Genomic DNA, 72089 nt, shown 5'->3' with positions numbered 1-72089 from the left:
CCCCCCTGGCATTCCCAGTACCCAGAAGCACAAACAGCCCCCCCAGCCCAATAAATAGTGAGTGTCTGTGGCACCTTACAGCCCCCCTGGCATTCCCAGTACCCAGAGGCACAAACAGCCCCCCCAGCTCAATAAATAGTGAGTGTCTGTGGCACCTTACAGCCCCCCAGGCATTCCCAGTACCCAGAGGCACAAACAGCCCCCCAGCCCAATAAATAGTGAGTGTCTGTGGCACCTTACAGCCCCCCTGGCATTCCCAGTACCCAGAGGCACAAACAGCCCCCCCAGCCCAATAAATAGTGACTGTCTGTGGCACCTTACAGCCCCCCTGGCATTCCCAGTACCCAGAGGCACAAACAGCCCCCCCAGCCCAATAAATAGTGAGTGTCTGTGGCACCTTACAGCCCCCCTGGCATTCCCAGTACACAGAGGCCCAAACAGCCCCCCCCCCAGCCCAATAAATAGTGACTGTCTGTGGCACCTTACAGCCCCCCTGGCATTCCCAGTACCCAGAGGCACAAACAGCCCCCCCCCCCAGCCCAATAAATAGTGACTGTCTGTGGCACCTTACAGCCCCCCTGGCATTCCCAGTACCCAGAGGCCCAAACAGCCCCCCCAGCCCAATAAATAGTGACTGTCTGTGGCACCTTACAGCCCCCCTGGCATTCCCAGTACCCAGAGGCACAAACAGCCCCCCCCCCCAGCCCAATAAATAGTGACTGTCTGTGGCACCTTACAGCCCCCCTGGCATTCCCAGTACCCAGAGGCACAAACAGCCCCCCCAGCCCAATAAATAGTGAGTGTCTATGGCACCTTACAGCCCCCCTGGCATTCCCAGTACACAGAGGCCCAAACAGCCCCCCCCTAGCAGCCCAATAAATAGTGAGTTACTATGGCATCTTACAGCCCCCCTGGCATTCTCAGTACCCAGAGGCACAAACAGCCCCCCCCCCCAGCCCAATAAATAGTGACTGTCTATGGCACCTTACAGCCCCCTGGCATTCCCAGTACCCAGAGGCACAAACAGCCCCCCCAGCCCAATAAATAGTGAGTGTCTGTGGCACCTTACAGCCCCTCTGGCATTCCCAGTACCCAGAGGCACAAACAGCCCCCCAGTCCAATAAATAGTGAGTGTCTGTGGCACCTTACAGCCCCCCTGGCATTCCCAGTACCCAGAGGCACAAACAGCCCCCCCCAGTCCAATAAATAGTGACTGTCTGTGGCACCTTACAGCCCCCCTGGCATTCCCAGTACCCAGAGGCACAAACAGCCCCCCCAGCCCAATATATAGTGAGTGTCTGTGGCACCTTACAGCCCCCTGGCATTCCCAGTACCCAGAGGCACAAACAGCCCCCCCAGCCCAATATATAGTGAGTGTCTGTGGCACCTTACAGCCCCCTGGCATTCCCAGTACCCAGAGGCACAAACAGCCCCCCCCAGCCCAATAAATAGTGAGTGTCTGTGGCACCTTACAGCCCCCCTGGCATTCCCAGTACCCAGAGGCACAAACAGCCCCCCAGTCCAATAAATAGTGAGTGTCTGTGGCACCTTACAGCCCCCCTGGCATTCCCAGTACCCAGAGGCACAAACAGCCCCCCCCCAGTCCAATAAATAGTGACTGTCTGTGGCACCTTACAGCCCCCCTGGCATTCCCAGTACCCAGAGGCACAAATAGCCCCCCCCCCAGCCCAATAAATAGTGACTATGGCACCTTACAGCCCCCCTGGCATTCCCAGTACCCAGAGGCACAAATAGCCCCCCCCCCAGCCCAATAAATAGTGACTATGGCACCTTACAGCAGCCCCTCTTGCATTTGCCTGAACCCACAGATTGCCTGGGCCTGTTCCAAATGCTGTTACACATCAGTAGAATTTCCCTTCCCTTAATTAGCACCTGTGATTAATACAAAGTATTTTCTTGCCTTTGAGTCATTTTCCATTTAACTGTGACCAGAGACTAAAATCCCATTGGCCGGCGGAAGGGCATGTATAAACCGCAGTGCCAAGGAACCAACACAGCCTGTCATTCCGAGTGAGAACAACAAGAGTCGGCAAAGGGAACACTGCTAACCCTGACTCGTTACCATGATACAATCACTTTCCTGCCGCCCATTCTCTGCGCAGAGAGGGCACCATGTGGGCTGGAGATGGCATCATCAAAAACACTCAGCGTGAGGCAGGATTTGGGGGTTTTTCATCGTGTAGGACTAGAAATGAGACTGCCAATATGAGCCGTGACTGTGACTCACTGGGGGCCGTGGTGGGATGGGCACGGAGGGAGGGTAGGTGGGAGAGAATTGTGTGAGATGGAGCTGCTCCCTGCTGGCTCCCTGGTCCCTTTCACCTTACAAGGTTATTTGTGAGGGTCGGAATATCTGGTAGGAGCTGTATAGAAGCTAATTAGGGCAGATAAGTTAGGCAGGATTTATGGGACTATGTAGTAGATAGTTATGGATTGTGAATACAGTAAGGGGGACAATGCACAAAGCAAGGTTATACCACCACAAAGCCACCAAATTCTTGGCCCCTTATTTAACTGTTTTATAACCATTGCCAACAGTGCCAAGTAGATGGAAACAAAAAGCCTATCATTTGATTTATCATTTTGCCACAGAGCCATTCTGTGTGCTCCGTAAGATTAAGGGAACCTTCTCCATCCACAAAGGGCTTTGTTTAAAATGTTCCTTGGCAATGTCAGGCAAGTTTTCTAACCTGCGTTCTACTCTATACACCATACGCTGCTATTTCTCTAATGTTCCCGCTTTGTGAATACCCTCTTTAATGTTTTACATGGTTTACTGCCCAGTAAATTAAGGGAACGTTCCATATCTGTGAAGTGTTTTCACTTTGTTCTTTCAGCATGTTCCTTGGCAATGTCAGGTAAGGTTTCTACCTTGCGTTCGACTCTGCATTTCATGAGCTTTTTGTTCTTCTGTATTCCCACTTTGTGTATAGCTTTCTTAAAGGAAAACTATACCTCTGAAATGAATATTTAACCAACAGAAGTGCCCTATTAAAGAATCTTACCAATATACATACGTGAGGAATAGGTAGGGGGCACTAAAGAGGAGAAGGAGAAGAAGAAGGAGGAAAAGGGGAGTCTTCAGGCAGGGACTGGTATTGTGCAGATAGGAGAAGGGAGAAGAGGGTGATGAGGGTAAAGAATTTATGAAAGGCAAGAGGATGGAGCAGATGATGAATCTGTGACGGACTGGCAGGATCAGGGTGGAGCAGGTAAAGGATCTGGGATGGGCAAGAACAGGATGGAGAGGGCAAATAATCAGAAGCCAGGACCCGAGCTAGAACAGGAGCAGAACAGAGCAGGAACAGGGGTGAATTGTACGACTCCCCACCCAAGCTAACCCTTAGTATTGGCCTTAAAAACTTCAGGAGAACCCTTAAAAAGCAGCCATAGGCAACCTCCACTAAGCAAAAAAGTACATCAAGATAAAGTGTCCAGAAACAACTAAGCTAATAAATGGGACAAACCATGTCAGGTATGAAGACATTCTGGCCAAGCTGGGATTATTTACAACATACCACATACATATACAGTACCGTGTATGAGCTTATCTTGAGCAGTCTAACTACAGCTCCACCACCCTCACTAACCTGTCTATACGCTCCAAGTGGTGCAGCATCACCTGGGGCTCTTCCCCAAGTACTCACTCTTCATTGGGACACACACTGTCCTTGCTGGCTAGCCTGACTCTCTCACACCTAGAGTAAACTGATACTACTCTTCTCTATCTAGCCCTAGCAAGGTGCAGCGTCCCACCTGGTCTGGGTCAGTATGGTCTGTCTCTTCTGTTAATGTTCTTTGGCCAAAGAGAAAGTGCCTAACTCTTGCAGTTCCTTATACAGGCTCCTGAAGGGAAATTGCCCCCATAGACCAACCTTACAGATTGGTGCCACCTGCTGGACAAATTAAATATAGCCTAACTATATACACTTTGAAATAAATTATATTTCACCTCCTTACAAGGCAACCTTACCATCTTCTTGTTTTTCTGATTAACCAATAGCTATATCCATATGACACATGGACCATCTTCCTTATCCACCCTTCCATGCAAATGTCCTCAAGAAACCTCTTACACCTGGCACTGTCTCCTGACTAATGAGTGCCCTCAACATGGCCATTCCTTCAGCCTCATCAAATCCCATAGGCATCTTTCTTAGGGAATATATCTAGCACCACGTGCTTTCCTTTGTACGAAGAGTGACATACGCGTGACTTCCTTACACACCCACCATTCTGTGCTTTAGCAGGATAGATTGTGTCCAACATCTGGGTACCATTTATATGTATAGGAACATCTCTCAGTTGTCAGAAGAATATCCTGTAAAATTGGTACACACTTCAAAAAAATTGTCTTTGCTTTCTCGATATTTACTAGATCTAAAGATCCACATAGCGGGCACAAGTGTCAAAAAACTGGAAGTGTCAGTACTACAGACCCAACAATCAAGAGAATCTGTAGAGAATAAGCCATGAATACCTGATTGTTTGGAACATTTCTTGTCCAATCAGCACTGCAGATCAGGTTGCCTTTTCTAGCTGTCACTGACACATGCTTGCTTGTCGTGTCTTCCTGACCCATCTCCTCACTTCTCAATAACAAGTCCTTAATTAGGGTCTCACGGGAAGCGGGGCGAGCACAGATTATCAACAAGCCAAAGAGAAAGGGGAGATGGCAGCTGATGAGGCAGCAGATTTTGTAAAGTCATTTTTTTGGCTGATAAGCAGTGCATACAGAAGCCTCTGAGCTCTATCTCTAGTCCTCGCAAGTCAATGCACAGTTCATTGAGGGTGATTGTCATGCTACCTGCCCAGATTTGTAACGGTGCCTGAAGTATCTTCAGAAGGCTATTTAATTCCCTTGAGCTCATTTCAGAACTGTAATGACTGGTCTTCTGCCTTTCTGTCTCATCTCAGACTTTTCATCACCGTGTGTCTGTGACCAATCAGTTTATTCTCTGCTTCATTGTTCTGCCCATTGCAAAGAATACCTTGAACATCAAATGATAGAAATATCTGGAATACAAGCCCAGATGATATGAGATAAGATGGCAATATACGCATATATACTTATTTCATATCATCTGGGCTAGTGTGCCATGTATTAGGGGTCATTTCAAAAGATCACCCTACAATTCAGCAGCTACACTTCACTTCTTACAGTTCTGATCATTTGGGATTTCAGCAGTAGGAAGATGAGCACTAGTACAGTATCCTTTATTCATCCCAGAGGCCGACTGATCAAATCCTGTAAAGCAGGGATCCCCAACCTTTCTTATTCGTGAGCCATACACAGAAATAAAAAGTGTTGGTTGAAAAAAGTTCTTGGGAATGCCAAATAAGGACTGTGATTGGCTATTTGGTAGCCACATGTGGACTGCTGGCCTGCAGGAGCTTCTGTTTGGAGCAAAACTGCATCTCATTGCTTCCAAAACTTGCCACCAAATCAGAAATGTAAAAATGGGCACCTACTTGGAGGGATTGGTGAGCAACATGTTCAGGGTCGGACTGGGGGGTGAAGGACCCACCGGGGCTCCCGCCCCAGGGGCCCTGCAGGTGCCCCCACCAGCTGCATCCCCTAACACCCCCCCGCAGGGGCCCCCCTCGCAGGGCCCCCCACCCGTCGTTCTCCCCCGAGCGCATCAGGGGAGGAGCGGTCGGGCAGGGGGAGCGCCGGCAAAAGGTCGGGTCTGGGCCGCTGGGGCCCACCGAGATTTTTCCCGTTGTCCCGGTGGCCCAGTCCGACCCTGAACATGTTGCTCACGAGCCACTGGTTGGGGCCCATTCTACTTTCTGGCCAGTTGATGACTTCTGGTCGCACATACCTGATGTTATGGGCCATGACCATAAAATGGAATGTCTATACAATACCAATTCCTGTCAATAGACTCCATTAGTTCTTGATCTTTTACATTGACCCAGCAGCTCGAGCTAACTAACCATGTCTCACTGTCTCTGGGTAACTAAGTCCAACCTCTGCTAAACAAAGTGCTCTTAATGTTTTCAAAAGCTTGGTCTTCTTTTATGTCGTCTTTGCATGGGCAGGACTATAGTACATTGTTGCATTGCAGTTAGCCATGATTTTTGGTTAAGTCGCTCATGAACTACACTGTATTTTCAAGGTGGGTCATGCATTTAGCTTTGACCTCTTTGACAGCTCTTTCATGCCTTTTGCCTGGGGAACAAAGGATAATGGGAGTTGAGATTCTGTAGTAGGGTTGGTGCGCCAACCATACCTATCACAGTACCAACTGCTGGGGGGATGAGGAGTAGAGATGTAGCGAACCTCACAAAAAAAGTTCGCGAACCCGTTCGTGAACTTCTGCCAAAAAGTGCGAACTTTTGCGAACTTTGCGAACCCCATAGACTTCAATGGGAAGGCGAACTTTAAAAACTAGAAAAGCCATTTCTGGCCAGAAAACTGATTTTAAAGTTGTTGACACAGCGTTGCGTTTTGTGCTGTAAAGGGCAGAAATCACACTACATTTCTAAACTTGTGTAATAAACTGCTTTAAAATGTCCGGCGTCTACATGCCAATCAAGTCGTGTAAAGGTTACAGCCGTTTCACACCCAAAGACAAAACGTCGCAGTAGTGGATACGGAATATATTATTGCTGGTGGAAAAACATCGCTCAGTGACAGCAAACAGCACTGGACACATTAAAGAACAGTAACTTAAATTTCTGGTTGGTGCTGGGGGTGAACTACTAGGAGCAGCACACCAGTCCCCAACACAGCTAGACTAATAGCACTGGGCTCTATAAATTACAGTAGCAAACACACACAGACGGAGCTGCAGTACACAATGAAAAGAAGAGTAACAGTAATCAGAAAATAAAAGCAGTCCTTACAAGGACTATTGGGTTACAGCAGATGATCAGCAGGACAGCTGCCCACAGCAGCTACATACAGAGCAGTAGAAAGTAGATTACTAGTCAGCAAAGCTACCTAAACTGCACAGCTCTCTCCCTATGCCAACTCATCAAGCACACACAGGCAGAATGTAAAATGGCTGCTGGGCTTCGGTTTATATATGGAAGGGAGTGGTCCGGGGGTGGTCCAGGAGGGAGAGCTGCCTGATTGGCTGCCATGTATCTGCTGGCTCTGGGGTGAGAGGACAAAATTTGGCTCCAGCTAAGGTGAACCCAAAATTGCGAACTTTGCTAAAAGTTCGCGAACTTGCGAACACCCGATTTTCGTGCGAATTAGTTCTCCGGCGAACAGTTCGCTACATCTCTATTGAGGAGTTTAAAGGTCCCTCAGGGTTTCAACATATGTTTTCAAAAAAATATCTGAATTTTTGGGGGTTATTAAAATTATTTAAGAGTTGGGCCCAGGTCACTTCTTGTCTTGTAACACTGTCTGGCCCAGGATACATTGCTCGTAATGCCATCTTTTTGAAAGCCAAAAGCTAGAGCAACCCTGAAGATGAGCCAACCATCTTTCATGTTGGGTTAATGCCCCAGCCAGCACCTTCATTCATCTGCCGCTTCTCTTCTTTCCCTCTGCTTGAATCAGAATTGTTCGATTTCCCCTTTCTTTATATATATATATATATATATATATATCACTCACATTTTGTTTTCTTGCCCAACTCGCAGATTCATTCCTTTTGTTCCCCTGGATGTCCCTGTCTCCCTGCCCGCTTCTGGCATGTCTGGCATACAGATGGAGGAAGGTGCTTGCCGCTCCTCAATCTATGCCTGTTTGAGCCCTCAGGCCCAGAAGCTTCTGATTCCCCATTCGCAGACTTCAGAGGTGCCGACTGAAGCAGCTAATCCGTGTCTGATCCGCACCCTGCGGCGGCTCCTGTTTGTCAGGAGAGCATATAAAAGACACACTTTGTGAATTAGTAACTCCTCTCCATTATACAGCTCCTGGTCTTACCTATCGCTCACACAGGGCCCCTTCAATAACCCACCTGACTTTATGGGGCCACCAAACTAGGAGGAGTTCCCTGTTGGCTACCATGAGATCACACTCATGTGACGGCAAAACTATCTTCATTATTTATTTTCCCTAAAGTGTTTTTCTACCTAATAGAAGTAAGAATTGAATTTACATCTATATGCGCCATTTTTCTTCTATGAATCTATCAACCTCCTTGTTACCTCTCAGAGGGACCCTATTATTAGTGTTATAATAATATTGCATGGAATTACCTCATTAGGGGCATGATATGACCTCATTAGGGGCATGATATGACCTCATTAGGGTCATGTTATGACTTTATTAAGGGCATGGTGTGACCTCATTAGGGGCATTGTATGACTTTATTAGGGGCATGGTGTAACCTCATTAGGGGCATGGTATGATCTCATTAGGGTCATGGTATGACTTTATTAGGGGCATGATATGACCTCATTAGGGGCATGGTATGATCTCATTAGGGTCATGGTATGACTTTATTAGGGGCATGATATGACCTCATTAGGGGCATGGTATGACTTTATTAGGGGCATGGTATGACCTCATTAGGGGCATGGTATGACTTTATTTGGGGTCTGGGATGACTTTATTAGGGGCATGGTACGACCTCATTAGGGGCATGGTATGACTTTATTAGAGGCATGGGATGACTTTATTAGGGGCATGGTACGACCTCATTAGGGGCATGGTATGACCCCATTAGGGGCATTGTATGACTTTATTAGGGTCATGGTATGACCGCATTAGGGGTATGGTATGACCTCATTAGGGGCATGGTATGACTACATTAGGGGCATTGTATGACCTCATTGGGGCATGGTATGATCTCATTAGGAGCATGGTATTTACTCATTAGGAGCATGGTATGACCTCATTAGTGGCTTGGCATGACCTGATTAGGGGCATGGCCAGCTGAAAAGGCCCAGCAACTAGCACTCCCGATAGCATGGGCAACTTCTTATACCAAAAGGTTACTTAAGACTATGGCAGCATAGGTATTTGCATGTTATAAGCACATTTCTAATTGTAATGCAAATAAGACTAAGGCTATAAAGTGATGCTGAACAAATTTGATGTAGAAATTAAACATTTTTAACGCACTGGTGGTTGAAGAAGTGCAGACCTGTCAATCCTACAAGATACTGCAAGAGAGCATTTATGCCACCAGGGTCAGACTTGGGGTGGCAACCCTTGTAAATTGTCTGATGGTGCCACATTCCAACCAAGGGCACATAGGTAGGAGTAAAGGGGGGTATAACTGGAACTGTAAAGAAGACAAACGAGGAAGGCGTTAGCAGAAATTGCCATTCGCTTTTGGTTTCCCGAGAAATAAAATAACGAACTGGTTATTTCCAGCCCCCGCATTAAGGAGAGGTGACATTTCCCAATCATCACAACCAAAATTTCTATGAACAAAATCTCTCGTAAGCTAATTTATCTGCAATTAAGCATTAAACATGCATTAAGCCCTTCGGTGCTCAGCGAGGGCCCTGACTTATGCAAAACTGATCATCGCCCATGAGGAGTGGGGTAACTAGAAAGGGCTTTTCCGTCAGGCCCGGTCATTCCTGGTTACCCCAGAAGCCGGGTCGAGGCCCCTTTCACGTTAACGAATATATGTACCTCTCTTGCACTTCTGCAGTTGTCATGGACACGACTCATTTGCAACATAGTTCTTTACAATATTCTGCTCAGCGGGGTGCTCTAATTTATCCCCCCTCTCTGCCGCAATGGCCAGTGGCATCGGGTGGCACAGGGGGTTTTGCTATTACAGTAATTTAGTTCTTATTCTGTTTGCGCAGAGACTGAATCTTTGTACAGTATGTAAGTGTCTCTAATTTCTGTTCTCCTTTGGTGCCTTTATGATTCCTTTCATTCTCCCCATCACGTTTCCAACCCGGATACCAAATTACTTGCCTAATTTAGCCTCTTTCAATGTCTTCCCCCTCAGGCTTTTCTTGCTTTTTTTCCTTTCCTTTTCCTTTCTTTGGAATATTTTATATCCCTGCCTTGCTTCTCCTTGTCCAAATACCCCATGCCCCCTCTTTTTGTATATGAAGGGGTAACAGATTCACTTAGACAAGGGGAAAGTGTTGGAAGGGATACTGCCTGCCCTGCTCTCATTTCCCTACAGAAATAGGGGTTGGTAGCACTAGGTAGGTACCTAATATATAGGGGCAGAGACAGGGGAAAGTGTTGGAAGGGTTACTGCCTGCCCTGCTCTCATTTCCCTACAGAAATAGGGGTTGGTAGCACTAGGTAGGTACCTAATATATAGGGGCAGAGATAGGGGAAAGTGTTGGAAGGGTTACTGCCTGCCCTGCTCTCATTTCCCTACAGAAATAGGGGTTGGTGGCACTAGGTAGGTACCTAATATATAGGGGCAGAGACAGGGGAAAGTGTTGGAAGGGGTACTGCCTGCCCTGCTCTCATTTCCCTACAGAAATAGGGGTTGGTAGCACTAGGTAGGTACCTAATATATAGGGACAGAGACAGGGGAAAGTGTTGGAAGGGTTACTGCCTGCCCTGCTCTCATTTCCCTACAGAAATAGGGGTTGGTAGCACTAGGTAGGTACCTAATATATAGGGGCAGAGACAGGGGAAAGTGTTGGAAGGGTTACTGCCTGCCCTGCTCTCATTTCCCTACAGAAATAGGGGTTGGTAGCACTAGGTAGGTACCTAATATATAGGGGCAGAGACAGGGGAAAGTGTTGGAAGGGTTACTGCCTGCCCTGCTCTCATTTCCCTACAGAAATAGGGGTTGGTAGCACTAGGTAGGTACCTAATATATAGGGGCAGAGACAGGGGAAAGTGTTGGATGGGTTACTGCCTGCTCTGCTCTCATTTCCCTACAGAAATAGGGGTTGGTAGCACTAGGTAGGTACCTAATATATAGGGGCAGAGACAGGGGAAAGTGTTGGAAGGGTTACTGCCTGCCCTGCTCTCATTTCCCTACAGAAATAGGGGTTGGTAGCACTAGGTAGGTACCTAATATATAGGGGCAGAGACAGGGGAAAGTGTTGGAAGGGTTACTGCCTGCCCTGCTCTCATTTCCCTACAGAAATAGGGGTTGGTAGCACTAGGTAGGTACCTAATATATAGGGGCAGAGACAGGGAAAAGTGTTGGAAGGGGTACTGCCTGCCCTGCTCTCATTTCCCTACAGAAATAGGGGTTGGTAGCACTAGGTAGGTACCTAATATATAGGGGCAGGGACAGGGGAAAGTGTTGGAAGGGTTACTGCCTGCCCTGCTCTCATTTCCCATTAATAGAACATGCAGTTGTAGAGATGGGACCAGATTACACTCCTCCTTACTAATAGAGAATTGCAAAATTGCACAATTTATTGCACTTAACAATAACAGAACCAATAAACTCTGTGCAATTGTGAGCATGATGAAGGCAAAATGTATAATGAAATTAAGGGCAAAAATGTTGCCTGGGCACAATGTGCGAAGGGAGCCTTGTACTGTACTCTGGCCAGTAGCAGGGGAGATTCTCTGGCACCGCCACACAAAGTTGGGCTTACATACAGTATAACAATAAGGGTATGTCCCCTATATAAAGGCCATCCCAATAAATATGGCAATTACTACTAAATGGAATAACCCATATAAGAAACCCTTACTAGTACTGATACCTCAGCGCCTAATCCAGGGTCAGACTGGGCCACCCGGACACCGGGAAAATCCCGGTGGGCCCCGGCTCTAGTGGGCCCCAGCGGCCCAGACCCGACCCTAGCCGGCGCTCCCCCTGCCCGACTGTTCCTCCCCTGGCGCGTTAAATGTACACGCTCGGGGGAGGACGTCGGGTGGGGGGCCCTGCGAGGGGGGTTAGGGGGGCCCCTGTGGGGGGGGGGGGGGTGTGGCGGCGCGGGCACCTGCAGGGCCCCTGGGGCGGGAGCCCCGGTGGGCCCTTCACCCCCCAGTCCAACCCTGGCCTAATCTATAGAATGCAGTGGGCAGCCATGTTCCACATACATAAGGGCAGGTATCAGCTCATAATATAAGATGTCAGTCTGTATCAGGTGACTCCCCATCAATCCCCAGTCTGTAATATACAGATAAGGGCCCAGTTCATAATAGAAATATGTTGCGAGGTGCTGATATATATATTTATAACCAGTGACATTTATATTAGGTAATGAAGTGGTGAAAGGGACAGGTGATTATACTGGGGATGACCGAGTCTTAGCTAGCACCCAAGCGCTCAGAGAATGACCCCCGCCCAAAACCATATTCAGCGCTGCAGTCACAATGGACGACTCCATGTGTTTAAAATCAAGTAGAACTTTGCTTTAGTAACAGGGGGGCACAGGCTGCTCCTATGCTCCAATCCGGTTATACGCAGCCTCTCCACCGTGAGAGATGTTTGTCTGCGTTGAATTAAGGGGTCTCAATGTGAATTAGGAGTTCAATAATTGTCTCCTGTGCGTAAAGGAAAACTATACCCACAGAATGAATACTTAACCACCAAATTTATATCATATTAAGTGGCCTAATAAAGAATCTTGTTAAACTGGAATATATCAGTAAAAATTGTCCTTTTACATCCTTTACCTTGAGCCGCCATTTTTTGATGGGCTGTGTGCTCCCTCAGAGATCACATGACCAGAAATAAAGCAGCTCTGACTGTAACAGGAAGTAGTCAGCTAACTTTGTTCAAAATTATTTCAAAATGGCTGTATGAACAATTGTTTTTACCACGTTATCTTGCACAGTACCACCCATACTTATTGGATGATATTACATGTACCGTGTAATGTGTTCACATTCAGCACCCCCAGGTTTACCTGTGCATCATGATTCTTACCCCATACAGCCACCATAATGAAATAATGAAGCTTCATATAACAGTTCTGTGGGCTCCAGGTTGGGAAACTTTGCCCCATTTGTAAACTGGAAAGAGGCAGAAGAAGAAGAAGGCGAATAATTCAAAAACTAAAAAAGATATAAAATGAAGACCAACTGAAAAGTTGCTTAGAATTAGCCATTCTGTAACTTAATGAACTCAGTGAACTACCCCTTTAATGAGGCCAATCTATGGGCATTTAGTCAGTCATTCTCCCTATATATAATATATAAAAATATATAAGGTCAATTATGTCTTATACATTTCATCCCCCCCCCCAGATGTTAATGTCCATGGTTATAACTGGAGGTAAATTTTACCTTATTATCTTGTTTCCTTTTACCTCTGGATTTAACCTTTTTGACCAAAAGTGCTGTCTTTTATATCATTTTGGATTATCTTATTTAAATGGAGACTATAGGAGATGGCCTTCCTGTTATTCTAAGCTTTCTGGATAATGGGTTTCCCTATAACAGATCCCAAACCTGTATTGTACTGTCATGGTCATATTGCTCAACATGAATGCATTTCTGTCTTATTCTTTTCACCTGACTTTCTGGGATATTCTGTATCCATGTTTCTGGTGGTTCCTAGTGCAAATATCCATTTATCCTGATGTGTTTTATACACATGGGACACTATGCATTAACTTCCCCTTATATATAAATAGTGTGTATATTCTATAGAATAACTATAAATGCAATTCATCATTATCAGTATAACTTGGGAGCAAACCCCCTCCCATAGCTGCTCCCCAAATCCGATGGCAGTTTACAAGTAAAGATAATTACGATGTAACATGAGATCTAAATATGTAATGTATTAATTATAATGTAAAGGCTGGAAAGTTAGGGTTCACCAGTTCAGACTTGGGGTGTGGGTGCAAATGCCCCAGGCCTACAGCTCGCTGAGGGAAATGAAGGGGGTGGTTCATGTGTAAGTATGTTATAGAATGGCCTATACTTAGCAACTTTTCAACTGGTCTTCATTTTTTATAGTTTTTTAATATTTGCCTTCTTCTTCTACATCTTTCCTATTTTCAAATGGGGGGTCACTGACCCCGGCAGCCAAAAAATAATTCCTCTGTGAGGCCACAATTTTATTGGTATTGTTAGTTTTTACCGTATTACTTGTCATTCTATTTAGGTCTCTATTCATATTCCTGTCTCTCTTTCAAACCACTGTCTGGTTGCTAGGTTAAATTGGACCCTAGCAACCAGATAGTTGGTGAAATTCTAGCTAAAAAGCTATTTAAGCTAAATTTTTTGCATTTTAAAGCAGTTGCTGGCTGTGGGGATTTGGGGAAAAGTTTAGGAAAAGTTTTATTGTGCGATATTGCTTTAAGAATACAACCCTGGCTCTTGGACTGGGAAAATTCAATGGTATCTCTCCCTGACTAATGAAGCCTGTATCAGCACTTCCCTGCTGGTTCCCAGGCTGACCCTGGGGCCTGCAGACCTCGCACAAACTCACATGTTTCTTGATATAAAAGGCAGGAATATAAAGGCAGTGCAAGTCTCTATAGATAATAAAATTACAGGCCAGTTGAAGATGAATTCAGGGCTAATTACATAGCAACCAGCACAGCCGCTTTACCAGGATACCCACCTACCTCGGATACCAAGCTGGGTACCACTGAATCACATCTCAAATACCCTTAACCCCTCCTTGACTGTAGGCTTTGCCTTTCTCATAAGGAATTAGCACCTATAGACGCATGAACCAGAGCAGAACATAAAACACATGGGTGGACGGGTCACTCGGGCTTATATCAATTGTTTTCCTTTCCATCACCCAATTTTCAGGTAATTGGGCTGTAAGCACCTCATTTACTCATCAGTTTACTCATCCGTTTACTCATCAGTTTAACAGCTAGGCACAGAAATGGGCACAGGTTTGGGTATCAACAAAGTTATGAAATAATTGCACCTATGTTTGGCCTGTGACTCTAATTTGCCTCTAATTACTAATAATTACTAATATGGACCCAGTGTAGGAAGAGGGAGTGATCCAGGAAATCATTTGTTGAGGATCATTTGTCATTGACATGGAATATCCCCATAGACTATGATGCCACCCTCATTCCCCAGATGGCTCATTCGTTCGTACATATACAGCTTCATAAATGGCCATAACCAAGTAGACGTGTGGGTAGGTACAACATGGCTTTGTTTCCTTTATAATGAGGCAATTAATGTGTATAGAATGAGATGGTTCCCATAAAGTCCCCACACCTTATCCATACATAGAAACCACTCTCATTAGCACGTCCAGCTCCCACGTTCCTAATTCTACTTTCTATATCTATGGGTTTCTCCTTTCAATGACAAACCAACCAATAAAGATGAGTTCCAAACATGCACTCAGCCCGTAATTCTCTCGCTCTAAGCCTGCGTTATCTGCCAGCTATTGGTTAGGCCTCTGCGATTTGGGACAGATTTGCCATTGAAGCCTGCAGAGTAATCCCAAACAGCTGCAGGTTTGCCGGCTCCGTCTGTGATATTTTATTTGTTTGCACTGGCAAAGTTCTCCGCACGGTTTGTATCCCTCAACAGTCTGCTGGGGAGATAAGTAAATGTCAGCCCACATTCAGCAAAACAAGACTATAGTCAGGTAGAACGGAGTATCCCCCTAGGAAGCTGGTGGCACAGCTGGTCTCCATGGGCACAAGCTACGTTGGTGCTCTAATCCGCAGAGTTTGTTCACAAAATATTATTATTATATAATATATATTATTTTGAGATGTTTCTACCCATCTTGTTAGAAGCACAGGATCTTCCACTAGAACTTGGGTTATAGAAGGTCGGGGCCCTAGAAGGTATGTGTTCCTGATAATGTGGTGCCACGGATTCGCATACATTCTGGGAACCAGAGATTCTTTGGGATCTGTAATTATAAATATTATAATAACTTATTCCACAGTGGCATGTACTAATTATAGCACGGTTCAGTACTCACACCTCTCTCAGTGCCTATGTAACCCGGAATGGCAATTTGTGGGTACTGGGAATGCCAGAGGGGCTGCTGTAAGGTGCCATAGACACTCACTATTTATTGGGCTGGGGGGGCTGTTTGTGCCTCTGGGTACTGGGAATGCCAGGGGGGCTGTAAGGTGCCACAGACAGTCACTATTTATTGGGCTGCTGGGGGGCTGTTTGGGCCTCTGGGTACTTGAGATGCCAGAATCCCAGTCAGGGACAGGTGCCTATTGTATCTTGCACATTCTTATAAATCCCATATTACTCCTACAGGATATCTAGCTCTCTCCCATCCCCTAAACTCTGGACTTCCATCATTTCTCCTCTTTGGGGGGATCCTAAGGACTGAACATTGACTCTCCCATATTTAATCAAATGGGGAGACCAGATCTTGTCACGTAGGACTGCCTTTAGTATTCCATAAACAATCTATATCTATATGAGCTGCTCTAAACTTTCCTCTATCCCTAACCCAGGAATATTCTCAATTAAAAGTTAGGTTCTCTCCATTTTCATTTCAGGGCCATTAACTAAAGAATAAGAGTAAGTATGTCCTTGCATCCCTACATTCTCCCCCTAATCAAACTGTCAACCTAGTTTTCCCATCTACAGATGGAGCAACTATGGGGTTCTTACTCCAAAGTCAATTTACATCATTGTTGAGCATCCCAACCTTTGTGAACAGAACACCCCATGCACATATGGTTTTATTAATATTTATAGAAACTAAAGATATTCTAAGTTCAATACATTTATCTATGGACGTATAATTTATAGTGGTGCTTGGGACTGGGCATTCTCTGAGTAATTCATTAACATGAGGAAGGAGCTAGAGATATGAGATTCTTCTGTATGGGTGTTGCCGGGCTGGAATCACTTATCTGTACTGGATTTATCATCAACATATTTTATTTATGATTAAAAGTAAATGTTGGTGCCATTGTGATATTGATTAAAGAACAACCAAGCAGCTATTAAATCATAAATACCCACAAAGTATTGGTAATGGGAGCTCACAGTGTCAACCGCAAAAGGAAATTTCTTCTTGTCCCCTTGAGATTTGTACATGGGGAAACAGAAACCACATCTACTGCCAGAGAGACAACAATTCCATCTGCCATAGAAACAGGTCAGCCTAAAGGCGGCCATACATCAGTCAACTTTAGGGTTATCGGAAGGGTTGGACCAATTGGGTTGCCAGACATGGGGGCGAGTTGGGTGAAATTAGGGGGCGGAACAATGGCATTTGGAGACAGGCTGGTGCTTTCAGGGGAGGAGACAGTGTGCCAGAGTGCTTTGATTGGCCAAACTGTGCATCAATCAGGGCACAGTCCTGTAAAAATTAGACTGTCCAGTAAAAAACCAGACCCTAATGCCAGAGTATTGGTGATTTTTCCAGTGGACCCTGGCCCTAATGGGTCGAGCCAAGGGAACATCCGCCCTAGGTCTATATGACACCATAGCTCTGTACGACACTAGTTGTTGTTGGCATTATCTACATCTATGATGAGTGAGAACCCTCAATGTCAAAGTTACACAGATCAGTGTAACAATACCAACTGCCAGGCAGAAGGTCAGCGACACCATTACTTATCTGCCCCCTATAGCCTTCAGTATATTATAGATATGATATGTTTTACAGCAACACAAAAAGTAGAATTTCAAGGAAATAACATGTTTATTGACACAGTGCTGGTAGGAAGCATTCTCATTGGTGGATTCTAATGGAGTCTTTGGTCACCTACATTACTAGGAGGTGCAATGGGATAGTTTTATGGAGGGTTTTCTTGGAAGGTACAGTCCAGCATTTCTCTACATTTAGTTTTATGGGGCCTTGTTGGGTTTGCCATTAGCTATTAAATGCTAGTTAGAGACAATAAAAAGGTGATGACAGGGACAGAATATTTTTATAGGGATGTTGTCAGTCAAAAGGACACAGTGAGAGTGAGAGCAAAGGACAAGACAAGGGAAAAGTGTTGGAAGGGTTACTGCCTGCCCTGCTCTCATTTCCCAACAGAAATAGGGGTTGGTAGCACTAGGTAGGTACCTAATATATAGGGGCAGAGACAGGGGGAAGTGTTGGAAGGGTTACTGCTTGCCCTGCTCTCATTTCCCTACAGAAATAGGGGTGGGTAGCACTAGGTAGGTACCTAATATATAGGGGCAGAGACAGGGGGAAGTGTTGGAAGGGTTACTGCCTGCCCTGCTCTAATTTCCCTACAGAAATAGGGGTTGGGAGCACTAGGTAGGTACCTAATATATAGGGGCAGAGAGAGGGGAAAGTGTTGGAAGGGTTACTGCCTGCTCTGCTCTCATTTCCCTACAGAAATAGGGGTTGGTAGCACTAGGTAGGTACCTAATATATAGGGACAGAGACAGGGGAAAGTGTTGGAAGGGTTACTGCCTGCCCTGCTCTCATTTCCCTACAGAAATAGGGGTTGGTACCTAATATATAGGGATAGCACTGGTAGGGATTTACTGCAGTGAATAGTGTGTGCCTTGCCGTATTCCTATAAATTACTTTTCAGACAATATAATAACAATTACTTTTGTGCCCCTGTCTAACTGCCATTGGATGAGCAGCCTCCGAGCTTTGGGGTCCTGTAAATAAGAAATCTAATGGTCGACCTGCGGGTAGCTGGGGTAGGCAGACAGTTACTGGGAAGTCTAAAAGAGGGAATAGAATTGGAAGGATAAAAATGCTGTAATCTCTGACTCTGTTTGATCCCTTTACATCTCTCCTGCACTGGATCATCTGACTTCCATTCTGAGCACTCCTCTATTCCCCGAACACATTACCCTTTAGAACCTCTGCTGGGAGCTTAGTCCATGAATCAATTACCCTTTCTATAAAATAACCCGCGCTGTGAAGAAAAAGAAAATAGTTTTTTTTTCCTTTTAATAATGACAAAACCCAAATTTGCACACCATCCAAACCCAGAATATTTCTGCACTTTCTTTGCAACAGAATTTAAAAAAAATGATCCATATAGTGCTGATTTACTGGATCTGCAGCTGCTTCCCATGAAGGTAAGGGCTGAAGTACCATGAGGGTAAGGGCTGAAGTACCATGAGGGTAAGGGATGAAGTACCATGAGGGTAAGGGCTGAAGTACCATGAGGGTAAGGGCTGAAGTACCATGAGAGTAAGCGCTGAAGTACCCTTAGGGTAAGGGCTGAAGTACCATGAGAGTAAGAGCTGAAGTACCATGAGGGTAAGGGCTGAAGTACCATGAGAGTAAGCGCTGAAGTACCCTTAGGGTAAGGGCTGAAGTACCATGAGGGTAAGGGCTGAAGTACCATGAGAGTAAGGGCTGAAGTACCATGAGGGTAAGGGCTGAAGTACCATGAGGGTAAGGGCTGAAGTACCATGAGGGTAAGGGCTGAAGTACCATGAGGGTAAGGGCTGAAGTACCATGAGAGTAAGCGCTGAAGTACCATGAGGGTAAGGGCTGAAGTACCATGAGGGTAAGGGCTGAAGTACCATGAGAGTAAGCGCTGAAGTACCCTTAGGGTATGGGCTGAAGTACCATGAGGGTAAGGGCTGAAGTACCATGAGAGTCAGGGCTGAAGTACCATGAGGGTAAGGGCTGAAGTACCATGAGGGTAAGGGCTGAAGTACCATGAGAGTAAGGGCTGAAGTACCATGAGGGTAAGGGCTGAAGTACCATGAGGGTAAGGGCTGAAGTACCATGAGGGTAAGGGCTGAAGTACCATGAGAGTCAGGGCTGAAGTACCATGAGGGTAAGGGCTGAAGTACCATGAGGGTAAGGGCTGAAGTACCATGAGATTAAGGGCTGAAGTACCATGAGATTAAGGGCTGAAATACCATGAGGGTAAGGGCTGAAGTACCATGAGGGTAAGGGCTGAAGTACCATGAGGGTAAGGGCTGAAGTACCATGAGAGTAAGCGCTGAAGTACCCTTAGGGTATGGGCTGAAGTACCATGAGGGTAAGGGCTGAAGTACCATGAGAGTAAGCGCTGAAGTACCATGAGGGTAAGGGCTGAAGTACCATGAGGGTAAGGGCTGAAGTACCATGAGGGTAAGGGCTGACGTACCATGAGGGTAAGGGCTGAAGTACCATGAGATTAAGGGCTGAAGTACCATGAGATTAAGGGCTGAAATACCATGAGGGTAAGGGCTGAAGTACCATGAGGGTAAGGGCTGAAGTACCATGAGGGTAAGGGCTGAAGTACCATGAGGGTAAGGGCTGAAGTACCATGAGGGTAAGGGCTGAAGTACCATGAGGGTAAGGGCTGAAGTACCATGAGATTAAAGGCTGAAATACCATGAGGGTAAGGGCTGAAGTACCATGAGGGTAAGGGCTGAAGTACCATGAGGGTAAGGGCTGAAGTACCATGAGGGTAAGGGCTGAAGTACCATGAGGGTAAGGGCTGAAGTACCATGAGGGTAAGGGCTGAAGTACCATGAGAGTCAGGGCTGAAGTACCATGAGATTAAGGGCTGAAGTACCATGAGATTAAGGGCTGAAGTACCATGAGGGTAAGGGCTGAAGTACCATGAGGGTAAGGGCTGAAGTACCATGAGGGTAAGGGCTGAAGTACCATGAGGGTAAGGGCTGAAGTACCATGAGATTAAGGGCTGAAATACCATGAGGGTAAGGGCTGAAGTACCATGAGGGTAAGGGCTGAAGTACCATGAGGGTAAGGGCTGAAGTACCATGAGGGTAAGGGCTGAAGTACCATGAGGGTAAGGGCTGAAGTACCATGAGGGTAAGGGCTGAAGTACCATGAGGGTAAGGGCTGAAGTACCATGAGGGTAAGGGCTGAAGTACCATGAGAGTAAGGGCTGAAGTACCATGAGGGTAAGGGCTGAAGTACCATGAGGGTAAGGGCTGAAGTACCATGAGATTAAGGGCTGAAGTACCATGAGGGTAAGGGCTGAAGTACCATGAGGGTAAGGGCTGAAGTACCATGAGGGTAAGGGCTGAAGTACCATGAGAGTCAGGGCTGAAGTACCATGAGGGTAAGGGCTGAAGTACCATGAGGGTAAGGGCTGAAGTACCATGAGATTAAGGGCTGAAGTACCATGAGATTAAGGGCTGAAATACCATGAGGGTAAGGGCTGAAGTACCATGAGGGTAAGGGCTGAAGTACCATGAGGGTAAGGGCTGAAGTACCATGAGAGTAAGCGCTGAAGTACCCTTAGGGTATGGGCTGAAGTACCATGAGGGTAAGGGCTGAAGTACCATGAGAGTCAGGGCTGAAGTACCATGAGGGTAAGGGCTGAAGTACCATGAGGGTAAGGGCTGAAGTACCATGAGGGTAAGGGCTGAAGTACCATGAGATTAAGGGCTGAAGTACCATGAGATTAAGGGCTGAAATACCATGAGGGTAAGGGCTGAAGTACCATGAGGGTAAGGGCTGAAGTACCATGAGGGTAAGGGCTGAAGTACCATGAGGGTAAGGGCTGAAGTACCATGAGGGTAAGGGCTGAAGTACCATGAGGGTAAGGGCTGAAGTACCATGAGGGTAAGGGCTGAAGTACCATGAGGGTAAGGGCTGAAGTACCATGAGATTAAGGGCTGAAATATCATGAGGGTAAGGGCTGAAGTACCATGAGGGTAAGGGCTGAAGTACCATGAGGGTAAGGGCTGAAGTACCATGAGGGTAAGGGCTGAAGTACCATGAGGGTAAGGGCTGAAGTACCATGAGGGTAAGGGCTGAAGTACCATGAGGGTCAGGGCTGAAGTACCATGAGAGTCAGGGCTGAAGTACCATGAGATTAAGGGCTGAAGTACCATGAGATTAAGGGCTGAAATACCATGAGGGTAAGGGCTGAAGTACCATGAGGGTAAGGGCTGAAGTACCATGAGGGTAAGGGCTGAAGTACCATGAGGGTAAGGGCTGAAGTACCATGAGATTAAGGGCTGAAATACCATGAGGGTAAGGGCTGAAGTACCATGAGGGTAAGGGCTGAAGTACCATGAGGGTAAGGGCTGAAGTACCATGAGGGTAAGGGCTGAAGTACCATGAGGGTAAGGGCTGAAGTACCATGAGGGTAAGGGCTGAAGTACCATGAGGGTAAGGGCTGAAGTACCATGAGAGTCAGGGCTGAAGTACCATGAGGGTAAGGGCTGAAGTACCATGAGGGTAAGGGCTGAAGTACCATGAGATTAAGGGCTGAAGTACCATGAGATTAAGGGCTGAAATACCATGAGGGTAAGGGCTGAAGTACCATGAGATTAAGGGCTGAAGTACCATGAGAGTAAGCGCTGAAGTACCATGAGGGTAAGGGCTGAAGTACCATGAGATTAAGGGCTGAAGTACCATGAGAGTCAGGGCTGAAGTACCATGAGGGTAAGGGCTGAAGTACCATGAGGGTAAGGGCTGAAGTACCATGAGATTAAGGGCTGAAGTACCACGAGGGTAAGGGCTGAAGTACCATGAGGGTAAGGGCTGAAGTACCATGAGATTAAGGGCTGAAGTACCATGAGGGTAAGGGCTGAAGTACCATGAGATTAAGGACTGAAGTACCATGAGAGTCAGGGCTGAAGTACCATGAGGGTAAGGGCTGAAGTACCATGAGATTAAGGGCTGAAGTACCATGAGATTAAGGGCTGAAGTACCATGAGGGTAAGGGCTGAAGTACCATGAGGGTAAGGGCTGAAGTACCATGAGGGTAAGGGCTGAAGTACCATGAGAGTAAGCGCTGAAGTACCCTTAGGGTAAGGGCTGAAGTACCATGAGAGTAAGGGCTGAAGTACCATGAGGGTAAGGGCTGAAGTACCATGAGGGTAAGGGCTGAAGTACCATGAGGGTAAGGGCTGAAGTACCATGAGGGTAAGGGCTGAAGTACCATGAGGGTAAGGGCTGAAGTACCATGAGAGTAAGCGCTGAAGTACCATGAGGGTAAGGGCTGAAGTACCATGAGGGTAAGGGCTGAAGTACCATGAGGGTAAGGGCTGAAGTACCATGAGAGTAAGCGCTGAAGTACCCTTAGGGTAAGGGCTGAAGTACCATGAGGGTAAGGGCTGAAGTACCATGAGAGTCAGGGCTGAAGTACCATGAGGGTAAGGGCTGAAGTACCATGAGGGTAAGGGCTGAAGTACCATGAGATTAAGGGCTGAAGTACCATGAGGGTAAGGGCTGAAGTACCATGAGGGTAAGGGCTGAAGTACCATGAGGGCAAGGGCTGAAGTACCATGAGGGCAAGGGCTGACGTACCATGAGATTAAGGGCTGAAGTACCATGAGGGTAAGGGCTGAAGTACCATGAGGGTAAGGGCTGAAGTACCATGAGGGTAAGGGCTGAAGTACCATGAGATTAAGGGCTGAAATACCATGAGGGTAAGGGCTGAAGTACCATGAGGGTAAGGGCTGAAGTACCATGAGGGTAAGGGCTGAAGTACCATGAGGGTAAGGGCTGAAGTACCAAGAGGGTAAGGGCTGAAGTACCACGAAAGTAAGGGGCCATTTTATGGTTTGTGTCTCCTTTAAATCTCTTGTCCAAGTAATCATGTGAGAATGGGCAATTCCAGCAGGATCGGGCTGACATCTTGGCATGATTATGTACAGAGACCTTGCTAGGCTAATATTAAGGGCACTTAGTACAGAGAAGAGGCACCATGTCCTCCTATCCTATATTCCGACTCCCCGTGCCTCTGCATGCTTTGTATAGGAATATCTTAACCTTTTCGACCATCACTAAAATGTCATTTTTTTTTCTCTGCCGGCTGCTCAGGCCAAGCGCTGACCTTTACATGGCAAGGGACAAGTTGCCCTTTCGTGTAGAGTCTTAGAGATAATGGAGACAATGGGGGTTTAAATACAACCTGAACTGGGGGCTTCGAGCAATTTACTAACATGCTGTCAGTTCTGATAACATTTATGGTGGGAGAAAAACTACATTAGATGTCACAATTGGTCACCTATTGTGACCTTAACCATCAGCTAGCGGGGCCAGTGGTGCAATTAATAAGCACCCACCCCAGGGACTGCAAAACAATGGGAAGGATGAGCTGCATTATACACATTTATTGAAATATTGCTCATCGGTTAGGGTCCCACTGGGCCCCAAGTCAAGGCAAAGTATTGGAACATATACCTTCAAGATCAGTCTGCTGCCCACATTATCTGTATAAAATATGCTAAACTACCCAGGGTCGGACTGGGGGGTGCAGGGCTCATCAGGCTGCTGCCCCAGGGGCCCCACACCCCCCAAGGTGCCTCCTCCGGCCACATCCCCCGCCGCGCACCCCTAAACCCCCCCCGGGCCCCGGGCCCCTGTCCGACGTCCTCCCATGAGTGCATATGTGAAACGCATCAGGAGAGGACATCGAAGGCCAGAGGAAGCAGCAATAGGGTTGGATCTGGGCCACTAGGGCCTACTAGGGCCGGGGCCCACCGGGTATTTTCCCCGGTGGCCCAGTCTGGCCCTGAAACTACCCCCCCAACCTGGGCAGGGTTGGACTAGGCTGTCAGGTCGCCCCGGTAGGCCCCATCACTGGGGGGCATTTCCATCATGTGTGTGTGTTCATGTCCATGCTGCTGGAGGTATGGTCGCCAACTGTGGGTTTTGACCTGGGCACCCTGGTTTTTGGGAGGCCTGTCTGGGTCGAAGGCAGTGAGTTTTGACCCGGACTCTATTAGATTGACTCAACGACCAATCACCATGTCATAACCCAGCCCCTCATGTCCTTGCCCCTTAGGGTTATGCCTCACCCCTGACGTCACCAGCTGCCCCCGCTTGGGTCTCCCTTAAGCCCAAAGGTGGAAACCCTAGCTGAAGGCACTTTGCACAGGGGGTTCACAATGGGAGTGGTCTCGAAGGTGGGTTACAATAGGGGGGGGGGGGGCCTTGGCAGCAGTAGGTTTGCCACCTGTCTGGTTTTAACCATCTTCAGAAGGGCTGCCCAGGTTAGAACTGCCTGCCCGGTTTTCCAAATTAGTAAAAATTGGGCAGGACTCTTCCCCCCCCCCCCACCAGCACCCTGCCCAGTGATGTCACCACCCACCCCCCTAATCAGAGTTAGCAGTGGGGACAAGTGGCAACCATAGGCAGCATGTTTGTGACAAAGGTGGTGGCCCTGGTAGTGGGGTTGGGGGGGTCTCGGCGGTGGTGGGGGGGGGGCACCTTACAATGAGGTTTCTGGTGGGCCCAGAATCTGCAGTCTGACACTACACCTGGGTGTCCAGCAGTCACATGATCTCCTCTTATGGTATGTCCCTGTCAATCAGGATCAGACTGACCTTCCAGAATACCAGGGGAGCCCCCCAGCAGAACAAAGCTCTAGTGGGCCCCAGCCTAGGACAACTCCTATATAACACCTGTAACATTCCATGCTATTTAATTCTAATTGCTGTGAGAATAGAACCTGGATATCAGGTTCTCTCTTAGGTCCAGTCTGACACTGATGCCAATTACCCCATAAAACTTATGTAAGAAATCCCGTTAGCTCCAAGTATTCAACTTACTTTCCCCTGTGCAGCCTACGATGGGAAGGGGGTGATCTCTCCGGTGGAAACTGCCAAAATACACATGAGGATAATAAGAGATGTCTGATTATTGGGGGATTTCCTTCTCCGTAGAAGATCTCGCTAGAACTAATTCAAAAAGAGGCAGTGATGGACCCTTTGAGTTTGGAAAGGAGCTGAACTGTCTCGGAGGGAACACGAATGCTTATGTTATCCTAAGATGAGAGTCAACGGTCTCGTTGCAGACATCTCCGCGTCTTTCAAGCTGATTAATGAATAGGAATTGCTTACACCTCTGGCAGGAACCATACGGGGCGCATGTATCTCTGTTGTCTCCGGAACAGAACCGGCTCACATCTTTCCCATGTCTGATATTGATATGTCAGGAGAGAGAGCGGAAACGTTGGCGTGATTGTCACTGCGCCAGTCCCCGGCACAGTGTGCCGACGAGAACTTGCACAGATATCCGCTGGGCTCGGCAAGTGTCAGCCCCGTAATGATGGGGACTTGGTGGCAGCTTATTAGTCACAGCCCGTGCATGATTAGCCGAGTGTCAGCTCCTATCAGCCGCTACCATGCCTCAGCCTTTCCCAGTCTCAGCAGAGAGTAGTTACCAAAATAAAATTGAGCTAAAAAAATAAAAATCATAAAAGGCACATTTATATAGAAATATTTGTCCTATTAGTCCAGTGCAGTGATGTCGTGGGGGGTGTAGGGGAGCACAGTGCAGTGGCGGCACGGGCAAGTGAGCCTGGACTTGGGATAGGGAGAAAAAGTTCCTGCCTAGCGACCCCCCCATCATTGCACCTTAGGCAGGGGAATCAGTGTTCTCATTGGTCAGTAGAATTCTCATTGGTTAATTTCCTTGCATCTATAATTACAGTTTCTGGCAACTTCTATAGCAACACTAGGGGGCGCAGTGGGACAGCGTTGTGATTGGGCTTAAAACCCCGTTGAGGTATAGAGACCCAAACAACGGAAAGATCCTTTTTCTGGAAAACCCCAAGTCACAAGAATTCCAGATAATAAACCCTCTACCTGTACAAATACAATAGATAGTGATGAGCAAATCTGTCCTGTTTCGCTTCGCCATAAAATTTGCGAAATGGCGAAAAATTAGCAAAACGCATTTGTGCGCCATTTTTTTTGTCACTCACGTATTTTTTTTGTTGCGTGCCCTTTTTTGACGCAACCGCACCCTTTTGTTGTGCAACCACGCCCAATTTGATGCGCAACAAATTTTTCCACGGCAAATTTTTACAGAAGAAAACAATTCGCCAATGGCGAAATGCGGAAATTCGCTGCGAATCCATGCCTGCCAAAAACATTCACTCATAGCTAACAATAGAGTTTATCAGTAAAAATGCTGCCTCCCAGTTCTATGTCAGCCATATTGCTGTTATCTTACAAAGGGAGAGTGTTGGGTTATTTTGAGATAGGATGCTCAAACATCAGGAGGGAGGCCATATTGCTGTTCTGTAATACAAATGTAACCCCCTTTATGTACGGTGCTGCTACTCGGGTAATACTTTGGCGCTACAGGAGCCCTTACTTTTGGGGACAGGTGTTCTAATGCTGATTGGCGTGCCTCCACCCAGGGGTTATGTTGTGGGACTATAACTCCCACCCTGGGACCTTGATATAATACTGTTCCAATGCAGGGGATCCACACAACTCCCGGCACCCTGCCACGTGCTCCCCTCTAGGTGCTCTCCCCGGTACTCTCGCCAGGAGACACTCTCTCTTAGAGTTCTCCCCGGTACTCACGCTAGGCAGACCCACCACAGGGACCCACACCGGTACTCACGCCTAGGCACCCTCAGATCCGGCCTCCTCAACTAGTGGTGACTAGTGATGGGCGAAAAGTTTCGGCAGGCATGGATTCGCGGCGAATTTCCGCGTTTCGCCATTGGCGGATTGTTTCGCGAAACGGCTGAAAAATTTCGCCGGCGTGAAAAAAGAATAGTCGCAGGCGACAAAATAATACCCGCGCGACAAAATAAGAGCCGCGGGCGACGAAACAATAGCCACGCGACAAAATAATAGCCGCGTGCGACGAAACAATAGCCACGGGCGACGAAACAATAGCCACGGGTGACAAAACAATAGCAGCGGGCGACGGAACAATAGCCGCGCGACAAAATAATAGCCGCGGACGACGAAACAATAGCCGTGCGACAAAATAATAGCCGCGGGCGACGAAACAATAGCCGCGCGACAAAATAATAGCCGCGGGCGACCATTTTTTTTTTTCGTTGCACGACATTTTCGCCGTTTCGCGAATTTTGCGCCGTTTCGTGGATCTTTTGAAAGATTCGCGAATTTTTCGGCGAAGCGAAACAGATTCGCTCATCACTAGTGGTGACTAGCCCCTTTGTTCCCTGCACTCCAGCAGATGTAATGCTGGGGGTTCTTAACCCCACTACCACTCCTGGAGGGGCAATATCTACCCATTCTTACTACAGCTCTCTACATGGCACTCCTAGAGTGTCCTATCACATGAAACTGTCTATCTATTAACTGAGCCTGGGGAGCTCCTCTACCCAGAGGCTATCCCAGGCCTAAGGTGTCTGCCAGCACATGGTTGCATCCCTTTATATAGTGCTATACACCACCCTGTGGCTACAGCCTGAACTACAGGGATACTCCCTGTTAACCATTGATAACCCAGTCATCCCAGTGTCCCAGTAACCAGCACCACCCTGTGGCCTGTCCTTGGGGTGTCTATCCTAAGGGCCCATTTTTGGCAAACCCCCACACAAAAAAAACAGTTTTTTAAAGCTTCCAGTTGCAGGACAAAGGACAAGGAGTAGCTGGGATTCCCATTGGAGGATTCATTGGCGTATTCATTGCAATATACATTTTGCTTTTCATTGTGGATTTTTGAAAATGTGTCCCTGAATTTTCAAGTGTTTGGGTCATTTGGCCAGATGATGTGAAGTGATATTTCTGGAGCTATATAAATAAATGATGATGACATCGCCGTATACACCGTAGAAATGTCAGCCTGAATGAGGCTCCTTTAAGTTGCTGACATGGCTGCGAGTGCGCATTGATTCTATATTTAATCCATTTACTTTTTTTGCCCTGTTTGTTGTATATTTATGTACTGTATGCAAGTGTGTCATCACAGATTAGGTTATACGTTTGTCTCCATAGCAACCATTTTAGGTGACATTTACATCAGACCGGCTTATAATAATAAGCATTACAATGAGGCAGTTTCTTACAGAAGTTTCGCTAAAATTTATTTTATTTCTGTTTATTCTTTAACCACCATATAGGCAGCAAGACCAAAACACCTACAGGGAACATGGCCAGATATCAGTCAGGCTCTATAGGCTGAACAAACCACCATTTATGGGCAGCTATATGCTCTTATCGCTATCAGTCTTCTTGTTGTTATCACACATAGGGAGAGTAGAAAGGGTTTAAACACCGGTGTGGCAGCCAAGCTTTACCCTTATTTTCCCGACAAATCACACAAACATTTTACCTATGGTTTAAGCATGCTGGGAGCTGTAGTCCAGCAACCTCTTAAACTAATATCGTACTAATTAATATGCAAAGGAATCCTCCAATGAAAATACCAGCTCATCTATGTCAATCTGGCACCATAGGGTTGATGCACTAAAGTGCGTTAAAACGTGCGCTATTTATAGCATGCATTAAAAATGTTATTGCGTCTTATTTTTTGTGTCTTAACGCACGATTCACTAAAAAGATACTTGCGTTAATTTAGACGCGATGCTGTTTGCATTATTTAAGTCGCAAAGACTATTTTCGTGTGGTATTTGACCATGCGCGCTAATTAATGCAGAACGATACTTGTCGCGCACGCTAATTAACGCATGTGTGCTACTTTTCGCGCGCACGCCATATTAGCCATACACATTATTACGTTCGTAAAACCACTTTTTTTTTAAAATGCCCGTTTCCCTGCAAACTGGCGGCTGCATCACTCTGGGGCCAACACAGACTTGAATAAATCCCACTGCAAAGTCCATATTGTGTTGCCAAAAGCTCATGAACTGTACTTTTCTATAATTACCGCCTGCCCCAAGTAGGGGTTAATTTTCGCACAGACTAATGTGATATTTAGCGCGTCTAAGTGTTTGTGAATCATGCATATTATTTCTGCACGAGAGTTGCCGTTGCATGCTATTTAACACATGCGATAATACTTTAGCGAATCACGCGTTTTTTTGCGCGTCAATTTTACCGCAAAAAAAGCATGCAATAACGCTTATCGCACTTTAGTGAATCAACCCTTATGTTCCTGCAACCAGAGCTGGAAGACGTATACCCAGTTTTTCATTCACAGGACACTTAAATAGCAGTGTGGCCTCCAGTGTCATATCATGTAGCCTGAATAACCCAATAATCTCCCCATGTAAGATAACAACAAGAGCAGGTAAGCAGCATTCTCATTGGTCAAATTTCTTGCATCTGTAATTATGGTTTTGGTTTACATTAGAAGACTAGGGGTGTGGTGGGGCAGTATAATGGAGGGTTTAGGACCCATTTACCCTAAAAAGTAAGTTTGCCAGAGAAGTTTGGGCCTTTCCTATATTTGAAAACAACAACAACAACAACACCACCTTTGCCTGGTCCTTGAGTCATTCTGACCCAGGCAACTCCTTTTCTGGGATACCTTGGGACCCCTCTTTGGAATTACTCTGGGTACATAAGAACATTTAGGAACTGGTCGAGGTTTGAACCTAAAAGTCTCGAACCGTTGATGCTAGAAGGGTTAAATGTATGGGCAAAGTCACCGGGGAGGGATGAAGACAAAGGAACAGCGGAATTAGTCCAGCAAAGTTCATGTCATTCCGAGCTCTTCGGGATCTCTCTTGGCTTCTCATGTTTATTAAAGCTCCCCGCACTCTCTTCCCTTCAGCCTTCAGCAGGTGAGCCTGTGTAATAGGCATCTATCATGGCGTCTGTCAGCTCGCGGCTCTGAGGAACCAGCTCTCATCAGTCATGGTGACAAGACAGGTTTTCTCTGCAGGCCCGCTTAATGAGGATACTGCTGGATGGCATGCTACCCCTGCCAGCTCCCTCGGGCGCAGAGCAAGAGCTTTTAATATCAGCACTAACGGTGACAGTCACAGCGCTGGCTGCCATACTTACAGCGCCTACTAAAGAGTGCAAGCTCTTTTCCACCCCTTTCCTGATGGCCTGTAAAACCCACAATCTCATACAAATGGGTTACTAATTGGATCATTTCCTTCCCCACTTCGTAGCAAGTTGACCATCCAACATCTATGTTCAGCCTGATGGCCCAGCAGCACTTATACGTGGGCAGGAAAGCAAGGGGCAGATTGGCTTCCAGAATGGTCAATTACGTCTAGAGCAGTGGTTCCCAACCTTCCTAATGCCGCGTCCCTTTAATACAGTTCCTCATGTTGTGGTGACCCCCGGCCATAAAATTATTCCTAAGACCATCGGAAATATGTGTTTTCCCATGGTCTTAGGAGACCCCTGTGAAAGGCTTGTTCCACCCCCAAAGGGATCCCGACCCACAAGAGAAGCGCTGCTCTAGAGATTTGGGTAGGGCTCCCACCAGTGGCGCAAATATAGAGGAAACAGATCCCACAGTTGCAGGGGGTATAGCAGTGAGGAACTCCCATCTCCCCAGTCACTCTCCTAATTGCACACAGGTAGGGAAGTGGGCAAAAGGTGCAGGTGGGGGCAGGGAAAATGAATGGTTGGGAGCCCGGTGCCCCTCTAATTAAGGTAATTGGGGTAGGAATTGGGGCAGATATGGGGCTGAACAAGGGGGAGTTACAAATTTGCTGGTAGATTTGTACAGCTGAACCTGAACTTGGCTGGTATTTTATTAGGCATCAGATTGGGCCCCACATGGGCTGTCACCTCACCTTCCCCCCCGGGTCCACCGTCCTAGTCATGAGGTCTACCTGATGCTGCGACCCCCTTCCCCATGCATACATTGTGTTCTCCCCTGGGGTCATTATCAGGGGGGATGTCAGGGGGGAGCACACAGGGTTTCAGGCAGGCCCCCACACCACTCCCCATGGCCGGTTAACAGCATTGGACTGAGGCCCACTGGGACTGCCACCTCAAGAGGCCCCTTGTAAGGGGACACACATCTCTGTTCCTGGGCAATGCCAGTCTGTTGGCGGTGCCCATAATGCCTCTCATTGGCAGCTCAGTAGCCAGTGAGAGGATCTGGATGTGCGTATTTCCACGGCCCCAGCCTGTTTGCTCACGTGCGAGTCCTGAGTGTGCACTCTCTGCGTGCCCTGCATGCATTACTGCGCTCGCATCTGTTTGTCTGCTTGTTGCTTTGCCTTTCTCTAGGGACGCCGCTCACAGATACGCCTTGTATTCTCCCTTCTCTCATTTGCAAGTTCTTCCCCCCCCCCCAACCCACCCTTTGATTACTCTTTCCCAGACTGACCCAAACAGGCTCCCTTCAGATTTTACTAAACCCCCAGGGGTCTGTCAGAAATCCTCAGGAGCCCCTGCCAGGAATGGGAGCTGTATGTGAGTGTGGGGATGGGGGGGTACCATAGGAAAAATAGATGTTTCCATGGTAACCAGTGGAGTGGAACAAGCAAAAGTGAGGCATTGGTACTGAGGAGTATTTAACTGTTTCAGTGCTTGAGACTCATGGTGGGAAGTAAAACCAACAGCATTGGGGGTAGAACTGGTACTACAGCCTGGGCAGGGGATAGGGTGCCCACCTGTCCGGTTTTGACCCTGAGAGCCCGGTTTTCAGAAGGGCTGTACAGGTCAAAACCTCCTGACCGGTTTTCCAAATTAGGAAAACTGGGCAGGACTCACTGAGATTGACACGGTAATCACCAATCACTGTGTCATAGCTCCGCCCAGTGATGCCACTGCCCCACCTCTTCCCCACCCCTGGGATGTCATGGCCCCGCCTCTCCCCTGCCCTCATGATGTCATCGCCCACCCCCTGCCCAGCGAAAAAAGCCAACAGAGGTGGAAACCCCAGTAGTCACATTTTGCACAGCAGCGAGGGAGGCTGCCAGTGTTACCCCCCAAACTTACTGCCCAGCAGCGAGGGAGGCTGCCAGTGTTACCCCCCAAACTTACTGCCCAGCAGCGAGGGAGGCTGCCAGTGTTACCCCCCAAACTTATTGCCCAGCAGCGAGGGAGGCTGCCAGTGTTACCCCCCAAACTTATTGCCCAGCAGCGAGGGAGGCTGCCAGTGTTACCCCCCAAACTTACTGCCCAGCAGCGAGGGAGGCTGCCAGTGTTACCCCCCAAACTTACTGCCCAGCAGCGAGGGAGGCTGCCAGTGTTACCCCCCAAACTTACTGCCCAGCAGCGAGGGAGGCTGCCAGTGTTACCCCCCAAACTTACTGCCCAGCAGCGAGGGAGGCTGCCAGTGTTACCCCCCAAACTTACTGTCCAGCAGCGAGGGAGGCTGCCAGTGTTACCCCCCAAACTTACTACCCAGCAGCGAGGGAGGCTGCCAGTGTTACCCCCCAAACTTACTACCCAGCAGCGAGGGAGGCTGCCAGTGTTACCCCCCAAACTTACTGCCCAGCAGCGAGGGAGGCTGCCAGTGTTACCCCCCAAACTTACTACCCAGCAGTGAGGGAGGCTGCCAGTGTTACCCCCCAAACTTATTGCCCAGCAGCGAGGGAGGCTGCCAGTGTTACCCCCCAAACTTACTGCCCAGCAGCGAGGGAGGCTGCCAGTGTTACCCCCCAAACTTACTGCCCAGCAGCGAGGGAGGCTGCCAGTGTTACCCCCCAAACTTACTGCCCAGCAGCGAGGGAGGCTGCCAGTGTTACCCCCCAAACTTACTGCCCAGCAGCGAGGGAGGCTGCCAGTGTTACCCCCCAAACTTACTGCCCAGCAGCAAGGGAGGCTGCCAGTGTTACCCCCCAAACTTACTGCCCAGCAGCAAGAGAGGCTGCCAGTGTTACCCCCCAAACTTATTGCCCAGCAGCACGAGAGGCTGCCAGTGTTACCCCCCAAACTTACTGCCCAGCAGCAAGGAAAGGCTGCCAGTGTTACACCCCAAACTTACTGCCCAGCAGCAAGGGAGGCTGCCAGTGTTACCCCCCAAACTTACTGCCCAGCAGCAAGGGAGGCTGCCAGTGTTACCCCCCAAACTTATTGCCCAGCAGCAAGGGAGGCTGCCAGTGTTACCCCCCAAACTTACTGCCCAGCAGCGAGGGAGGCTGCCAGTGTTACCCCCCAAACTGAAGAGTGGGTTGGAGTGCTTAAATGTAAGTGCTATGGGGGGAATATAGAAAACAGGGGGAATTATCCACAATTACATTGCTGGTAAATCTGTGATACCGCCCTGCCTGGGTGGCAATCGTACAAAAGAACCCAGAGTTAGGGGGGGGGGGGGGCGGAAGCACCAATCCAGGACCCATGATCTGTGGTACAACCACAAGAGCCGCCATGTTATAGGCCTGTGTATGGGCCTGTGTTTAGGCCTGTGTATGGGCCTGTGTATAGTACCTGTGTATAGGCCTGTGTATAGTACCTGTGTATAGTGCCTGTGTATAGTACCTGTGTATGGGCCTGTGTATGGGCCTGTGTATAGTGCCTGCGTATAGTGCCTGTGTATGGGCCTGTGTATAGTGCCTGCGTATAGTGCCTGGGTATAGTGCCTGTGTATAGTGCCTGTGTGTAGTGCCTGGGTATAGTGCCTGTGTATAGTGCCTGTGTATAGTACCTGGGTATAGTGCCTGTGTATAGTGCCTGTGTATAGTGCCTGTGTATGGGCCTGTGTATAGTGCCTGTGTATGGGCCTGTGTATAGTACCTGGGTATAGTGCCTGTGTATAGTACCTGTGTATAGTGCCTGTGTATAGTGCCTGTGTATGGGCCTGTGTATGGGCCTGTGTATAGTGCCTGTGTATAGTGCTTGTGTATGGGCCTGTGTATAGTGCCTGTGTATAGTGCCTGTGTATGGGCCTGTGTATAGTGCCTGTGTATAGTGCCTGTGTATGGACCTGTGTATAGTGCCTGTGTATAGTGCCTGTGTATGGGCCTGTGTATAGTGCCTGTCTGTGTATGGGCCTGTGTATAGGCCTGTGTATAGTGCCTGTGTATAGTGCCTGTGTATGGGCCTGTGTATGGGCCTGTGTATAGTGCCTGTGTATGGGCCTGTGTATAGTGCCTGTGTATAGTGCCTGCGTATAGTGCCTGCGTATAGTGCCTGCGTATAGTGCCTGCGTATAGTGCCTGCGTATAGTGCCTGTGTATGGGCCTGTGTATGGGCCTGTGTATAGTGCCTGTGTATGGGCCTGTGTATGGGCCTGTGTATAGTGCCTGTGTATGGGCCTGTGTATAGTGCCTGTGTATGGGCCTGTGTATGGGCCTTTTCAGTGGCTCAGGGCTTGTATGTCAGCCCTTTAGTTATCCCTTTACTTCCCCTTTAATGTCTGTAGCTCTCTATAGCCACTCATAATTGGGCTTCTGTGGCCCCAGTTATCATAACAAATGCCTATAGTTATCTGGAAATATTCCATGCAGCCCCCCCCCCCCAGCCCTGCGCTTTCCTATGAAGTTGCCCGGCGCCGCGGTGATTACTCCTAATCAGTCACTGAGGCTTTATTCCACTTTCCACTTTCTCTTTGTATCGGCCCTTTATTAGGCCATTGTGAATGAAGCCCTCGGCTGGCTTCGGCCCTGCCTGCAAATGTTGATGGATTGCGTCTCTGCCCAGCTCTGACAATGGCCGCTCCATGCTGGAAGTGGAGCGTCTGGTTCTGGAGTGACAGAAGAGGCTGCGTGGCTCTTACAGCACATACATCATCCTGACACGTTATTCAGAGTCCGCACTGCCAGGCATTTATTATCCCTATAATGGCACTGATAGGATGGTTCTAGCATCCATTGCCCCATGCAGGGAGGGGCCATGAACTGAGGCGCTTCTCCCAGACTCCCCTCTTACACAGACATGGAGAGAAATCTCATGTTCCATTAGTTTTTGCTGCTTTCCATTGGCTTAACAGGCACTCCTCTTCTTCAAAAAATAGGGTACTTTATTTTAACCACCTTTCCTTCCGTTTCTCAGGCACCCATTGTGTCTATTGAATGGGCAGTAGACACAGGCAGGGTTGGACTGGGGGGGTGCCCCGCCGGCCCAGTCCGACCCTGAATACAGGAATAGGCAGAAAGTTTTGTACTTCCAGGGGTAGGCAAGAGAGGTGCATGCCTAGGGTGCAATGCTGGTCCCTGACACTCGCCCATCTGTCCATCCTCCCTTCATCCTTACCTTGTGCAACACAAGCAAAATCATGTTGGTGGGGGGGGGGTTGGAGCAAAGTCGCTGGTTGGTTGCCTAGGGCAATGCATCAGCCTAGGTGCCACACATGGCACCCTCTTAATGGGAACATAACCCTCCCTAAAACATTGCCCTTTGTGCCCCCTAACTCTCCATGGTAGGATGCTTAATCGTAATTACTGACACCAGGGGACTGTCCAATGAGAGTTGACCGCTGAACCTGGGAATCTGTACAGCAGTGACCATTGCAGCTTCTATTGTTGGAGAGGCTGAAGTTGCCCTTTATTATTTAATTCTAAATTGTTTTCTATTTTCCCATGACTGTACAACATTATATTGCTGGCACATCGATCAGCAACCCTCCATCCATCATCTACGTCTCTGACCCTTTATTATCAGCGAGACGGCAATGGGTGGCAATGGGTTTTGGCACTGGTTACCACTGCCTTTTGGGAATTGTGAGATGTCTCATAACGTACCTGAGATACATTTTGAAGAGTCTTAAGCTCACCACAGAGCTGACACTTCTGTGTGCTTTAGTCTCTGTATTGTGACTGGAAGCAGGGCAGCCAGGGGCACGTAGGGGCAATTCTACATTTCTACATATTTGTCACCAGCGAAACAATCCACAGATAGAAAAATGACTTTAATAGTCAGCAGGCAGGTTGGACAAATGACTCTCCTGAGGGGCATCAGATGGTGACCCGTATATTATTATTACTTGACACGCCATCACATCCGCAGCTCTCCAGGTGACCTTCTGCACTTCACCTTCTGTCACAGCTGTCACATTACGGCTAACTGGACTTGTGTTATACTGCCGTGGGAGGGTTCTGGCAGGTTAATAAGACACAACGGGAGAAGGTTCTGTACACATGTCAGGGGGTGAGAGTACAATGTCGATACGGTGCCTGTCCGGGGTATCCGCGTTGCCCCTGTTGTACCAGTTCCAAACCAAGAGGCCGTGCATTTAGTTTGTGTGATACTCAGATACGGACATTAGGGAATCTGAAGATTTAATTGCGGTGGGGCCCAGTTGCTTGTATGTATATCTTTATTTATAAAGTGCTACTTATGTACGCAGCGCTGTACAGTAGAATACATTAATACAAACAGGGGGTTATTAATATAATAATAGATAAATACAAAGTATAACAATAAAACAAAGTACAACAATAAAACAAAGTACAACTCCCAGTCTATCCAGACCCAGTACTACAGGGTGCTCTCTTGCCCAGGGCCATCCTAAATGACCATAGAAATTGAGTCTGACTTGCCAGCCAGGGCCAGTATTACAGGTTTACTAGCAATTTAGTTGCCGGTAAATTTGTATTAACTTGGTCTCTACATCTACTCAGTGTAAGCTGAAAAACATTAATTTATTTTAATTCATGTAAAGCAGTAGCCACCCTATAGATCTATCCCAAATCATTTCATGGTTACCCAGTATTTAATCATAGGCTCCATGCTTTTCGGTTTTTCCTTAACTCCACGCTTTTCGTTTTTTCCTTAATTTGGTCTCTGCCCCCTATCCGCCCCCATCTCACCTCCTATCCCCCCTCCCAGCTTCCTTTCTAAACCACCTTTCTCCCAGGGTTGGACTGGGCCGCCGGGACACCGGGAAAAAACCCAGTGGGCCCTGACAGCCCAGACCCAACCCTTGCCAGAGCTCCCCCGGGTGGCGGTATTCCTCCCCTGACGCGTTAAACTTACAGGTGCTCAGGGGAGGATGTCAGGCAGGGGCCACTGCAGGTGGGGGGGTAGGGAGGCTCAGCAGGGGGTGCAGTGGGGGCCCCTAGGGGGTGCAGGGGATGTGGCCGGCGGGGGGCACCTGTAGGGCCCCTGGGGCAGCAGTCCCGGTGGGCCCTGCACCCCCCAGTCCGACCCTGCTTGCTCCCAGTTCCTTCTTGAATGGGGCCCACTGACGTCATGCCCCGCCCCAACTTACATCACAGCTCCGCCCTAATGTCACAACCCAACCTCCCTGTGGACCTGTTCTCCACCCTGGACGGTAAGAACATTGACAAAAGATGGCTACCAAAAATAAAAAATGAAAATAAAAAATGATTGGTGAACTTTGCTAAAACTTTGATTTGTTACCCTTGATAAAGGGTATTGACCCGAAACATGTCGTGTTACCACTACGCACAATAAATGTTTTGCAGTAAACCTGCTGAAGCCTTTTTCCTATATTTTGGATTTCTACAAAAGGTGGCTACCCTATTACTTATGTTAATGGTGGTCAAATGACCACTAAGTAAACCCTAGAGTTGCCACCAAGCTAGATATGCTGGCAGCTCCAGCAGCTGTGTTTATGGGGGGGAAACCATAATAATATGTGCCCAAAATACCACTTTGCACCCAGCACTTGAATTCATAAAGGACCCCTATGGTATTGTTATAGGCCATTATTTACTGCTGTGCCTGGTGGTGCTACTGGGTGGAATAATTCCCCGCAGCTGGGGGCAAAAAATGAATATCTGTCACCCCCCCCCATATTTATTGTAACCATGTTCCCCCCACACGGCCATAATTCTGCATGCAGGGAGCACAAGGGGCAAGACTAAATAGTAACCCCCACAAGTCCAGAACAAGACTAGGAAGTGGGGGAAGATTTTGGCCATCTGATGGGATCAGTAGAAAGGCAAAATATACTCTTATAGTCGATGGGGACCCAATAAATGTGCTTCAGTTAAACTTTTAATGAATGTAAAAATCTATACTTCTTCCACAGCACGACTGAAGAACGATTTCTGTCTGCATTTACTTCTTTCTCCTTTATTTTTCAGTGGTGGGGGGGGGGGGGATATTTAGGCAGACTCCCCCTTCTAGTTAATTAAACTGTTTAATGAAGTCCTTACTTATTATGGCCGGGACCCAAGCAGGATAAAGTCATTATATAAAGAGATTTTTTTTCTCTGGTCTTGGAATATTCATTCCTGGGGGCAAGGAGTGTGAAAATTACCCCTGAGATATTTGCATTGTGTTATGAAAAACGATTGTTTAAATGACGGGAATAGCTAGTAAAGTCGTATTTATCATTAGGTTGGACATGCATGGTTATATCATACGGCTAACCCAACCACAGTACCCACCTCTGCCAAGTCCAGACTCGGATTCAAAATAGGCCCTGGCATTCCCAGTACCCAGAGGCACAAACAGCCCCCCCAGCCCAATAAATAGTGACTGTCTGTGGCACCTTACAGCCCCCCTGGCATTCCCAGTACCCAGAGGCACAAACAGCCCCCCCAGCCCAATAAATAGTGAGTGTCTGTGGCACCTTACAGCCCCCCTGGCATTCCCAGTACCCAGAGGCACAAACAGCCCCCCCAGCCCAATAAATAGTGACTGTCTATGGCACCTTACAGCCCCCCTGGCATTCCCAGTACCCAGAGGCACAAACAGCCCCCCCAGCCCAATAAATAGTGAGTGTCTATGGCACCTTACAGCCCCCCTGGCATTCCCAGTACCAAGAGGCACAAACAGCCCCCCCCCCCAGCCCAATAAATAGTGACTGTCTGTGGCACCTTACAGCCCCCCTGGCATTCCCAGTACCCAGAGGCACAAACAGCCCCCCAGCCCAATAAATAGTGTCTGTCTGCGGCACCTTACAGCCCCCCTGGCATTCCCAGTACCCAGAGGCACAAACAGCCCCCCCAGCCCAATAAATAGTGAGTGTCTGTGGCACCTTACAGCCCCCCTGGCATTCCCAGTACCCAGAGGCACAAACATCCCCCCCCCCAGCCCAATAAATAGTGACTGTCTGTGGCACCTTACAGCCCCCCTGGCATTCCCAGTACCCAGAGGCACAAACAGCCCCCCCCCCCAGCCCAATAAATAGTGACTGTCTGTGGCTGACTCACAGATCGCCAGTCCAGGCCTTGCCTCGGCCCATTCATTCATTGTGGATATTATTCATTTGGGCTTTCACCCATGTTTTCCTGTAGCTCCCAATACCTTCCCTGTCAACTTTATTTTATTTATTCTTCCATATTATAGAACAGCAACATTTCTGCCTCCTTCTCAGTCTTTGAGAAAGCCCTCTCTAACCACGGTAGCCAAAATACTGGGCCACTGAACCATAAAGGCAGCTATAGATGGACTTACTGGTGTGCTGTGTCAGCACGTGAGGGTCATATATCAGCAGTGAAGAGGCATCACCTGATCAAAAGTTCTATTCTGCAGGCCAGGGAGGTCCTATTGGGACATCCCACCCCCCAATTCATGGGCAGCAAGGTGTAGGACATACGGAGTTGCCCAGTTGCATGTAGGTACAGTATGCCTGGTGCCTGCACAAACATTCTTCATGTCATCTCAGGATCTACTGCATTGTGGTCCCTCACCTTAGCTCTAGGCTATGGAGGCAATCTGGTGGTTCCTGGGTTTATCTGGCTATGATTCTAATAGATCTCAATCAGTTTCTGTTTCTGCTGACCCCATGCATTAGCACAATGATAAGCTCTAGTTGCAGATTATCACCTGAAACTTCCCAGCACTGTTTGGTTATAAATATTAGTGCAGGACTTGGGCTTTGCTGTTGACAGGTCTCTTTCTTGTGGAATATCTGGGGTGCTTCCATTCCAATTACTCTTCCATTTTTGTTTTGATTTTATATCTGAATCCTGGCACTGCTAGTCCTGATATTGAATTTCTTTTTGGTGTGTTGGCTCCCCAACTAACTGATACAGCCTCCCTCTCTCAATGGCGTAAGCAGAGACCAAGGAATCCAGGTTCTTCATTCTACCCCAACCAGACCAGTGGCCAGAATAGAGTTGTGGCTCTGTTGACGTTCCATCCCCCCAGCCCCATCATCTTTACCCCCCATGGTAGCTGTACCACTGCTCTGCTTATTCTTGTAGACGTATATTGCACCTGTACTAAAAAATGAGACTTTTCTAGATGCATTCATTTAAATTCCAATAGTCATTGTCATTTACCATGCTAAAGCACTACGGAGTCTGACTGCACTCTACACCTAGCACTTGATTGAAAATTCAGCGCACAGGGCAGCCCTGTCATCTCCAACTTCTCTTTAGATTCCATTGGCCAGATACTGCTCCCTCAGTAAGGGAAAGATGAAGGTTAAACACCTTCATCTTCTGGTCCTGCATGAATACGGCGCTATTGAAAGCAAATACAGTATTTATGTGGAACAAGCAATTCTTTTTAGAGTCCCTTTTGGATTTCTTTTTGTGTTTTTAATGCCCCCCATTGACATAACTAGAAGTTAGGCAGGTTGTATATAGGCATTATGGTTGAACATGATAGACGTACGTCTTTTTTCAAGCTAACTTACTATGTTACTATGTGTTACTATGTTACCAGATCAACTGCTGGCAGATGGTCTAGTCCACATGAAGCTTCTGTGAGCAGGACCTCTACCGATTACGGAGAATGCTTGCTACTTTATTAATAAAGGCAAAGTGTATGAGAAGAGTCAGCACTGTTTAATCTCCTCCTCCACCTCCTCTTCCGCAGCTATTGATTGGATATGGATTCCCTTCCTGGAACATCTCCAAGAACCAGTTTCTGCAATTAACATTCTACATGGATTTAATAATGACTAATAAAAAATGATCCTCTCCCATGTTCTGCTTTAACTGCTTGGGCTCCTCTCTGAGCGAGAACTCGGCATCCAGACTCAAACATTGTCTCTAAATTATCTGGGAGGCAATTATCAGACTCAACTGGAAAGCAAATTAGGTCAGTTGGTGTAGAAAACACATTTTCTTCCCAGGTAGATACAGACATTCTTTAGCATCTCACAAAGAACAACCTTCTACATCTGTTTATATAGGCTGATTTAAAGGGCCACGTTACATTACAATGTACTTCTGTAGACACTGAATAGGGTTTTCAGTATCCTGGGAGTTTTTAAAGTGTGAAAAACAATATTGTGCCACTGCACTGTTGGATAGGAACCAATCAGCAGCTAGACTGACCTGATAGGGAACTGTAGACTGTCTTGTGTGACTGTAGGGCTGTGATTGGCTCTCCCCCTCCTACTGTGCTTCTAGCAGAGACAGTAAGGACACTCCCACCCCCTCAAATGAATCAGGTACAGGGACCATAGCAGATTCAAGGGGAACTCCAATAAAGGGGCCAAGTTTAAAGATAATGATCAGCTCCATATATATTATTTATATAGAGGTTTATCCTATATGTCTTCTTGAAGGAATCTTCTCCAACTGTTATTGTGAAGCCACCCATGTTAAATATCTTCCTGAAAATTCATTTCAGCAGTGGTTTCATATGTATGGGTGGTCTAGAGCAGGGGTCCCCAACCTTTCTTACTCGTGAGCCACAGTCAAATGTAAAAAGACTTGGGGAGCAACACAAGCACCATAAAAGTTAATGGAGGAGCCAAATGAAGGCTGTGATTGGCTATTAGGGGCCTCTATGCGCCCTATCAGCTTACAGGGGCTTTATTTGGTAGGAAATCTTGTTTTTATTCAACCAAAACTTGCCCCCAAGTCAGGAATTTAAAAAAAAAAACCCTGAGCCACTGGTTGGGGATCACTTGTCTAGACCAAAGGCCAGGATCGTCCAGTTTCCCTTCCCCCAACGCGCTTCAGGTAAAGGTGGCCATACACGGCCCGATTGTAGCTGCCGATATCGGTCCCCAGACCGATTCAGCAGCTTATCGGCCCGCGTAGGGGCAGCAACAATGGGTCTGCCCGACCGATATCTGGCCTGATATCGATTGGGCAGGTTAAAAAAATTTAGTCAGATCGGGGGCTGCATCGGCACATTGACTGCGCCCATTGCTGTCATTATAATTCAAGTGTTTGGCCCCAGGACCAAACAACCAAATTAGCCTGATATCGCCCACCCGTAGATGCGGATATCGGGAGAAGATCCGCTCGCTTGGGGACCTCGCCAAGCGAGCGGATCTTAATGCGTATGGCCACCTTAAGTTTCATTTATGCGTGCACGGGGGAGGGGGTCGGACGGGAGTTGGGGGACCCTGTGGGAGGGGTGTGTGAAGGCAGTGGGGCCATTGGGGGGTGCAGGGGCCCCTGAGGCAGAAGCCCCGGTGGGCCCTGCACCCCCCAGTCCGACCCTGAATATTGCTCTCCCTATTGTGTCCATTTTGGAGCCCCTACATTCGTATTTGACCATATTATGACATTCAAATATACTAAAAGTTTGCTCTGTATCCGCCTGTTTCTGGAAAGAGGAGGTAAACCCAAAAATAATGCTAAAAATAATCATAAATATTAACTTTAATCAAGTGTTCGATATACATAAATTAAAACATTTCAAAGATTTTGGAAGTTCTACGTAAATGTAATTGCCATAGAAAGCCAAACAAAATTTTGGGGTTTACATCTCCTTTAACAATGATATCCCACTCCGGCACCCAATGAGGAAAGGAAAAGGCAATGAGACAATAAGCAGCACGTGTTACTCTTCAATGCATCCCTGTTTATAAACATTTATAAATAATACAACATGATCTGAAAAAACTTGTGCAAATTCCCACGCCCAGCGCCCGACTGGGAGACCAGACATCTAATAACGTTAATATGCCAAAGAACGACATTTTTTTTTTCTCTTTGTCTTTGTGTTTTGGTTTCTGTAAACATTTAACACCCTCTGCAGCCCCACGGGGGGGTCTCCGGCTGGCGTTGTGCCGCGGAAACGAGCGACTGTGGGGACCAGGCAACCTGCTCCATGATGTGCCGGCGTTTCCACCACTTGTTAGAGAACATCGTCTGCCCATTAAAATCGTCCTTCTGCTTAACCTGCTGTCGCTGCGAAGACAACGTACAATGCTGCTACTGATAGTCACCCTTTCCACGTCTGTTATCTGGAGATAGTAGAAGAGTCTGTGGTTCCTCTAGCATCATGCGGCGCATTCATTCGGTGCTAGAGGTACTGGCAACGGCTTCAAGTTTCAAGATCAGAGGCTCAGTCCCTTCTTCTCTTTCCTATTAAATGTGCTTTATTACGTAACCCTCTGTTTAGTGCAACTTGTTTCCCAGAGAGGGAAAAGTGTAGGTGACACCTATGAAAATATATGGATTATTCCCTCCCGAGCTTCTTCCTGCTTTCCAACGCCATTAACATGTACGGAGAAAGGAGATAAAACACTGACACGTTACCAAAAAGGCGTAAAAGCTCTGTCCTCTATCAGGCTGAAGGACAGGTCTCTCAGTTCCTGAGGTGAGCCAACAGTCTTGTACCCTAGTTGCGTTAGTAATTCCCCGCAGGCATTCTGGGCGAATTCGACAATGTCGTAGGACAAGGTTAGTCTCCAGCTCTCTGCTGTAGCCGCAGAATCTCTAACAGTTCCGTACTTGTGTTTGGCCGAGGACTGATCGCCGCGCGTGTTGTTCTGGATCCATCGATCCACGTTCGCATCTCGTGGGATGCCTACAAAGTTGTAGATCTCTTCCATCTTTTTCATGGGATTACGGGCCAGATCCTCATACCTTAGTAGCATGTATCGTCCCTTCAGCCACGAGGGTCGGCTAAAGCCGGTGGAGACAGAATTGAAAAAGTCCTCACAAATCATGGTCAGTTGACCAGTTTCCAAGTTGTACGGTCGGCGACCGGTGGCCCTCCAGATCCTCCACAGTCTGTAGGTGTCCCGGAAAGTTTCAGTACGAGAAGCTAATATGCCTCGCGGGTCCCTTACTAGCTGGATTACCTTCAAATTTAGCCGGGGATCTTCAACCAAAGCTCGTAAGTCATTGATTTCAGGTATCCGGACTGTTTTGATAGCCACATGTCCATGATCCTTACAAGCTTCCGTGGCCAGTGTCAAGTTCAAGCTGACACATTTCTTAGCACAGTCACCTTCTTCTAAATAGATATCTGTAGGCCCTAATCCATCACAGACTGGATAGGAACAAAGAGCTTTGCTTGCTCCCCTCCTGAACAGTTTATCGGTGGTGTGATTTACGGGCTGCGGCTTAATATAGTTTTCCAAAAAGAACAGGTCGCAATCATAAAGGCTCCTCAAAAGATCCCTACTGGCCCCCAACATAACTCGACGATCAGGAGTGTTCTTATTCTGAGGCGTTTTTGGGATCAGTGTATACTGGACATGGTAAAGAGGTTCAAACAAATAGAAGAAATCAGCATGCTGATTGAAGAGTTGGCCTACAAAGGAAGATCCGCTGCGGGTCGTCGCCAAAATAAGAATATGTACCTTCCTGGAGAGATTTTGGACTTGATTGTCCTCACACAGTCTGTCTGGTGAGTCTGTGGGGTCTAAGCCAAGGCTGCAGTTAGCCGGATTAGGAACTGGACACACGGTGAAGGTTTTGGTGGTGAAAGTACGGATTGCTGTGTACTGAATAGCGATGGAAGCCAGGGCTAGTAAAATGATAGCCTTCCAAGAACATTGCATGGCTGGAAAAAATCATTGAGCCTTCTCTTTTCTGCTGTTGACTCTGTACCTGTAGGATGAATACCAGAAAGTTGTTACGTCTTTAGGAGAATGCTATGAGTAACTTTTAATTGCAACTATGAGTTTACATTGGAACAGTCAGACTGGTGCTAGTGGTAGTGGTGCAAGTTCCGGTGCTACTTTTCATCCCCCCCACTCCCCTCTGATGTACCTTTCTTGGCTCAACCCTGGATGCTGTTTCAATATACATACTTGTGCCCACCACACCCCCTTCAATGACATCAGAAATGGTAGGGTCGGGAATAAAGTATAAAGGTCCCCATACACGGGCCGATTGTAGCTGCCAATATCGGTCCCTTGGACTGATTCGGCAGCTTATCGGCCCGTGTTGGGGCAGGAATGAGGGGCCTGTCCGACCGATATCTGCCCTGAAATTGGCCAGATATTGATTGGGCAGGTTAAAAAGATTCAGTCGGATCGGGGGCTGCATCAGCTCGTTGATACGGGTCCTGAACCGACTGCCCCATTGCCTCCATTATAATGGCCCTGGGGCAAACATCGAATTAGCCTACATGTTCCCCGATATCGCCCACCTGTAGGTGGGGATATCGGGTGAAGATCTGAAGAATCTTCACGTGTATGGGCACCTTAAGTCAGGTTAGCATGGATGGCCAAGTATTGGGGGGTCCATGCTGGTCTGCAATTGGTCAAGCCAATCTGCACATCACTAGTGGCATAGTCTAGAAACTGAAGTGATCTAGAAAAGTGGTCTAGATAGAAATAAAAAGCCTGAAAATGACAGATAGTAGGCAAAATGCACACAGACAAAATACTCAGTGTTTACAGCCAAACATAAACCTATGGCAACGTGCCTTATTCACTACAAACAATGTGTATTTCATACATGTGGAAACTACTCATGCTTACCATAAGATGCAGTAATGTTACGCCGCCTCCTAAGCTCTAATAGCAGCTCAGATTTTCACTTTGGGCCCTTTGTCCGAATCCTTGAGTGGGCATCTTCCACTGTCTCACTGCCAGCAAAACAAACACCAAGTTAGTCTCGTGGAAACAGACCAGGTCTGCGGTGACATGGGGGGCGGAGGGGAGACCACTATGAATGGTACATTGTTTCTACCACTGGGAATTAAGCCGGAACGGAGCAGAAAAATAAGCAGAATTCGTCCAGCCCTAATGCAGACAAATGGCTATATAGAGTGATGGATGCACAGTGGTGGGGAAGGTCATCCAATAAACTACTGGAGGCAGACGCCCCAGCCAATCATCATGCAGTAAACATTTCCCTTGTATCTAAAATCAGGAATATAAGAGACCAAAGGCATAACCAGTGCAAGGGGCGCTTATATATAATTCATCTTTTATACTATGAAGGGACCTTGTCTAGGGAGTTCACTAAGCTTAGAGACAGAGATTTACTATTTCTAACTGAAAGTATGTCAGGTCTTCCAACAGAGAGCCTTCTAGAAGAGAGAGAGATGAAAGTCTGGCATTAGCAGTCTAAAACTGCTCGTATATCAGAAAGCACTAAGGGTGAAGACACACAGAGTTACTAGTAGCAGCTACTGGACAATGGACAATGCTGATCATTTACTGATAACTGTCTCTACGTGTGTTTAGCAGAGGCAATTCTCAGTATTGTCTATGGCAGGGGATTTTCTGGCGTTTAGTAGCCGTGACAAGTAGCTGCTACTAAGTAACTCTGTGTGTCTTCACACTACGGCTAATAAATGCCTTTCTGTTTATCATCAATTAAACATTTTGGCAGTTTACATTTCAAGCCTGAAAGCTGCAGAACATTAAAGGTTACAGTACCCAAAAGCAACTTTTTTTCAGGGCCCCCCAAAAGCGACAGAAAGGTTTTCCTTTTAATAACATAAGTTGAAATTGCTCATCGGCCAGTTGCCAGTTGCCAGTTGCCAGTTGCGTTCTCTACACTGATGGACCCCTGAAGCTTCCTTTGGGTCTCCTACCCCTACTGTCACTCCCTTGGCAATTGACTCAGTGATACAAACATCTCCAGCTCGGTGACTATGGATCCAAAATGCTTTATGGTGCAGACACAAGGAGCTACTTAGTAGCAGCTACTTGTCGTGGCTACTAAAATAGACAATGTTGATCATTTACTGATTATTGTCTCTACGTGTGTTTAGCAGAGGCAATTCTCAGTATTGTCTATGGCAGGGGATTTTCTGGCGTTTAGTAGCCGTGACAAGTAGCTGCTACTAAGTAACTCTGTGTGTCTTTACACTACGGCTAATAAATGCCTTCCTGTTTATCATCAATTAAACGTTTTGAATTTCTCTTCGGTTGCTAAGGGAAGTAGTATCTAACAACCAGAGGGCAGTTTACATTTCAAGCCTGAAAGCTGCAGAACATTAAAGGTTACAGTACCCAAAAGCAAACTTTTTTCAGGGCCCCCAAAAGCAAAAGAAAGGTTTTCCTTTTTATAACATGAATTGAAATTGCTTATCGGCCAGTTGCCAGTTGCGTTCTCTACACTGATGGACTCCCTAAGCTTCCTTTGGGTCTCCTACCCCTACTATTACTCCCTTGACTATTGACACAGTGATACAAACATCTCCAGGTCGGTCACTATGGATCCAAAATGCTTTAGGGCTCTGGCACATGGGGAGATTAGTCGCCAGCGACAAATCTCCCTGTTCGCGGGCAACTAATCTCCCCGAGTTGCCTCGCAAGGCATTTTCGCCGATTTGCCGCCGCATGTGCCATCCCACCGGCAACTTACATTTTCGCCGGTGGGATGGCAACTGATGGCAAGTTGGGGGCAACTCGGGGAGATTAGTCGCCCGCGAACAGGGAGATTTGTCGCTGGCGACTAATCTCCCCATGTGCCAGAGCCCTTATAGTGCAGACACACGGAACTACTTAGTAGCAGCTACTTTTTATGGCAACTAAACTCCAGAACATCCCCTGCCATAGACAATACAGAGAATTGCCTCTGCTAAAACACACATAGAGACAATTATCAGCAAATGATCAGCATTGTCTATTTCAGTAGCCGCTACTAGTAGCTCTGTGTGTCTTCACCCTTAGGCTAAACCTAAACCCTGTGGTGCTTCTGGAACACAATACATATTCACATCCAATCGACCATTTATTGATTTATCAGCCGTCGCATTCAGTGTGGGACCCGTTGTACTTATTATTTCAGCAATACTTTCAGTAATCAGCGAAACATTTGTGTACTATGCAGACAAAGCGCCATATTGATTATATCATTCACACCATTAGGTCCCCATTGCCGTTCCATTCTGTATGCATTAATGATTTTTTTTTTCTAAAGAAGAAATAGCAGTTACACAAACTGGTTGAATAAATTGCAGTGAGTTCAGTCTCATCCAGTGCCTGTAGGGTTGCCCCCCCCCTGTCTTGTATTTTCTTGGCCAATAAAAATAATATGTGTTGCCACCAAAAGCCTGGCCTTTATTTCTAGAGGAGGTGGAAACGCTTGTTCCTAGTGTCTCGCTTGATTCTACAGATTCAAGGAACACATTGGCCAACAGGGAGCTAAATGAGTGGTATATACACAAGACCACCCATAGACTGCATGAAAAACTGATTATGGGACATTCTTCCCAATACCCAAGAGTTTGTGGGCGAGGGGCAATGGGCAGGAACGGAGCTTGATTAGGGAAAGGGAAATGAAGTTTTAAAATGGATGAGAACGGAGTTTCTGTAACACATTTTCTTGTGGGAAAGACGTTCCCTTAGGGGCCACAGCTGTTCCGATGGAAAGGGGTCAACTTAAATGCAGGTCTTGGTGCTAAGACTGCAAAACGCATGGCTGTATATCTATTCCAGGACTGATGAGACATCACAATGAGCTGAAGGTCTCTAAGGAGACATCTAATATCCTGAAACCGATTGCAACAAAGAGAGGAATAAAGCAAAGGAGCAATGTGTTTATGTTCCCAATAGGAAGAAACCTTAACTAAGCAGCATGGAACCCCGGCTGAATATGTATGTTCTCACTTAGAAATGTCTTCAATTCATGAGTAGTTTTCCACATGGTTTGAAGCAGTTTAAATCTTTATTCCGGTTTCCTGGCAACGGGAATAGCAATTACGGGCGACAATTGACTGATTTTGGAGTGGGGGAATGTTTGTTTGCTTTTTTTAGTTTCACAACTCCCTTCCCCCTTCTAAAGTAGAGGCTCTTTATATGGTCCAACCCCGCTATAGTTCCAGGGGTACCCAGGGCGCAAATAAGCACTCACCCCAAATCCCCCCCTAACTGGCCTTCAGGCTGGGCCCCCTTAGCCCATAACAAGGTTACAGATATATAGAAACATTGGGGTAACAGTCACCCTGCTATAGTTCCAGGGGTACCCAGGGCACAAATAAGCACTCACCCCAAATCCCCCCCTAACTGGCCTTCAGGCTGGGCCCCCTTAGCCCATAACAAGGTTACAGATATATAGAAACATTGGGGTAACAGTCACCCTGCTATAGTTCCAGGGGTACCCAGGGCACAAATAAGCACTCACCCCAAATCCCCCCTAACTGGCCTTCAGGCTGGGCCCCCTTAGCTCATAACAAGGTTACAGATATATAGAAACATTGGGGTAACAGTCACCCTGCTATATTTTGAGTGCAGCAAATACCCCCCTGGCACTTCTTTGTACCCCTTTTCTCCCCAACAGTTGTATGTAAGTATCCAGTAATTCTCCATTACTCCTTGAGGACAGTCCTTACTTTGGTCCCCACATTTTTGGACCCTAGAAATATTATTTTTTTGTTCGATAAGCCAAACTATATCTATTTCTAGGGCCAGTAAACAATAATTTATCTCACTCATTAACAAGTGGATATTGGTGTGTATTCCCAAAGGTCAGGCATGGACCTTAGTCCTGAAAAGGGGAGTGGCTTATAACATGGGGCGGGGCTCAATAGACATGGTCTGAGCACGCTCACCAACTAATGTAAAATGAATGTGGAAATGCTGGGCGGTATAATTAAGCCCCGGGGGGGCATGCACCTGCTCTGTGATCATCATTTTTCAAATGTCGGTGTGTGACGTGACACAGAACAGGTGCAGGGAACCGGCAGCGCCGCAGATGTTGCTGAACTGTATCTCCCAGCCTCCCACTGACAGCTGAGCTCCATCATTGCCCATCAGTGCCATGGAAGCTATTTCCCCCAGAGACGGAGGAATACATCGCCCGGTAGCAGATGCAGATAATCCAGGCAGGTAGCTGAAAGAGGGCATCAATCTGATCCCTGCCGACAGGCACATGATTTATAGACCCAAAATTGCTGAGTACAAAGGAGGAAAAAAACTACATTGGTGGCAAAAAGACACAGATTTGGCTCCAAAACAGGAATCATATTAATAAGAAACACTGTAATCATATATTAGTTTGTAAGCTCTTGTGACCCATGTATTTCTGGATTGCAGATCCCAACATACTACCATTTTCCCTAGTAACATGATTGGTTGATTCTGACTGTCCAATAAATCTTCTCCCACCTCCCCGGGGCCAGTGGGCTACTTAATGCAACAGGTCTCTACAATAACATTAGTGGCAGTTGGGCCGGCCCAGAACCTACAGAAGTCACAGGTCTGCAAATGGTGGCACTTGAGTGGGCAGGTTGGGAGCAGGTTTGAAAACCATGGGGGTTCAGGGTAGTGGGGATTCCCATTGAAGAATAATCTTGGATCTAATTATGTTTGAGCTGCCTATTTTAAAGCACTAGGGGGCGCAAACAGGAGCGATTTAGGGCCCTGCCTGGAGAATATGACCAATATATGAGAAGTTGGCCATACAAGGGGCGATTTTAGCTGCTAATATCAGTCCTTTGGGCATGAACGATGGGCCACCCCAAAATTGGCCAGATCTCGATCAGACAGGTTTAATTTTTGTTCATTGATGCAGTCCCCGAACCGGCAGCTCCTATACCCACCGGTTTAATTAGATCATTTGACCCTAGGGTGGGCACCTGTAGGTGGGCATATCGGTAGAAAATCCGCTCGCTTGGCGATCTTGCTTTACTCCTGAGCTTTTATCATTTGCTTAAGTCAATGTAAACAGCAAAGTGTGAGTTCTGAGTGGCTTTTTTAATGTTTGGTAACAGTTCCCCTTTGAATTGATACTCCATGCCTTCCCATAGGCCTAATTAGACTGTAAGCTCTTTAGCACAGGGAGTTCCTCCATATGTTTCAGGCTTGTAATTAGTCCCTTGTTCCGCCAGCAGATTTACTCCCTGCGTTGCGTACTTGTTAGCCATGCAATCTGCTTTGTCCCCCCGCGGCACAGTTACATAAACATACGCGTGCAGACATTCTATCCAGCGTCCCACTTTATGGGGGAGACAGATATAAACCACCCTCTGTCTCTGCTGCGTAATAAGCTCTGTAATGCACTGCGGGTCTCTCACTCTGGGAGTCAATAAAGAAACTTGTTTAGTTCAGGTGGAGCTGTGCAAATAATCTGTATTTAGTCAGCGGATCCCTAACAGATCTGCACGGTACATGTTTCCAGCAGGAATAGCCAGAAGGGACTGGGAAATTTTCCACCCCCAGTAACAGAATGACTGGAAGGGTTTCCCCAATCCCAGCCAATCACAGAATGAAACCCTACCGACGGTTACCCCTGAATAACATACAGTCACAAGTACTCTTTGTAGGGGGGATTATTCGGGCAGACCCTGTGTAGGCAATGTAGTACAATGTAGGCAAGGGCAAGTAGCTACTTATCCCGGCTACTAAAATAAACAATGCTGGTCATTTACTGATAATTGTCTATGTGTGGTTTAGCAGAGGCAATTTTTAGTATTGTCTATGGCAGGGTATTTTCTGGCATTTAGTAGCTGCTACTAAGTGGCTCTGTTTGTCTTCATCCTTACAGCCACCCCTCAGCCGCCATAACCTCCACCCCTCCTTTCCTCTGTCCTGGCACCACAGTGTCCCCATGGGATGGCATACTTGGGGCATAATTTCACCCCCTGCTCCTAAGCCTGGTCTGCTGAATTACACACAAGGGCACGTAGTGATCCAAGGGAACCCCAGAGTTAATGCCAACTTAGACAGGCTGGTAGTTCCAGGGTTCCACTAATGAAATGCTTGGCACAAAAACAGGTGCAAATTTGCCTTTGACCATTTGCCTTTGACCAGATGAAGGGCATGTAATAAAATACCCATTCATTAGGTTGGGTACCAATGGAATACCCACAAAGGGGGTAAAAGCCGCTGTCTGTGGGTACCAAGCAGAGGGACTTGGGTAGGCTGTGTATGGCTGTAAAGCATGGCTAATAGAAGACTGAGCTCCCCAACAAAGTAGACACTAATGGCACCCCTTATCCATTCCGCCCTGATTACTAACCTTTCTTTAGCGGGGGGGGGGGGGGGGAGTGGGATTGGCTAGAAGAAACCTTGTCATTGGGTGGGTTTGGGTAGGCAGGCACTAGAGGAAACATGTGGGTGTGCAGGTTTGGGTTGGATCGTACCAAGTACTTACTCCAATAGACTCTCACTGTAGATTAAACCCTCTGTATAATTGATTTCTCTGGCACACAGGGCACTGCTACATGTCAGGCCAAAGCCATCAATAAACATCTGCCGTATGCTGTATATAACTACGACTTATTAAACAACTGACACCAATTGATCCAGTTGGGCTTACGTAGGTGCATAATCACTGTTTGACCTTCAAGAAATGAATATAAATGGATTTATTATATTTTTTATACACAGATTAAGCTGATTCCACAGATGGAAAGGAAACCATGATCCTCTGTCTCTGTATTCCATTTTGAAGTGATGGATTCTGGGAAGTACACAGATTCTCTGGGAAGCAGAGGGAACTTCGGAACCCAGAATCCCCCACTTCACAGTAGAGCAAAGCGAGGAAAGATCAGGTAGCATTTATGCATCTTTTCTACATAAGCCCAACTGAACTGTATATTTGCACAATGCAGGCCAGACTGGCAATCTGTGGGTTCAGGCAAATGCCAGAGGGGCTGTAAGGTGCCATAGTCACTCACTATTTATTGGGCTGGGGGGGCTGTTTGTGCCTCTGGGTACTGGGAATGCCAGGGGGGCTGTAAGGTGCCACAGACACTCACTATTTATTGGGCTGGGGGGGGCTGTTTGTGCCTCTGGGTACTGGGAATGCCAGGGGGGCTGTAAGGTGCCACAGACACTCACTATTTATTGGGCTGGGGGGGGCTGTTTGTGCCTCTGGGTACTGGGAATGCCAGGGGGGCTGTAAGGTGCCACAGACACTCACTATTTATTGGGCTGGGGGGGGCTGTTTGTGCCTCTGGGTACTGGGAATGCCAGGGGGGCTGTAAGATGCCACAGACACTCACTATTTATTGGGCTGGGGGGGCTGTTTGTGCCTCTGGGTACTGGGAATGCCAGGGGGGCTGTAAGATGCCACAGACACTCACTATTTATTGGGCTGGGGGGGCTGTTTGTGCCTCTGGGTACTGGGAATGCCAGGGGGGCTGTAAGGTGCCACAGACAGTCACTATTTATTGGGCTGGGGGGGCTGTTTGTGCCTCTGGGTACTGGGAATGCCAGGGGGGCTGTAAGGTGCCACAGTCACTCACTATTTATTGGGCTGGGGGGGGGCTGTTTGTGCCTCTGGGTACTGGGAATGCCAGGGGGGCTGTAAGGTGCCACAGTCACTCACTATTTATTGGGCTGGGGGGGGGCTGTTTGTGCCTCTGGGTACTGGGAATGCCAGGGGGGCTGTAAGGTGCCACAGTCACTCACTATTTATTGGGCTGGGGGGGGGCTGTTTGTGCCTCTGGGTACTGGGAATGCCAGAGGGGCTGTAAGGTGCCATAGTCACTCACTATTTATTGGGCTGGGGGGGGCTGTTTGTGCCTCTGGGTACTGGGAATGCCAGGGGGGCTGTAAGGTGCCACAGTCACTCACTATTTATTGGGCTGGGGGGGGGCTGTTTGTGCCTCTGGGTACTGGGAATGCCAGAGGGGCTGTAAGGTGCCACAGACACTCACTATTTATTGGGCTGGGGGGGTTGTTTGTGCCTCTGGGTACTGGGAATGCCAGGAGGGCTGTAAGGTGCCACAGACAGTCACTATTTATTGGGCTGGGGGGGCTGTTTGTGCCTCTGGGTACTGGGAATGCCAGGGGGGCTGTAAGGTGCCACAGACAGTCACTATTTATTGGGCTGGGGGGGCTGTTTGTGCCTCTGGGTACTGGGAATGCCAGGGGGGCTGTAAGGTGCCACAGACAGTCACTATTTATTGGGCTGGGGGGGCTGTTTGTGCCTCTGGGTACTGGGAATGCCAGGGGGGCTGTAAGGTGCCACAGAACCTCACTATTTATTGGGCTGGGGGGGCTGTTTGTGCCTCTGGGTACTGGGAATGCCAGGGGGGCTGTAAGGTGCCACAGACAGTCACTATTTATTGGGCTGGGGGGGGCTGTTTGTGCCTCTGGGTACTGGGAATGCCAGGGGGGCTGTAAGGTGCCACAGACAGTCACTATTTATTGGGCTGGGGGGGCTGTTTGTGCCTCTGGGTACTGGGAATGCCAGGGGGGCTGTAAGATGCCACAGTCACTCACTATTTATTGGGCTGGGGGGGCTGTTTGTGCCTCTGGGTACTGGGAATGCCAGGGGGGCTGTAAGGTGCCACAGACAGTCACTATTTATTGGGCTGGGGGGGCTGTTTGTGCCTCTGGGTACTGGGAATGCCAGGGGGGCTGTAAGGTGCCACAGACAGTCACTATTTATTGGGCTGGGGGGGCTGTTTGTGCCTCTGGGTACTGGGAATGCCAGGGGGGCTGTAAGGTGCCACAGACAGTCACTATTTATTGGGCTGGGGGGGGGCTGTTTGTGCCTCTGGGTACTGGGAATGCCAGGGGGGCTGTAAGATGCCATAGACAGGCTCGATTTATTGGGCTAGGGGGGGGGGCTGTTTGGGCCTCTGTGTAATTAAAATGCCAGGGTCTATTTTGTATCCCAGACGTGGGCCTGCTTACATAATTTGGAGAACTTTAAAATCTAAAATCTCCCCGAATCTCCCTCCTTTGTATAATATGCCATGCTGCGGCGCGAGCAAAGGCTCCCCGTCCATTAATAATAAGCGTATCCTGCACGCTCTGATAGCTCGGGGGACTCTCGTAGCATTTCCCTGACGCTCACAGGTGAGATTAGATTTTAAATGGCTTTATTGACATTGGAATTTATCTGGGGCTGCTTTGAATAGCACGCATGCCTCTGTTTTTATTGATGGCGAGATCTGTTTGCTCTGGGTGATTAAAATGTGCCGTCTGCGCGCCCCAGAGAACAGAGATTTAATATCGTACGCTAGCGGTTTATTCACGCGGTGTTGGTCTGGCTCCCCTAGGGCACACTAGGCAATTAGGCATCTAGTGCCCACACTGGTGCCGTAAATATATGGCACTGGGGCCCCCAGCTAAAAACATTTTTGGAGAGGCTCAGCACACACCACAACCTACCCAATTATATTCCCCCCACGTGGTGCGTTGCCCTCACTCTGGGGTAGGAGCAGAATGTCTCTACAGCTATAGATGAAGATACATGTATGTATATAGAAAGGGTCATTATGAAGGTGGTGCAGTCTGCAAACTAGTGCTGCCCGGGGACAGGTGTCGGAATTTTCACTGCGAAATTCCAAATGTCGCCATTGGCAAACCTGCCACATAAGTTAAGACACTGAGGATAAAGTTGCAGTCACATCTAAAAAGTTGTGCAGTTGCAACATTTTCACAACATTTTTAGCAGTTTTACAAACTTTATGCCAAAGCAAAACAGGACAGATTTGCTCATCATCAGGCACCAAGGGTCGCACCAAGTTGCAGGGATTGTTTCACTTCTGGAGTTTAAAAAAGCAGCTTTGGCACAGCCCCCTGGGGTATCCCCGGAATTCCCACCACATTCAGGGCATAGTAGCTCCAGGGTTCCCTCACATCAACGGGTGCATTTCCACATGATTAAACAGAAGAGCTGATGATACCCAAATTGACTTTTCGACCCCTTCGTTCACAGTCGAAACTGAGACTCAAATCTCTAACTGCCTCCTGGCCATCTCTAACTGGATGAACCAACGCCACCTCAAGCTGAACCTAACAAAAACTGAACTAATGATCTTTCCGCCTAAGCCTGGTCCTACCCCCCCCCCCTTCTCTATCTCTATTGATGGCACCCTCATCAACCCCGTCGATTCGGCGCGTTGTTTGGGGGTGATCTTTGACTCCTGTCTCTCCTTCTCTGACCATACTAACACCACTGTCAAAACCTGTCACTTTTTCCTGCGCAATATTACCAAAATCCGTCCCTTTCTCTCTACTGCAACAGCTAGGCTGCTCATGCACGCGCTCATCCTATCCCGACTTGACTACTGTAACCTGCTGCTAACTGGCCTCCCTAACTCTCGGCTCTATGGCAGAGAGAAAATATCTGATGGGATTCAATGGGGTTGACCAGGAGATTCCCCAGTATCCTGCCAGGCCATTCCGACCCCTGTATCGGGGGCTTGGAGTTCAAGCAAATTCATTTTGCCCCTTTCAGAGAAACTGCTAATGAATAAGGATCAGCGCGTCGGAATCTCGTTAGGAAAGGCCGCATATCATTACCCTCTTTAGTAAATGAACAAGAGATCTGTCATTGCTTCCCAGCTGGCTTATGGCGCGGGGGAAAGAGCGGTCCATTAGGGCAGAAGTTTTATCCGGTTTCATCGCATTTTGCCGTTCTCATGTTGCAGTAATGAATGGCGCGGCGTTGCGCTACAAAATGATTTTCCTTTTTTCCGGTGACAGGTTTTCCCACATACCTACTTATCATTGTAAATGACTTATTCTAACCTGTCCCTGCGCTTTCTGCTTTATTAATATCATTATTATTTCTTCTACTATTTATGAGCTGAAAGTGCGTTTGGTGATTTCTCTTCCTCTCGGTCCTACTATCCCGCTCCGCGCTAACCAGATTGGCTCACAGCGTTTCTACTTCATTTATTATTATTATATATATATTCCTTCTGGTTTTAATCTTTTTCTGCATTTCATATCCTTTTCCTTTGACCACATTAGCTCAGTTTTATTCTTCCGGCTGTAAAACTATTTAACATCTTGTTATAAATATCCTCCTCTCAATGCAGATCATGTTGGGCCTCTAACTGTTAGATTAGAAGTGCAGCCCCTTTTGTATTTTGGTCGCCAAACAAGCGGATCTTCTCCCAATAAGCCCACCTAAGGTGCCTGATATTGGGCTAATTTGTTCGTTTGAGCCGATGCGGACCCCAAACTCACAGGAAAATCAAACCTGCCCAATTGAGATCTGGCCAATATTAAGCCAGGTAGGCCCGTCGGGGGTGCCCATATACAGGCAGATAAGCTGCCAAATTGGTCCAAAGGACCCAAATTGACAACTTAAATCTGTGCCTTTATAGTTTCACAGAACCCCTCAATGTCTTCTAATATACTTATCATTTACAGTAGGGGGTACATTATCCCTTATAATACATGAGTGATACTCAGAGTTCCCTGTATAACTCAGCCTGCAGCCTTGTGCCTTTATATGGGCACAGAATCCCTCAGTGACTGCTAATATCCTTATCATTTACAGTAGGGGGTACATTATCCCTTATAATACATGAGTGATACTCAGAGTTCCCTGTATAACTCAGCCTGCAGCCTTGTGCCTTTATATGGGCACAGAACCCCTCAGTGACTGCTAATATCCTTATCATTTACAGTAGGGGGCACATTATCCCTTATAATACATGAGTGATACTCAGAGTTCCCTGTATAACTCAGCCTGTAGCCTTGTGCCTTTATATGGGCACAGAACTCCTCAGTGACTGCTAATATCCTTATCATTTACAGTAGGGGGAACATTATCCCTTATAATACATGAGTGATACTCAGAGTTCCCTGTATAACTCAGCCTGCAGCCTTGTGCCTTTATATGGGCACAGAACCCCTCAGTGACTGCTAATATCCTTATCATTTACAGTAGGGGGTACATTATCCCTTATAATACATGAGTGATACTCAGAGTTCCCTGTATAACTCAGCCTGTAGCTTTGTGCCTTTATATGGGCACAGAACCCCTCAGTGACTGCTAATATCCTTATCATTTACAGTAGGGGGTACATTATCCCTTATAATACATGAGTGATACTCAGAGTTCCCTGTTTAACTCACTGCTTTCAACAGCAATTTACAAGTCATAGTGAAAATTTGCATTGACTGTTTATTGGAACAAAATTACATTGTCTTTCACTTGGCTACATTTAGGTTTATATCCCCTTTAAAGAATCACAAACACATCACCATGCTGATTATTTTATATATTTGTCTTGGTGCCAGATTTATCTTATTTTCAGGCCAGTCCTTGGGCTTAAATGCCCCCAATTTTTTATGCCTGAAGATCATGTACATTTGGTCCTGCCCCACCCCAGTTTGGAGAATATCAGGGCAGTGTTGCCTAAATAGAGGAGCTACTGAAAATCAGTGAATGCCACTGATATCTGCACAGTTTCTATACAGAGGGGTCTTCCTGCAGACAAGTCAGTGACCCCCGCACACCAAGTAGCCATAATAATCCCACTAGTCCGGCGGCACTTTGAGTAGACGTCAGTCCCTGTGACTCAGCCGGTGTCATTGGAGCATATTGCAAGTGTGGGTGTAATGTGTCACCTAGACGCACTTAGCAAGGGGAATTAACGGCTGGCTGGCAGTGTGGCAATGGGGAATGTAACGAGCCTGATGCAGCACTAGTAACCATGGTCTCCCAGTTATCTGCCCATAATAAGACATCGATATAATGTGCCCTGACAATTCCTTCATATTTAATTATACATCGGAGCTGCCACATTGTTTGGCTTTATAGCGGAAAGCTTAATGCAAACAAACAGAACAAATCCCTAGTGATTATGTATTATTCCTGTTACGTTTTCATTGTAGTAGATCTAGTAGGCAAGGGTGGCCATACATTGGCTCCGGAGTCAGTCGCTCCAGATCAGCAGATTACTGGCCGGTGTATGGGGCTAAAATGATCTCCATAGGGACTGATGATATCAGATAATATATTGCTGTTTTAAATGTTTTTTTTCTGGGACTTTATTAGACCTCTCTTCCCTCTGTGCCCCCCTGCTGGAGTCGGGGCATGTAGTATTGCTGCCCAATCGATATTATTTGGCCTGGAGACCCCTGCAGACCACCCCTGCTTAATTGCACCCACAATACAACCCACCCCTCCCTGCCGTCTCTACCCCCCACCCCCCCATCCCAACTGTCACTCACTTGCTTCCTTGCTTTCCCTGATCTGGACATTTGGCCAGTGGACTGGGGGGGGTGAATTGGTTATAACTTGTAATTATTGCCCGGCATGTCGGTCTGAGTTCTGTTAATTCTCTTTAGAGATGTAGCGAACTGTTCGGCGGCGAACTAATTCGCGCGAACATCGAGTGTTCGCAAGTTCGCGAACTTTTCGCGCATGTTTGGGTTCGCGTGGCGTTTTTCCACTCATTCCGTACAAGCCACACATGGCGTTTTTCAGCCTAGTACTGGTGACGTAAGCAAATCCCGATTCCATGGTGTTAATAGTGCGAAAAAGCAAAAAACGCCGCGTATTTACGCTAGGTCTGCCAGCTGCCTTTGCGTATACATAGGAATAGCTTGCGTTTTTACGCAACACTGTATCAACAACGTATTTTTCAGAGAAATTTTTGCCTTTGATCCCCCTCCTGCATGCCCCTGTCCAGTTCGTGGCACCCTTTAAACAACTTTAAAATCAGTTTTCTGGGCAGAAATGGCTTTTCTAGGTTTTAAAGTTCGCCTTCCCATTGGAGTCTATGGGGTTCGCAAAGTTTTTTTTTGAGGGTCGCTACATCCCTAATTCTCTTTTGTGAAGTTTTTAATAAAAACACATAAAAACCCTACTTTACTCAGATCTGGACCCCCAATCTCAGACCTGTACCCCCATCAACTGTGCCCTAGGCACGTACCTACCCTGCCTACCCCTAGTTCCGCCCCTCCCCCAGCAGCTTAATACCATCTCCTCCAATCAGAATCGACTTATACAATCGTTGCTTTAGAGCAGGGGTCTGGAACCTTTTTGGCTGAGAGAGCCATAAACACCACATATTTTAAAATGTAATTCTGTGAGAGCCATACAATATGTTTGGCCGCGGATGCTGTGGGGCAAGGTAGGGTGGGTCTCAAGGATGCCAGATGCGTGGCCTGCGTTCGGCGGATAAAAGACGTGTTCTAAGGCTTAGAACACGTCTTCAATCCGCAGAGCGCAGGGCCAAGGTAGGGTGGGTCCCAAGGATGGCGGATGCGGTGCGGAGGAGGGCGTGGCCTGCGCTCGGTGGATAGAAGACATGTTCTAAGGCTTAGAACACGTCTTCTATACGCTGAGCGCAGGCCACACCCCCCGTTATTTTTTTTTTTAATTTAAGATTTGGCAGCGAGCCAGATGCAGCCATCAAAAGAGCCACATCTGGCTCCCGAGCCATAGGTTCCCTACCCCTGCTTTAGAGCTTTAGAGATGTGCCATGTAATTAGGGTGCTAATGATTTCCGAGACTCTCTTTCATTTCCCCCCCCACCGTGAAGAGGAATTAGCCCCAAACTGGATCATTATCCCCCTAATGACTGGGGGTCAGTTGATGTCCCTGTGTGCAGGTGGCTTATTTAGTCATTATCGCACTTCCCTTCATCTTTCCTGAAATCTCCAGTAATTACCCCCTTGCCCTTAAATGACATTTCAGTGATTTCCTCTACTTCCCAATATCCCTTCTTGCCCTGGAAGTCAATTATTCATGATGGAAAAACAAATCTCCTGATTGTTCCTAGGAGGTGAGCCGGCCTCGAGGTAAGTGCTCTGACCCTGGCCCTTAAGAGAAAATATATACTATATTGAACAGTTTGCCTTTAATGCCTACTCCTCCAGGTTCTTTAAAGGGGAAGTAAACCCTGCTGCACTGAACTGCTCAACCAAACTTTACTCAGTCATTGCTGCTGTATAAACCCATCCATAACACTGTCCCATATGCAAGAAAATTCACCAACAAGAACTCTACTGATAAAGAACTTCATTATAAATGCAAGAGAACTGACCAATGAGAATGCTGATTCCCAGCACTGTGTCAGGCCCCTTGCTGGTACCTTACATATAGAGATAATGATGGCATTTTCCCCTCATTATATGGCACAGGAATCAGACATGGGGATAAGGGCAGACTTGTTCAGTGCTGGGAAACTGGGTTTAATGCTCCCAACTCCAATTGCAGGAACAGAGAACATGGAGCCGGATTTATACAGATCAGCTGGGATTCTCATTGGGGGATTTTTCGCATTTTAAAGCAGTCGCTGGCTTTGGGGATTTGGGGGAAAGTTTAATTGTGCAATATTGCTTTAAGAATACAGCCCTGATGTTGCTGGACTACAGCTCCCAGCATGCCTCACTCATTATATGTTACACTATTCTGGGATTTGTAGTCCAGCAACAACTGAGTACAGTTTGGTTGAGCAGTGCCGTGCAGCAGGGTTTACATCCCCTTTAACTGTAGTGGCCCTACAGACTCTGTCCCCCAAACCTGTGCATCATAGAGCATTGGCACAAAAGGAAACAGAAATGCTTGGCCTCCTATTGGCTTTACACACACAGTAGGTGAGCATAATAAGGTCATTAGTTCCATGTGGGCTTCCTAGGTGAGTGACTATAGGGTTTAAATAAGGTGCATAATTAATACCAAAGCAACTGATGGGTCACAAAGCCATGACTTATTCTGCTGGATCCAGGCCAAACCATACAACGCACCTGATCTGCCATAACCACGCCCATTATACAGGAGAACCCAACCTCTTTCTTTTGCTAAGAACTTGAAATTAAGCTTTAGAAGTAGCTTGTTCCTAATTAGTGAGCATTAGGGAGCAGTATATGCCCCATGGTTCCATAAATGTCCAAGAATACTGTTAACTTTCCATCATCTCTTTGGGAGGGCAGGAGAAGCTACCATTACCTTGACCAGTTTCCCCATCTAATTACAAGTACAGGTATGGGATCCCTTATCCGGAACCCATTATCCAGAAAGCTCCGAATTACGGAAAGCCAGTCTCCCATAGACTCCATTTTAATCAAATAATTCAGAATTTTAAAACTGATTTCCTTTTTCTCTGTAGTAATAAAACAGTACCTTGTAACTGATCCCAACTAAGATATAATTACCCCTTATTGGGGGCAGAACAGCCCTATTGGGTTTATTTCATGGTTAAATGATTCCCTTTTCTCTGTAATAATAAAACAGTACCTGTACTTGATCCCAACTAAGATATAATTACCCCTTATTGGGGGCAGAACAGCCCTATTGGGTTTATTTAATGGTTAAATGATTCCCTTTTCTCTGTAATAATAAAACAGTACCTTGTAACTGATCCCAACTAAGATATAAATAATCCTTATTGGATGCAAAACAATCCTATTGGGTTTAATTAATGTTTTATTGATTTTTTAATAGATTTAATGTATGGAGATCCAAATTATGGAAAAACCCCTTATCCGGAATACCCTTGGTCCCGAGCATTCTGGTTAATGGGTCCTATACCTGTACAATGATATTAATCACAACTCATGTCTGTCTAACACAGGGGCTGTCTGACTTCTTTGATTCAAACTGCCTTAGGGGTCCAAACTTTGGCCGGGGCCCCCCTTAGATAACAACAGGGTTAGGGGGCTACCCATTGGTGGATCAGGTATTGATGCAAAGAATAGCCATGGCCACAAAATGGTTCCGAATCCAAACCTCAAGCTAATAGGCTTTCAGACATGGCTTTTCAGGTGTATGTAGGAGACCACATTGACTTTCTCCACTAATTTGCCTTTAGGCTGAACCTCCCATGGCACCACCCCAAGCCCCACAGTTGGGAACTACTGGTATAAAATCAAGGCAAGATGAGGGGGTAGGCAAGATTGCAGTGTAAGAATATTAACCCTTAATATCAGCATGTCCAAACTTATTAACACCAAACAACAGCCTAAGGCTTCAAGGTCAGCTGAAAAGTTTGGCCAGTCCTTTCTTACATACATATTTGAGCCCATTACTAAATAAAGCCTTACTCCGTGTATAATCAAATGCTGAGACGTCGGACAAGCAGGGAAACGTCTGTGGTAGGATATGGTTGTCGCCACTCTACACCCCTTTCCTCTCGGCGCCGGTAGCCAGATTATTAGTACCAACATGTACAACATCTACCTCTCTTTCCCTCTCTCTGCCTCATTGATTCCACAATCTTAACAAAGGTCCTCTTGTCTTTCTTAATCATAACTCAAGGCAGGCATCTGGCTTCTCTGTTTCCTCATGAGTGACTCCCAAATCAACAGCTCTTACAATAAAATCCACGCTCCGTTCATTATTTTTCTGTAACAGCATTAGTCTGCTTTCTAGAAACGTAAACTAAATACTGACAATCTTTATTCACTTTAGCCAATACATCAATATTGCTTTTAGTCTCACTTAGGGTCATTGGATTAAATTATGCCTGTTAGCACTAGCAATAATAGCCTCTGGGAAGGGACTGGGGCTGTGGGATAGCAGGTATAGTAGGGAGAGATGGTGCCTATAGTAGCAGTGGGGGGATAATAGCCTCTGGGAAGGGACTGGGGCTGTGGGATAGCAGGTATAGTAGGGAGAGATGGTGCCTATTGTAGCAGTGGGATAATAGCCTCTGGGAAGGGACTGGGGCTGTGGGATAGCAGGTATAGTAGGGAGAGATGGTGCCTATAGTAGCAGTGGGGGGATAATAGCCTCTGGGAAGGGACTGGGGCTGTGGGATAGCAGGTATAGTAGGGAGAGATGGTGCCTATAGTAGCAGTGGGGGGATAATAGCCTCTGGGAAGGGACTGGGGCTGTGGGATAGCAGGTATAGTAGGGAGAGATGGTGCCTATAGTAGCAGTGGGGGGATAATAGCCTCTGGGAAGGGACTGGGGCTGTGGGATAGCAGGTATAGTAGGGAGAGATGGTGCCTATAGTAGCAGTGGGGGGATAATAGCCTCTGGGAAGGGACTGGGGCTGTGGGATAGCAGGTATAGTAGGGAGAGATGGTGCCTATAGTAGCAGTGGGGGGATAATAGCCTCTGGGAAGGGACTGGGGCTGTGGGATAGCAGGTATAGTAGGGAGAGATGGTGCCTTTAGTAGCAGTGGGGGATAATAGCCTCTGGAAGGGACTGGGGCTGTGGGATAGCAGGTATAGTAGGGAGAGATGGTGCCTATAGTAGCAGTGGGATAATAGCCTCTGGGAAGGGACTGGGGCTGTGGGATAGCAGGTATAGTAGGGAGAGATGGTGCCTATAGTAGCAGTGGGATAATAGCCTCTGGGAAGGGACTGGGGCTGTGGGATAGCAGGTATAGTAGGGAGAGATGGTGCCTATAGTAGCAGTGGGATAATAGCCTCTGGGAAGGGACTGGGGCTGTGGGATAGCAGGTATAGTAGGGAGAGATGGTGCCTATAGTAGCAGTGGGGGGATAATAGCCTCTGGGAAGGGACTGTGGCTGTGGGATAGCAGGTATAGTAGGGAGAGATGGTGCCTATAGTAGCAGTGGGGGGATAATAGCCTCTGGGAAGGGACTGGGGCTGTGGGATAGCAGGTATAGTAGGGAGAGATGGTGCCTATAGTAGCATTGGGGGATAATAGCCTCTGGGAAGGGACTGGGGCTGTGGGATAGCAGGTATAGTAGGGAGAGATGGTGCCTTTAGTAGCAGTGGGGGGATAATAGCCTCTGGGAAGGGACTGGGGCTGTGGGATAGCAGGTATAGTAGGGAGAGATGGTGCCTATAGTAGCAGTGGGATAATAGCCTCTGGGAAGGGACTGGGGCTGTGGGATAGCAGGTATAGTAGGGAGAGATGGTGCCTATAGTAGCAGTGGGATAATAGCCTCTGGGAAGGGACTGGGGCTGTGGGATAGCAGGTATAGTAGGGAGAGATGGTGCCTATAGTAGCAGTGGGATAATAGCCTCTGGGAAGGGACTGGGGCTGTGGGATAGCAGGTATAGTAGGGAGAGATGGTGCCTATAGTAGCAGTGGGGGGATAATAGCCTCTGGGAAGGGACTGGGGCTGTGGGATAGCAGGTATAGTAGGGAGAGATGGTGCCTATAGTAGCAGTGGGGGGATAATAGCCTCTGGGAAGGGACTGGGGCTGTGGGATAGCAGGTATAGTAGGGAGAGATGGTGCCTATAGTAGCAGTAGCAACCAAAAAAGCAACCCAAAATAGCAAGCAATAATATTAGTTCCTACCTAGAGGTCTCAGTGCTAGACAAGAGAGGGAATCGTGGTGCCCAGTAATGACTGCCAGTAAAAATGTGAAGTGATAAGGACAAACAGAGTAAATGGGAATCAGTAAAGACATGCAATTAACTAGCCTGCAATAAATAAATTAAGATGCACACTCCCAACAAATTACAAAGGGCGGTGTGATGAATCAGAAGTAATAAGTGCTGCAAAACTCGGGTGGGGGTGGCAGGAAGAGCTGAAGAGTTTTGCAGCGGCAGTAAAGTGAAGCTTATTGTGCCAGTGTCACTGTGTCACTGAAAAGTGACACGGCACAGAGCAATTGACTTCATCTAAATAGAGGAATATCTGTATAATATTCATGGGCTATAATACACCGTACCCAATTGCCAAATAACTGCAGCCAATGAGCGCGAGTAAAAGGGCTTGAAGCCCTATTAGTACTTTGACCTCCTTTTGGGCCAGATAAGCTAAAGGCAATAAAATCCTGCCAAATATAATCCTGTCTGAGAGCAGAGAAGGGAAAGGCTCGCTCTTTATTTTTCCCATTTCCCAATTACAGTCACTAAAGAAAATTGACTTTGGGGTCTCCCGGTCCCCCAGTTGTTCCCTGGCAGACAACAAAATTTACTCTTCTATATATCACCATAAGAATGGCAAATCCTTGTATTTCCAGCCTCTTAGATAATTCCGTGCCCTTATTTGCACTCACGGATTGGCTGCTTTCTGCTGAAATGCCCCAATAATAATCCAGAGCTATCATGGGAATATTAAAGGGGCACATTTATAAACATCAGTTGTTTGTTTTACACCAAAAAGCACCAATCTGGTGCAAAATGCACTTGGATATAAATAAGCTGCGGCTCTGAGATTTGCCTTTGGGGTAAATCCTGTATCTGACATATTTATAAAGGTGCGTACACTTATGGCAAAAGTTTGTGCCTCAGTCTAAAGTATCACAAACTGAGTCAAATTGCATCAAAAATGTGAGTTTTTATGGAATTCTGATGGATAAGCACTACCTGTTTTCAATCAAGTTTGTGCCAATATTTCGCCATGGCCGCCCAGTCATTTCTCAGCCACATAAATATGCAGGTATATTCAACACCGCACTGTAACAAGCAGCTCAGGAAATTGTATTTCTGTGCCATTTCTTGCACTGCTTTTTATAAATATGGGCCTCAGTGTCCTGGGAACGTTCCGTGCCTCATCGGGGTCTCTATGACCTGTACTCTGTGTTTGTGGGAGCCCCGAGAGAGGGACCTTTATGGGTCAGAAACCAGCAGGGATAGAGATCATCAGTTGGGGGACAACATAGTGAGAGACAGAGATAGTTGATAGATACTTGATAGATGATAGATATAGATGATAGATAGATAGATAGATAGATGATTGATAGATAGATGATAGATAGATAGATAGATAGATAGATAGATGATAGATAGATAGATAGATAGATAGATAGATAGATGATAGATAGATAGATAGATGATAGATATAGATGATAGATAGATAGATAGATGATAGATAGATAGATAGATGATAGATAGATAGATAGATAGATAGATAGATAGATGATAGATAGATAGATAGATAGATGATAGATAGATAGATAGATAGATAGATAGACAGACAGGTAGTGATGCATAGCTGATGAAAGATAGTCATATGATAGACCAATATGTGCATACATACATATATACATAGAAAAATAATAAAAGATAGAAGATAGATAGATAGATACATACATACATACATACATAGATAGATAGATATAAATGATGATAGATAGACTGTCACATTATAGACCAATATGTACATACATAAATATATACATAGAAAAATAATAAAAGATAGATAGATAGATAGATAGATAGATAAAGATAGATAGATAGATAGATAGATAGATAGATAGATAGATACATAGATACATAGATAGAGAGATACATAGATGCTAGATAAACAGGTAGTTATACATAAATGATACATAAAGATAGATAGATAGATAGATAGATAGATAGATGATAGATAGATAGATAGATAGATAGATAGATACATAGATACATAGATGATAGATAGACAGTTAGTGATACATAGATGATGAAAGATAGACAGTCAGATTATAGACCAATATGTACATACATACATATATACATAGATAAATAATAAAAGATAGATAGATCTCATGGTTAAAGGGCCTGGACCAAGCTACCCAGTTTGGGGCCCCAATATCAATGGAGCCCACTCTCCCTCCACTCTGAGGACAGCAATAAGCAGGTTATTTGGGACATTATTATTATTATTATTAACATTTATTTATAAAGCGCCAACATATTCCACAGCGCTGGGAAATGTGGTGCAGCAGCCAGCGCGGCTCTCTATATACAGCATAGATATATATAGGGTTCAATGCCCGTGGAAATGCGGCACACATTATGGGGGGTAAAACATGGATACTGTGCCTGTTGGAAATCAGCACAAGATAAAAATACTGTTGCTATCAGTGCAGGGCCCCCTCTTACTTCTTAAGTGCAGGGGTCAAGGCCAGCTGCCCCGATTTGCCACCCCTATATAGTAAGGGGATTTCTGGCATTACTCCCCTCCCACTGGCAGAAACAACTCAGAGACCTTTTAAATAGTAAGAGTTCATCTGAAGGTATATCTTCCCCCAGCAGATGATGCTGCTAACTTTGGCACTGCTACAGTCAATAGACCAGTTCTAAGTAGGTTGTTCTATATATGAAGCATAGGGGTGTCTAGCCAGCAAGTTTTGTAGCTTTACAGTAGTTTTGTAGTTTAACAGTAACTGAAGGGCCACAGGTTTCTGGCAAAGAATGTACATGATTTCAGGTATGTGGTGTTAATGTGAAATATACAGTATGTGTCTGTATATTCTAACCTTGTATTATGTACATCCGCCATTGGGTTTGGAGGGAACACTGTGACAGTGTTTGGCAGGAAGTGGAACCCCCTCCTACATAAAACTCCAGTGTTTCCCCAAGAGATGCCAGATACACACAGACAGAAGGAGAGACATATTGGCCACGCAATGTATGGCACATCCATAGGCATAAATGATAGAGATGGATGGATAGAACAGAGGGGTATGGGAAGGGAGAGCTGTACAGATGGGCAGAGAGACACACAGAAGAGACAGATGTATAGAGGGAGACAATGTACCTGGGGGAGAGAAATAGATAGAAGAGACTCACAGAGAGTGAGCGAATCATAGAAATGTATGGTGGGGCAGTGAGAGAGATGCGTATGGGGGAGACAGGGCCTGCGTAGATAGAGATTTATAGAGGGGAGATAAAAAGAGATTTGTGTAGAAAGATAAGAGAGAGAGTTATACAGGGAGAGACAGATGGAACCAGGGGGAGAGAGAGGGATGTATAGAGAATATGAAAGATAGAGATATTGAGATTAATAGAGGGAGAGAAATAGGAAGGGAATTATAGAGGGAATATAGTTGTTAGAGGGGAATAAAGAGAAAGAAATGTAAATGGGGAAAGAGAAATGTACTGAGAGAGAAAGGAAGATCTATAGAAGAAAAGAGAGCTATACAGAGGGGAATAGAGAGTGGGATGTACAGAGTGGGGAGAGACAGATGTGCATAGAAGAAGAGAAAGTTGTAGAATAGCAGAGAGAGTGATGTCTCATGGGAAACTGGGAGAAATGTATAGAGAGTTAAATATACATATTTAGACAGGGATATAAACATTTATATAGGGAAGAGGGAGAGAGACATATGTATATAGGGAGCTGTATAAATACTGTATGTATATATATATATATATATAGGGAAGAGGGAGAGAGACATATGTATACATGGAGCTGTATAAATACTGTATGTATACATAGGGAAGAGGGAGAGAGACATGTATACAGGGAGCTGTATAAATACTGTATGTATATATAGGGAAGAGGGAGAGAGACATGTATACAGGGAGCTGTATAAATACTGTATGTATATATAGGGAAGAGGGAGAGAGAGACATATGTATACAGGGAGCTGTATAAATACTGTATGTATATATAGGGAAAAGGGAGAGAGACATATGTATATATGGAGCTGTATAAATACTGTATGTATATATAGGGAAAAGGGAGAGAGACATATGTATATATGGAGCTGTATAAATACTGTATGTATATATAGGGAAGAGGGAGAGAGAGACATATGTATACAGGGAGCTGTATAAATACTGTATGTATATATAGGGAAAAGGGAGAGAGACATATGTATACAGGGAGCTGTATAAATACTGTATGTATATATAGGGAAGGGGGAGAGAGACATATGTATATATGGAGCTGTATAAATACTGTATGTATATATAGGGAAAAGGGAGAGAGACATATGTATACAGGGAGCTGTATAAATACTGTATGTATATATAGGGAAGGGGGAGAAAGACATGAATGAAGGAGATATATATATATAGGGAAGAGGGAGAGAGACATATGTATATAGGGAGCTGTATAAATACTGTATGTATATATATATATAGGGAAGAGGGAGAGAGACATATGTATATAGGGAGCTGTATAAATACTGTATGTATATATAGGGAAGAGGGAGAGAGAAATGAATGAAGGGGATATACAGTATATACATATATATATAGGAAGAGGGAGTGAGAGAAGGGAGTGGGAGCAGGCGATGTACAGAGGGAGATACACGCATGTACTGAGTGAGAAAGATGTGTATGGGGAAGAAATAAACATGTAGATAAAGAAGATGTACAGAGAGGAAGAGAGATATGTAGAGAGTGAGAGACTGCTAGCAGGGTGCAGTGCCCAGGACCTCTGCCCAGTACTAATTGGCACTAGTGCCCAGTTAAAACATACAAACCCCCTCCCTAAGGAAATAGCCATGTGCTGCAGACAGCGGTTTCCGAAATGCTTAGCTGGGTACAGGCTGCCAATAACTGGGGGGCACCGCCAGCATCTTGTTGCACCCAGCCCTACAAGAAGCCCATCAGAGCTGGATGCCCAACCCACCTCCTCCCAGCCCTGTGCCAGTTCAGAGTGTGGCAAGGACCGCAGTCCACTTACCTCTTCAGTTGCTTGTTGGTGCAGAGGGACGGGAGCAGCGGATCCCTCGAGTGGGTGCAGCAGGGAGTGATGCTTCTTCTGAACATGTTGAGATAGACACCCCCCCAGATCTAGCCTCCCCTCTCTGACATCTCCCCATCAAATCCTTATGTCACTTGGTGGGGGGTTCCATGTCTCAGCCAAGTAATACAGTCAGCTTCTCAGTTCTCCTGGGGGAAATAACAAGAGTGCCTTGAAATGGGGGGGTGCCTTGAGGGGTGGGGGTTCACACAATTGGAAGGCAGGCAGCACAGCTCTCCCACACTGCAGTCTTCTTGGGAACGTGTGTGTCTGTCCTTCCCGGGCTCTCACATATTGTAGCTCCAGAGCTGGAAAGCTGAGGAAATAAAGCAGCAGAGCAGGGAGGGAGGAGAGCAGGGAGGGGGTACAGGGAGGGAGCAGAGGAGACAGCAGGGAGGGGAAAAAAGAGGGAATAAGAGAGTGAGAGAGAGAGGGGGGCTGTGTGAGAGTATAGCACACAAGGAGGGATGGTGTGTGGGGAAGAGGTGTGAGAGAATTCTGCTGTGTGGGAACTGGCAGGGGGGGGGGTCATGGTGTAGGGGAAAGGCATGGAACAGGATAAGGGGCCCCTGAGAAAGGTCACAATCATGTTTGGCTGAGGAGGGGTCTGGCACAAAACAGATATTTACATACATAGTTATATGTATGATACATGTATGAGCCTTCAGCTACTGTTAAACTTCCACTTCCACAGAAGGATTTACACTTCAATAGCTGGAAAGACCCACCATTTTACTGTACCTTGCTGCCCACAGCCCCAGTCCCTTCCCAGAGGCTATTATCCCCCCACTGCTACTATAGGCACCATCTCTCCCTACTATACCTGCTATCCCACAGCCCCAGTCCCTTCCCAGAGGCTATTATCCCCCCACTGCTACTATAGGCACCATCTCTACCTACTATACCTGCTATCCCACAGCCCCAGTCCCTTCCCAGAGGCTATTATCCCCCCACTGCTACTATAGGCACCATCTCTCCCTACTATACCTGCTATCCCACAGCCCCAGTCCCTTCCCAGAGGCTATTATCCCACTGCTACTATAGGCACCATCTCTCCCTACTATACCTGCTATCCCACAGCCACAGTCCCTTCCCAGAGGCTATTATCCCCCCACTGCTACTATAGGCACCATCTCTCCCTACTATACCTGCTATCCCACAGCCCCAGTACCTTCCCAGAGGCTATTATCCCCCCACTGCTACTATAGGCACCATCTCTCCCTACTATACCTGCTATCCCACAGCCCCAGTCCCTTCCCAGAGGCTATTATCCCCCCACTGCTACTATAGGCACCATCTCTCCCTACTATACCTGCTATCCCACAGCCACAGTCCCTTCCCAGAGGCTATTATCCCCCCACTGCTACTATAGGCACCATCTCTCCCTACTTTACCAGCTATCCCACAGCCCCAGTCCCTTCCCAGAGGCTATTATCCCCCCACTGCTACTATAGGCACCATCTCTCCCTACTATACCTGCTATCCCACAGCCCCAGTCCCTTACCACTGCTACTATAGGTATAATTTCTCACTACTACACCTGTTTGTGTCTTAAATTCATGTCACATTGTACACTAGTCTTGTGTAATACTCATCTTACAATTTAATAACTATCTCACAATTGTGTATGTAAAACAATGTTTATATTAATATTTATACTGTTTTTATCTTTTGAATTTCCCAATCAGCAGAAGGATCCTGTGCAGCTAGCAGCTTCCCTATAACCCAAATAATGGCACATGCATTAAAAATTTAGTTTGGAGACTCTGTGGTCTGTGTTCTCCAGGCATATAGCTGTACGATGTTCTATTTCTCTAAGCTGTGGAGACAATGAAATGGCTTCTCTCTCCCTTGTTCTTTAAGTTGCAGTGATGTCTGTT

At 46.9% G+C, this 72089-nt stretch overlaps 1 protein-coding gene across 1 annotated transcript; it reads right to left on the bottom strand.

Moving 5' to 3' along the window:
* Positions 1-42847: 42847 nt before the first annotated feature.
* On the bottom strand, positions 42848-70551 carry chst1 (carbohydrate (keratan sulfate Gal-6) sulfotransferase 1). Its single transcript, XM_002934073.4, has 3 exons — positions 70150-70551; positions 45747-45853; positions 42848-44868 (listed from the first exon to the last, which is right to left on the bottom strand). Exon 3 carries the CDS (start codon positions 44817-44819, stop codon positions 43563-43565), a length of 1257 nt encoding a protein of 418 aa, XP_002934119.1. The 5' UTR covers positions 44820-44868; positions 45747-45853; positions 70150-70551; the 3' UTR covers positions 42848-43562.
* Between the last annotated feature and the right edge of the window lie 1538 nt (positions 70552-72089).

The sequence above is a fragment of the Xenopus tropicalis genome, chromosome 4, assembly GCF_000004195.4.
Source record: "Xenopus tropicalis strain Nigerian chromosome 4, UCB_Xtro_10.0, whole genome shotgun sequence".
NCBI classification, from domain to species: domain Eukaryota; kingdom Metazoa; phylum Chordata; class Amphibia; order Anura; family Pipidae; genus Xenopus; species Xenopus tropicalis.
Note: the sequence above shows the minus strand (reverse complement) of the source record. Positions and strands in the feature narration are given on the sequence as shown.

What these genes read in the sequence shown, in the direction of transcription:
- chst1 (XM_002934073.4), bottom strand. Translation starts at nt 44,819, where the DNA reads ATGCAATGTTCTTGGAAGGCTATCATTTTACTAGCCCTGGCTTCCATC.